At 39.4% G+C, this 63,800-nt stretch overlaps 5 protein-coding genes across 5 annotated transcripts; 2 read left to right on the top strand and 3 right to left on the bottom strand.

Annotated features, from left to right (window-relative positions):
* Positions 1-4,832: 4,832 nt before the first annotated feature.
* On the bottom strand, positions 4,833-5,907 carry LOC137805521 (putative ubiquitin-conjugating enzyme E2 38). The gene has a single exon (XM_068605462.1). The coding sequence runs from the start codon at positions 5,889-5,891 to the stop codon at positions 4,833-4,835; it is 1,059 nt and encodes a 352-aa protein (XP_068461563.1). The 5' UTR covers positions 5,892-5,907.
* Positions 5,908-22,913: 17,006 nt separating this feature from the next.
* Positions 22,914-25,362, top strand: LOC137807018 (putative ubiquitin-conjugating enzyme E2 38). Its single transcript, XM_068607436.1, has 2 exons — positions 22,914-23,835; positions 25,030-25,362. The coding sequence occupies exons 1-2, from the start codon at positions 22,914-22,916 to the stop codon at positions 25,122-25,124; spliced, it is 1,017 nt and encodes a 338-aa protein (XP_068463537.1). The 3' UTR covers positions 25,125-25,362.
* On the bottom strand, positions 24,648-26,954 carry LOC137807019 (probable enoyl-CoA hydratase 1, peroxisomal). The gene is made up of 3 exons (XM_068607437.1): positions 26,405-26,954; positions 26,050-26,332; positions 24,648-25,012 (listed from the first exon to the last, which is right to left on the bottom strand). Exons 1-3 carry the CDS (start codon positions 26,812-26,814, stop codon positions 24,911-24,913), a joined length of 795 nt encoding a protein of 264 aa, XP_068463538.1. The 5' UTR covers positions 26,815-26,954; the 3' UTR covers positions 24,648-24,910.
* Positions 26,955-36,754: 9,800 nt separating this feature from the next.
* Positions 36,755-37,306, bottom strand: LOC137805520 (uncharacterized). Its single transcript, XM_068605461.1, has one exon. It carries the CDS (start codon positions 37,304-37,306, stop codon positions 36,755-36,757), a length of 552 nt encoding a protein of 183 aa, XP_068461562.1.
* Positions 37,307-49,864: 12,558 nt separating this feature from the next.
* Positions 49,865-54,964, top strand: LOC137805519 (uncharacterized). The gene is made up of 2 exons (XM_068605460.1): positions 49,865-51,979; positions 52,295-54,964. Exons 1-2 carry the CDS (start codon positions 49,865-49,867, stop codon positions 54,962-54,964), a joined length of 4,785 nt encoding a protein of 1,594 aa, XP_068461561.1.
* Positions 54,965-63,800: the final 8,836 nt, after the last annotated feature.

Raw genomic sequence — 63,800 nt, 5'->3', positions numbered from 1 at the left:
GGGTAGTTGTGCAAATGTGGCTAGCACAAGAGTAGTAGATAAACTTGGCTTGTTTACTATCTCTCATGCCAAGCCTTATAAGCGTAAATGGCTAGTGAAGAAAGGGAGATCATAGTAAATAAGCAAGTCCTCTTAGCCTTTTCCATTGGCAAATACAAGGATGAGGTCTTGTGTGATGTTGTACCTATGGAAGCTACTCATATTCTTTTAGGTAGGCCATGGCAATTTGATAGAAAAACAATTCACGATGGCCTTACCAACAAAATTATTTTTAACTTCCATGGGAGGTCACACTCAAATCTCTCCCACCAAAGGAAGTCCATGAGGACCAACTTAAGATGAAAGAAAAGAGAGAGATCGAAAAAGAAAAAAAGAATTCCAAGAGAAGCCTGAGGTCAAAAAGGTAATGCTTTCCCAAAAGAATATGTTTATAGCTATCCCTAGGACCCTTGAGAGTGAGTTAGTGTCAGATAGTCCTCATTGTTTGGAAAATTTGGTAAAGGAATTTGATGATGTTTTTCAAGACCCCAAAAAGGATTACCTCCTCTAAGGGGCGTTGAGCACCAAATAGATTTTGTACCCGGTGCTTCTTTACCAAATACGCCTGCATATAGGACTAATCCAACCGAGGCCAAAGAAATTCAACAACAAGTAGAGGGCTTAATAGCTAAGGGGTGGGTGCAAGATAGCATGAGTCCATGTGTTATGCCTTTGATTCTTGTCCCTAAAAAGGATGGGACGTGGAGGATGTGTACGGATTGTCGTGCTATAAATAACGTAACCATCAAATATAGGCATCCCATCCCAAGATTAAATGACTTGTTGGATGAATTACATGGGTCTAAAATATTTTCCAAAATTGATCTTAAGAGTGGTTATAACCAAATTCGAATTAAACCCGGGGATGAATGGAAAACCGCTTTTAAGACCAAATTTGGTTTATATGAATGGTTAGTCATGCCTTTTCGCTTGACTAATGCTCCTAGTACCTTCATGCGACTCATGCACCATGTTCTAAGACCTTTCATTAGGAAGTTTGTAGTAGTTTATTTTGGTGACATACTTATCTATAGCTTGTCTTTAGAAGATCATGAGTCACATGTTAGGCAAGTATTAGAAACCCTTAGGAGGGAAAGTTTGTGTGCTAATCATGCCAAGTGTATGTTTGCACTAGATCATATATACTTCTTAGGGTTTGTTGTGAGTTCAAAAGGGGTGCATGTAGATAAAGAAAAGGTTGCAGCAATTCAACATTTGCCAACACCCACCAATGTTAATGAGGTACAAAGTTTTCATGGACTTACTAGTTTTTAGAGGCGGTTTGTGAAAAACTTTAGTACCATTGTCGCACCTCAAAATGCTATAGTAAAGAAGGATGTGGTATTCAAGTGGGGACAAGACCAAATTCAAACTTTTGAAACTTTGAAAAAAAAATGGACTAAGGCCCCCATTTTAGCCCTTCCTAACTTTACTAAAACATTTGAAATAGAATGTGATGCTTCTAATATAGGCATTGGGGTTGTTCTCCTTCAAGAGGGTCACCCTATAGTTTATTTTAGTGAGAAACTCAAGGGGAGTCATCTCAACTACTCCACCTATGATAAGGAACTTTATGCTCTTGTTAGAGCCTTGCAAAATTGGCAACACTACCTTTTTCCAAAGGAGTTTGTGATACATAGTGATCATGAATCCCTTAAATATTTGAAAAGCCAAAGCAAGCTTAACAAGAGACATGCCAAATGGGTGGAGTTTCTTGAGAAATTTCCTTATGTGATCAAACATAAGCAAGGTAAAATAAAGGTGGTTGCAGATGCTCTTTCAAGAAGATATACCTTGCTAAATGTTTTGGATGTTCAATATTTAGGTTTTGATCACATAAAGGAAATCTATAAAGATGACCTTGATTTCTCTCTTATCTATCAAGAGTGTTCCAAAGAAGGACACAGATTTTTTCATACATAATGGTTTCCTTTTCAAAGGAAAAAGACTTTGTGTTCCCAAGGATCTTTAAGACAATCTCTTGTTAGAGAAGCACATGAGGGTGGCTTATGGGACACTTTGGGGTAGCTAAAACTTTAGATACATTGCATGAACATTTCTTTTGGCCACAAATGCGCAAATCCGTACATAGCTTCAGTGATAAATGTATAACATGTAGGAAGGATAAATCTAAAGTGCAACACCATGGTTTATATACCCCTCTTCCCATCCCAACAATGCCTTGGGTAGATATTTCTATGGATTTTATCTTAGGTCTTCCCAAGACATCGAAGGGTATGGATTCTATCTTTGTGGTAGTGGACCGTTTTTCTAAAATGGCTCACTTTATTCCATGCCACAAAGTAGATGATGCTTGTTTTATTGCAAATCTCTTCTTTAAGGAAGTAGTTCGTTTGCATGGGCTTCCTAGAAGTATTGTATCCGACAGAGATTCAAAGTTCTTAAGCCATTTTTGGAGGACCTTGAGAGGAAAACTTGGAACTAAACTCTTGTTTTCTACTGCTTGTCACCCCCAAACTGATGATCAAACTGAGGTGGTTAATAAAACTTTGGGTCAAATGTTAAGATCCCTTATTTCTGGGAACCCAAGGGTATGGGAAAATTTACTACCTCATATTGAATTTTCCAATAATAGAATAGTAAATTCTACCACTTCCCACACTCCTTTTGAGGTTGTTTATGGGTTCAATCCCCTCACACCTCTTGACCTTCTCCCAATTACTGTACTTGATGAGGTGTTGTGCAAGGATGGTTTTGAAAAAGCTTCTTTTATTAAAGACTTGCACCATCACATCAAGCTGCAAATTGAAAGAAAGGTCGGCAAGTATGCTGAACTTGCCAACAAAAGGCGCAAGACATTAATCTTTGAATCCGGGGATTGGGTTTGGCTACACTTGAGGAAGGATAGATTCCCTACTCAAAGGAAGTCCAAACTTATGCCACGCGGTGATGGTCCTTTTCAAGTCATCATAAAGATTAATGATAATGCTTATGAGTTAGATATGCCTGATACATACCTTGGTAGTCATTCTTTTAATATCAACGATCTAACTCCTTTCTCTGCAGGCCTTCCAAATTCGTGGACGAATTCTCTCTCACCCGGGGAGCATAATGAGGACCAATGAGAGAGGGCGCCTGAGGCCAAAGCCCAACAAGCCCAAGCCCAATCTGAGGCCCAAGCCCAACCCATGATCTCATCATCCACCATGCCTCATAGGATTACTAGGAGCAAAGCACAAGCATTAGGAGATGAACATCAATTGATGTCTCTTTTTGTAATTTCTTTAGAGTAGATTTAATAGAACATAAAAGAAAGGTATGGATAGAAGTTTAGGACCTATGAGAATAAATAACAACAAGTCATACCTTCCATGTGACTCTCTTTTAGGCGTCATTTCTTGAATGGTGTGTCTTTTGATTTTTCCACCTTTTTCCTTAGTGAAAACCTGCACTCTCATACTATAAATAGAGGTGCTTGGCTCATGTAAAATCATATTGAATGAAGAGTAAAGTTACTACACACAAATTGTGTGAGAATAGTGAGAATTGTTTCTCCTGGCTTAGTCTTATCTTGTGAGTGTTTGGGAGCTATTAAGTGGTGGCAACATCACTTATCTTGGTGAATATTCATCATTCCAAGTAGCGTGATCTTCTTCCCAAGCTTCAACCACATAAGCTTTCCCTATCTTTCATCTTCCAATTCCATTTCCATTCCATTTCAATTGATAAATATGCCTTGTTCTTGTGTTTTTTATTCTAATCGGTTCATGTGCTTTGTTTGATAATTCTAATCGGTTCAATTACCTTGTTTTGTGATTCTATTCGGTTCATATGATTTGATTTGTGTTCTTGTTTCCGCACCTTCTTTTTTCATTCATCATCACCTATAATTATGTTTTTCCTTTGGTCTTATGGAAATGAACATTCACATCTACTTAACACTTGTTAAGTTAATGTCCAGTGAAAATCAACTCACATCAGAACCTGTTGATGAACTTCCTTAGGGGCTCCCCCTTCTCTTGGTGGATACCAACCAGGGCAATAAAGGTTTGGCTGGTTGCGAATTGTGTCTCAAACATGGACACCAACGTTGCGAAATTGTTGATAGAGTTGGGAGGGAGTTTCGTGAACCAACTCAGGGCTCCTCCCTTCAGCGATGTAGGGAACACTCGACATAAGACCGCATTGTCCGAGGTATAAAGGCTTATGTGCGTGGTATATGCATCTATGTGCTCATCCGGATCGGTCGTGTTGTCGTATCGATCTCTATTGAAGCCTTTCCATTTATCTGACAGTGGTACTCCGATTAAGGAATCAGTAAAAGGATGTCGGCGGACCAAGTCCTAGGTGTGAATTTTGTCTTTTGAGTCTTTCTTATTAAGACACATTAGAGAGTTGAAGCATGTTTAGAAGTGTATTAGCTAATTTTTTATTATTGATTAATTTCACTAACTTTGCTTAAGCATAATTGGATTTATGATATTGATCGACGTGATGACCGAAACCGAAACATAGTCTCATTCGTGCATACCTTACCAATTCAGATGCAAAAGTTATATAATAAATCTTCAACTAAACGCAAAACTTGTTCACTTCTAATTAGTTCTACAACAAAATAACTTAAATGAACTATCTCAAATTTAATAGGTAATACAGAAAAAAAAATTAAGGAGTCAGATTAAAACAAACCTATCTTTTTTTCTTCCAACAAAGCATATAAATTTTATAATCATTTGAAAATGAATTAGAAAAAGCAAAAGATTATTAAAGAACCATAAGCGTATATAGTTTATTTTGAAGCCCTTAACTGATAAAAAAAAAAATCATCCTCTTCATTGATTAAATTTCCCAATATTATTCTTCCATCCAAAAGACTTTTTGATCTTATCCATAACCGTTTTGAAGAATCCGCCGCCTTTGCTTTCAGATTTCTTGATTGTATCGTCATGGGCGTAATTCCATCTCACAACTATGTACGCCGTCGTACACCTGAAACCAACACCGTTCGAAGGAGAACAGTTCCGTCGAAGCGCGTAAACAAACCCAGGGGAAAAGTCCTTCATCAAGTGCTTGAACTCCTGGGAAACGTGCACCCCCGAAGAAGAAGACGGAGCCGACTCGCACGAGTAATACCCGATCCTCACGCGCCCACTCACGTACTGCCTGTTCGCCTCGATTATGCGAGCCGCTCGCTGGCGAAAGTGGCAACTCACGAACTCTTCGAAGTTCCGAGGTGGCCTCCGAAGCAGTTGGTGGGTGGTTTTGCAAGTGCTAAAATACGCTTTCTCGTTGTACACGCATGACTTCTTCTCCAAGTTCATGCTGAAATTCGCAAAACCTCCCACACCAGGCTCGTTGAAAAACGGTTTCTCGTTCAGAACCAACGCTTGGATTGAGTGCAACACTTGCAGCATCGTCGACTTGGATGGGTCCCACATCTCCGGCATTTTCCCGTGCCACGTGTTCAGCAGGCTCAAGCACACCGTTCCGTTGCTGTACAGATTAGGGTTCAGTCTGTACCCGAAAGAGTGGTAATGCAGCTTGGGAGGGTGGTCGGGGAAATCGAAAGGAAACACGATGTCGAAGAAGAAGAGACCATCGTGGTACGGTGTACCCTGGGCGCCTACGATCACAGCCCTCATCAGATCAATGCGTCGCTCGTACACCCTCACGTAGATTGATTCCGGCAAGTTCTTCTCCAGAATCTTCCACTCTCTCATGATGGTTTTGTAAAGTGAACTCCTTGAATCGTTGAAGTATTTCCCATTGTTTGAGTCTCGAAACCGATGGTCTGTGTCGTCCATTACAACGTCAAAGCGCTTGAACTCCTTCATCTTGTTGGCGTCCATTGGCATTTCTGATCGCTGATTCTGAACATAGAAGAAATCCATTGCAGGAGCTTGTGAAGTGTGCTTTTAGGTTTGGTTTGGAAAACAAACTATTTAACAACGCACTCCCCTCTCTAAATTTTAGAACCCGTCTTACCCGATTCTGCTGTTACAACAGAACTCGTATACATAGGGTTACCTATTAAATTAAACTTATTTAAATTGTTGTTATTATCTTTTTATTAAGTTATAATAACTTAATTTTCATTTTGTTGATATCAGATTTACAGTTGAGTTTAGTTAACCAACTGCAATTATTTAATTGAACCCAACATTTCAAATTAATATTATATATCTTGCGGATAAAAACTATTATATATATAAACTATTGAGTAAGGGTATCACTATCTTTTTTCTATATCAAACCTTATGGTATATATTTATTTTTATGAAGACCTCAAATGGAAAATTAAATTATACAATTTTAGTTAGAATGTAATTGATACTATAATAAGAAATGAATTTAAACCGTGGATATTCACGGATACTTCATTTTAATTTTTTTTTTGCCATTGAAGTGTGAGATAAGAATAAACATAAAATATGTAACCATAAATTCTTATACTAAAAAGGGTTGACAATTATCAAGCATAACAAAATCTTATTTCAACGATATTAAATTTAAATATTATTGAGGGTTGTGGTGTACATTGATGTTTTATTATTTGTAATTATTCAAAATAATATAAGTTGATGCTTTTATTTGTGAATACAAGTATGAGGATAATTGCACATGGGAAGTTGGAAATGGGAGGGAGATAAGATTATGGGACACATGGGTGGACAATAGGACTCTTAAGGACAATACGACTCTTAATGACAATTTTCCGAGGCTCTTCTCCATTTCTCTTAATAAGAAATTGTCCCTTGAGGTGAGAAAATTCAAAATGGTCATGGAAGATTGAGTGGAGAAGAAATTTGTTCGAATGGGAAAAGATTCAATAACAACAGATGATGCAACTTTTGAGAGAGCAGGGGGTACGTAGGGGTGGATAAGGAAGATTCTTGGGTTTGGAAAGATGACGCGACAACAACGTACACGGTCAAATCTGCATACGATATTCTTAAGGAAGATGTTCAGGTGGACGAGAGAGATTTATTTCAGAGTTTCTGGAGGATAAAGGCACAACCATCATTTCATCTCATAATATGGAGGATTTTGGAAGACAAAATAACGTCTAAGGCGAATTTGGCAAGAAGGGGGGTTTGCATGACGGATAATATCTACTGTGTGTGTGGGGAGGAAGAGGAAAACACATCTCACTTTTTCTGTACGTGTAGAGTTGTCTGGCTTGTGTGGGCTAAGTGCTATGAGTGGATGGGGCTTGCAACGAAGGATCATCGGGAGCCTAAAAAGCACTTCGCTAGTTTCAAGGTGAATGGAGTTAAAGACAACGTTAATCACTTTTGGGGTTGTGTATGGATAGTAGTGGTAGGATAATTATGGAAACATAGGAACAAGAAGATTTTTAGAGGTGGAAGGATAGATCATAATGAAATTTTTACTCTGGCTCAACTGAAGGCCTGGTATTGGATAAAGTCCAAAGCACATGGGGTATGTTTCTCCCTTTCTGATTTGTGTCTTGAACCACTGGTTTGTATGAATTTTGTTAAAAAAATTTAGGAGGAGTTTACCTTGAGCTGTGGGGCTATGCTTGTTAGTTATGTCTTGTATGATAGGTTAGTTTTAAGGTTTTTCGTTGTGTAACGAGGTATAAGGGTGAATTTCTGATGACTTTCTACGGCAAGTGCATCGCGTTTCCTAAAAGTAATAATTGTCCCTAAGGAAGAATATCGATCCCACAAGGAACAGTGAATTACCAAGTACAATAAACGTTAAATATCAAATGGAACAATAAAAAGAGTGTTGAAGTGATTGTCTTGACAATGATTAATAAGAAAATAGACAAAAAAATAGTTGTTTCAAGTTGGAAAAATAGGGATTAGGTTTTATCTCTCTCACTCTCATGTATTTTGATTAGCATGTAAATATTAAGTTCTTTGATTGAAATTGATGCCCGTAGAAAATTCATTTATGTCGATGTCTCACATAGAATTCTTAAAAATGTTTCCTAAATATCAATTTCTCGCATATTTATAAAAACAACTTAGAATCACACTCGGACGTTAATGGCAATTAACATTTCAAGTCTATTTCTAGCACTCAAATATGTTAAGTATTGTTGTTTAGGTCAGAACCCTAAAAATACCTTAAAGTCAGATTTAAGATTCTCAAGTTGTCACGAAAATTTAGAAGTAAAACAACAATACCAATAGTCAATCAAGAACATAATATTATATCATATTAAATATATCACCTCAATACATAGAGTTCGAGCAGATTACTCCTAATCCCAAAGGGTAGAATTAGCCACGCATACTTCTAGCACCTTCCATTTTCTCAATTGAGTTACAATTCACTCTATGGTGTTTTCCTCTCAATCTTCCACACTATGATTGAGCCTCTAGCCCCCTATTTAACCTAATTTTCTAGGGTTAGGTCACTTCCCGTGTCACGATGATGGACTAAGTGATAAAACATAAAAAAATGTCCAATATGTCTTACGCATTCTTGCTCAAGCGAGGAATTCTCGCTGGGGCGAGAAAGGCGTTGATTTCCGAAAACAGTCTTGGACATTCTCTTTTGAGCGAGAATCTCATGTTGCAAAATTGGTTTTTTCGACACTTTCTCCATTCTGGGACCTTCCAGCTTTCTCTTTTTAGCTCAAATCATTACTCTTTAATCCAAATTTCCAAATTTCCATGAAAACCTGCAATTTACACCAAATTTTGGAATAAAATGCTCTTATTCAAATAAAAATCATAAAAAATGTAAAAAGGTATAAATTCATAAATTAGAGATTATTTTATATGTAAATTAGCAATTAATACTCATAAATGTCTATATTTTAATATGAAATATTACTGAAATTAGACACTTATCAATTTCTTATGAAGGTATTTTGTATACAGGTTGAGTTATCCTTGAAATACCTAGTATTTATTCATTCGTTTTTTGCTGATAAAAAAAACGTATCTCATCTCAATGTAAGTGAATTTAAATTTTGTAGTTGAATATTTAAATCTCATGAAAATAAATATTATATCATTGCAAGAAAAAAAGGTTTTAACATATGTTAATATAATCATAGGAATGAATTTAATTAATTAAGGTTGTTTTAATCTTCGTGTTAAGTTCCAAAGGTTTATTTATTTAACTAGAAGAAAATTTGTCTTTTATTAATTGTAACATTTAAAAAAAATTACTATATATTTAGCTTAATGTTGCTCATATATAGTAACATTTATATTTTTGCAAAAATTAACCCAAATTATTATGCACATCACTTAATTGCATTTTAAACGACACAAAATTATAATTTTTTTAATTATTTATTAATTAAAATTAATTAATTTTATTTATTTATTTATGGAGATTTGGAAAAATCTATAGTATTTTGCTGAGGTTTGACAAGAAACCTTTGTAATTTAATGAAGGTTAAAAAAATTTCGATATTTTGTAGAAGTTTTAGAATAACCTTTAAAATTTAACAAAAGTTAAAAAAATTTCATTATTTTGCCGAGATTTTAGAATAAATCTTTGGAATTTAACAAAGGTTAAAAAAACCTCTGTTATTTTGGTGAGGTTTTAGAATAAACCTTTGGAACTTAATGAAGGTTAAAAAACCTTAGTTATTTTGTCGAGGTTTTGGAATAAACCTTTGGAACTAAACGAAGGTTAAAAAAACCTTCGTTAATTAAATTCATTTATAAGGTTATATTAACATCCGTTAAATAACCTTCGCTAAAACCTTTTTTTCTTATAGTGTTTGTAGCAGTGGTTTTAATCTTCTGGTTTCTTGGAAAACTGGTTTTTGTGAGAGGTTGTATTTGAACGCATGAGTTGGAGTCTTCATTGTTTTATAATTTGACTGTTAAACATAAATTATCAGTTGGTTAATTCAGGGACTCGAATATTAAAAAATGAACCTTGAAAATGTTTATGGATTGGAAAGATGTTAAGATTCCTCAATTCATAACCCTATTGAGAGAAACTTGTGGTTTTCTTGTGAAAATTTTAAACTAAAAAAGTAAAAGAACATGTTAGATATTCGGTTAAGCTTAAATGAGTGCAAAGGATGTGGAAGGCTAGAACAAAGGTACAATTATTTGAATGAAACTATATGGAATGACATTCATTATGATCTAAACTTCTTTTTCAAATGAGTTCAAGAACAAATGTGATGTGAGTTGATTTTAGAATTGCACATGTTTTTAGGATTTTCGCTTGAATTATGAATTTGATTAGCAAGGATAGGTGAAACTTAGTGAAGATTGTCACTGGACACGAATTAACCAAGTGGTTAAGTGTGAAGGTTATCTTCAAAAGAGCAAAGAGAAAAACACAATTAAGATGATGAACACAAAAATAATAGCAATATAAGGAGAAGATAAAGGGCGAAAAACAATAAAAGAAATAGACAAGGCAAAGAAGAATAATGGCAAAATGGAAAAGAAGACAAAGGAAAAAAGTAAATAGGAAAGGAAGCTTATGGAGGTGAAGAAGTGGGATTGAATCACACCACTTGGGGAGGGAGCTCCAAGATGAGTGAGGGAGGATTCTTCACTTGAAGCAATCTCTGCTCAAGATAAGATTGAAAAATAATTTGGAAAACAATTAGGAAATTACTTTGACAGAGTTTCTTTACTCAAAATTGAATGTGATTTACAAGAGGGGAGATACATTATTTATAGATATGAGTTCCTTAGAGAGGAAGAGAGGAAGGGTAGGGGCATAAATGACTGCAAGCTTCTAGAAACTAGGTTAAATGCGAGCACATGGGGAAGTGTTCTAGAATCTAGGTTAAAGGTAAGCACATGGGTCATATTCTTCTTCTAAAAGCCTAAGCTAACTTATTCTTCTTCTTGGGCCAAAATGAGCCTAATTGATTTGAAATTAAACTTGTCTTAAAAAGACTAGAAGGAAAAATAATTGATACTCTCACCCATGCCCGGTGGTTCTTCTCCTGAGGATCTTTTGATGGACGGTGGGGCCCTATGTCTTCAATTGAGATGTTTGACCTAACCTTGAATATTTCTTTGGGCTCGTGGTCAGCTTCTTGTAAATTTGGGTCATATCAGGATGTAACCATAACTTTATAAAAACCATGTTGTAAAAGAACAATATTGACCCCTCTATGTCATGGACTTCACTCTTACAAATAGGTTCATATCCCCCACATATTGCACCCTCACATCCTTTTTCATTATTTTGCTAAGGGCTTGAAGGTTTCTAAAGGTTCTTAATTTCTTTGTTATAGTATAATCGTGCATTTCACTTAACAACTCTATTTTGAACCAAAGATACAAAGCGTTATACAATATTTTCTACAAAAGGTAAAACTTAAAATAAATACAGTAAAAAACTTAAGAAAAACCCAAGAATTCAAGTAAACTTGAATATAAGTTCATGCCTTCTTTAGCTTCTCACGGTATTGGGCACAAGGTTGAAAGGTTGTGTGTTCTCATAATTAGGTGACACTGACCACGTAAGAGGTGTTTCTTTAATGTTGTGTTTGGATAAGGGGTGCTACAAGAAAACAACCATTTTGCGTGGGCCAAAAACGAATGCAAAAGCTGAAAAACGGACACTTATGCGTCTGATTATCGTCCGTTCCACATCGCACGAAAAAAACCTGGAAGCAAATGAAAACTAGCGTGGGCCAGAAAGTTCGACGCATCTTGCGTGGGCCAAGCTCACGCAAAACCGACGCAACATGCAGAAGCTGGGTAGACGCAAAATGGACGCATATGCGGCGGCTTTTGCGTGGGCAGATCCGACGCATAATTTTTATTTCGCTTATTCGTCGGTCTGGCCGACGGAAATAATAAAAATATATATTTAAAAAATATCAGATTTTGCGTGGGCTTGGCCCACGCAAAAGCGGACGCATGTTTTAAAAAAAACTTACGTGGGCCTGTGGCCGACGCATGTGATGAAGAAAAAAAAAACATTTTATTTTGCTTTCTAACCAGATTACCTGTAAAAATTAAATACCAACCAAATCACATTCAAACAAATTACTATCATTCACAATACATCCATAAACACTCAAATCCACAAACACATCCAAAGTATGAAATCAAAATCCACAAACACATCCAAAGTACAAAAGTAATAGAAATAGTTAAACAAAAGATATGAATACTTAAAAAAATATTACAACTAAAATTGTACATTACAGATTTTTTACTCTCTACATCCCTTATTTAATTTACACACCCTACATCACTTTTTCTAATTTTCTGGTCTAATATGTTGTCCAATTTTTTTACTCTCTACAACCTTATTTCATTTTAAACCCACGTCACTAAATGAACTTTATTGTTTCAATCATCAATATTTTTTTTTAACACTACAAAAATTAAAAACTTCATAATTATTAAGAATTCTAAATAAATAAAAATTTAAATTATTTAGACCATGGAAGTTAGCCTTACTATAGTTTTCTCTACTGGAAGACCAATTTAATATTGAGAAGGACCCAATCACACGACTGAAAATCAAATTTCTACTATTCTAATAATTCATGTATAAGTAAAATGATTTGGGTTAACAACCCAGGAAATAGATTGAAGAAAAATAGTTTTCGAAACTCAATTTTACAAAACAGTTTGATTTAAATTATAAATAAAGTTGTCAACTTAGATGAAACATTCACTAATTTTGATAAGAAATGACTTCAAAAAGACGTATGCAAAAGTGTATGAATGATCAAGTTTTGTTGTAAAGAAACAGAAAAGAAAAGACCCTAAACAAGCAATCATGTATCTGTACACAAATATCCAATTGTGAAGACAAAAACGAGATGGTATTTGTCTATTCCATTAAACACTACACTATCAATTATTATAAGGAAAAAGAGAAATGAAGACAAAAACTATTTGGTAGAATATTTAAGTTTCATTGACGGGATTCGTTTAATAATTTTATCCAGTGGCTTAAGAAAAGAATTATTTACAACAATTCTTCAATACAACAAAAGTTGATGAATCCAAATTCAAAATCGGAAAGACAAAATTTAACATCTTTAAGAAACTGCGAGTGACCCACGAGGCTCATATAAACGCGCGACATCACAATAATCCAAACCAGCAACCAACAATAATCCAAACCAGCAATAATCAGACCAGAAACAAACAATAATCCAAACCAACAATAATCCAAACCAGCAACCACAACTCAATATCCAAATAAAAAAATTGGTAAAATGTGAACCTGAGGAGGAGGCAGAGCTGGACCGGAGGTAGAGCAGGACACGGAATGAGAGCTGCACGCGCGGAGGAAGCTCGACGCGGAGGAAGCTTGCATGGAGGAAGCTCGACGCGGAGGGGAAGCTCGACGCGGAGGGAGAACTTGACGCAGAGGAAGCTCGACGCGATGGAAGTTCGCGCGGAGGAAGCTGGACGCGGAGGGGAAGCTCGAAGACGAAGCTGAACGCAGAGGAAGCTCGCGCGCGGAGGGAACTGAAATTGGAAAATTAGGTTTTCAGAGATTTGGGGGTTTTGAAAAATCGGAAACACTAAAAAATTTCTATATACTCCCGGTATGCGTCGGACACATCCGACGCATACTTTAAAATATTTAATTTTATTTTAATTTAAAATCGAATTCAAAATTTAATAAATAAATTAAAACATTTTTTATATAAAAAAAAATTAAATTTAATATAAAAAAAATTAATTTCATTATATAACAAAAACTTTTATTAATTTATAAAAAACAATTTAATTTAATTTATACAATACAATACAAAAATTAATTAAATTTACACAAAAATATTTAATTTAATTTATACAATAAATATTTACTTTAATTTATATAAAATAATTTAATTTAATTTAATTTCTACAACATAAAATTAATTTAAATTGTAAAAAAATATTATTTAATTTATATTAAATTTATAAAAAACATTTAATTTAATTTATACAATAAAAAATGACTTTAACATCTACTACCACAAATATCAATGAATCCTATTATTAAAATTGCTCATGATACCCTCATCATTCCTTCTAACTTATAATCCAAAATCTAATAATCAACTATATTCCATGATTCTAAGTTAATTCTATAACTATCACGAAATGACTCATATTTCTCAAATTGCTTATGATACTCTCTTTCAGCCTTTACAATGCACTTCTTAGTTCAACTCTTACCTTGACAATGGACTACGGTTATTAACTTCTTCCTGTTAGGGAGATGAGACCTAGACAACTATTGAAGTCTTCGTTTTCTTCCCTCGGTCGGGCAGATTGTTGGGTGCTTGACTGGGGTCCTTCTCATTTTCGTGCTTCTTTCCTCGGCTCTCGATCTATGGCGAACATCGATGGGGGGTACCTGCGAAGGCACTCTGACGCTCAAGTCAGTGAAGCGGGTGATCAGTATTCTGGTAGGTGAACAGTAATAAATGACGTACCTTTCTTCTTGGAATGTGTGCTATGTATATTATTTTAATGGGCTGACCTTATTGGGTCTGATTAGTGGAGTGGATCTCGCTTAGGGTTGTATTACCTTATCCTTAATGACGGATTAGCTTCACTGACCTTAGTTTCAGCGTTAACGGTAGTATGGGTCGGCCGACTGTGATGATTTCACTCGTCTCGGCCAACCTTCCATGGTCTCGACCAAGTCTCTCAGGTCTCGGTCGCCTCAGTCAAGTCTCTCAGGTCTCGACCAAGTTCCCCTTGGTCTTGGTCAGGTACACCAGGTCTCGGACAGCCAGGTGGGTCTCGGTCAAGGAGACCAAGTATCGGTCTTGCCCATACCGGCACATAACTTATAATCCAAAATGTAATCATGAACTATATTCCATGATTTTAAGTTCATTCTATATCACACCCAGTCGAAACTTACTTATTTATGTTACATTTATTAAAAACTAAGTCTACTAAATTTACTATGTCAAAGACCTATTATTTAGTATATTGGGAAACTCTATTAACACACTTATAAGGAATATTGCATATGTATCATCTCGTTACTTACTACATTATTATGTGCTTCAGTTGGAAAACATTAATTTCTTTTCGAAATCATACTCAGTAACTATAACAATGACATTTATAGAGCATGTAGTCAACTTTGGAACACTTTGGATATTGTATCAATCTAACAATTAAGAATAAGTTACTTACTCACGCACTTAATCTTAATATGTTTGTATCATATACATTTTCGCTAATTCATTAAAATGATCTTATGATTCATTTATGAGAAATAACATCTTCAAAACTATAATGGATATCAAAACAAAAATCCTAATTCATTCATCCATTGCACACATATAACATTTAAATTTATTTAAGTTACTGATCTAAAGTTTTATCTAACTTTTTTTTTCTTAAACTAAATAAAACATTTTTAGATCAAATTTATTCTCTATTTTTAAATACATCCATTACCATTTGCATTAATTAAGTACTTCATATTGAATTTATATTCTTAAATTTATGTATATTTTATATAATATTTACAAAATTTAAATACGCATTTTATTTTTATTTTTTTTACTATTTTTTAATTAATTATTATTTTTCTATATGTTTTCAAATCTTTATAAACTTTTTAAGATAACTTCTTTTAAATAATTTTAAAATTAAACACTTCATCAATTTAATAAATTTAATTTAACTAATTTATATCATAATATCAAAAATAAAATAGTTATAACAATATATAAATAAAATAAATTTAAAATAAATAATTTTTTGAAATAATAAAATATTTTATATAACATTTAAATAATTTAAATATATATTTTCTTTTACTCAATTAATTTTAAATCAAACACTTATTTAATTTAATAAATTTAATTTAACTAATTTATATTCAAAATTGATAAATTAAATAATTTATTATAATATTAAAGAAATAATTTTAAAATAAATATAATAAAGAATTAAATATTAAAATATTTATTATACATTAAATAAATTTAAATTTTAAAATCCTAAAAATGTGTGGGCCATTGCGGACGCATATGCGTGGGCTTTGTGGCCGATGCAAAGCCGACGCATATGCGTGGGCCGCGGCCGACGCAAACTGATTTTTTCTTAAAAAAATAAATTAAATCCATTTGTGCGTCCCTTTTGCGTCCAAGGTCATTCTTGCGTGGGCTTTTAGCCATTTTGGCCGACGAGAGTAGCGTTTGGAAGTGGCCCACGCAAGAATTTGGAAGCTAATTCTTCATTTTGCGTCCAATGTGATTCTTGCGTGGGCTTTTACCCATTTTGGCCGACGAGAGTAGCGTCCGCCACTGGCCCACGCAAGATTTTGGAAGCTAATTGTTACTTTTCTTGTACTGGGGGTGCACTGTTGATGCAAACGAAAGTGAGGGTGCACCCCCTGTTTGAATCTGTGAATGTGAGGATGGGGGGCGTGGAAGTGAACAGATGCATGCAAAGTGGTTCATCCCAACATTGGAGAGATTTACGAAGGAATGAAGATAAAGCCACATGTGCATAAGTGTTATTACATATGTGTCTCTCATTTTCTTTCACTTTTTAATAGATGAGTTGATGATACAACCATGCCTTCTACTCTGCATGCACTCACAAAGATTCCTGACCTTGACACAGGGAATCTTGACCTTGAATGTCTTGAATGTTGTAGGTATAGGTCGGTAGATGACTTCATTAATATAACACATATCATGAGAGTTATTTATCTAAGTTTTTCATTTGAACATATTCATTTGCATTGTGTGAGGGTGTTGAGTGCAAGTGATAACTGTTGGAGAGTGTGGTGAGTGAGTCAGTGCTAGTGATAGCTGTTGGAGAGTGTGCTGAGTGAGTTGGTTCCAGTTTCATGTTCATCTTCCAAGACACCTGAGGTATGTTTTACATATTCCACAATGCATAATCAATTAAGCTTATGAAAACACATGATCCATAACCGATTGAGACATATAAAACTTTGCATAATTGATTATCCATAATGTATAATCGATTACCTTCTATTTTTTTTAACATAATCGATTATGTTGTGAGTGCTAATGGAAGCATAATCGATTATGCATTTAAAAATGTGTACATAATTGATTATCTCCGTTTTTAAAGGCAAAGCATGATTGATTATGCTGTTGAAAACTGTAGATAATTGATTATATTATTCTTTTTTCTGAATTTTCTAGTTTCATATTTTTGAATAATTTTTGTTTGATTTTTTAATTTCATGTGGGTGTTTTGAGGTATATTCTTGGTATAAAATTTTCAACCACAACTTCATCTTCATCCATCAGGTTCTTATGTGCTTTTCCAGATATGTAATTTTTAAAAAATTTATACTTTTCTTTGTGTTTTTGTTAGATTCATGAGTTTATGTATGTTTTTGTTTATTATTTGTTTATTATGTATTTAATTTATTTTATAGTTGGTTAATTTGAATAAGTTTGTGGTTTACCTGAAATTAATTTAAAGCCATTGTTATACTTATATTTTAGTTTGTATTTTGATTAATAAGCTAAGCCTTATCCTTATAATTTATAAGTATTGAATGGAATCATAATATAAAGTTATTATATATTTTAAAAATTATTAATTGATATATAAAAAATTGTTGTGAATTGTTATAATGTAAAAAAATTATATTACATAATTTAAATTTGAACTTTTTTATGTGCATAAGTTTGTTATAATTAAATTAATTACCATATTTGAATAAAAGAACTAAATATTTTATTTAAAATTGAATATTTATATTAATAAATTAATTATCTTTACTTTAAATATTGTTACCCATTTTATGTAATTTATATTATTGTATTTTTGGAAGAAAAGAAAACATGATCAAATATAAGTTTTCTTTTGGTACATTATTTTAAATTAAAAATCTTAATACATTATTTGAAATTATAAATATTAATATAAATATAAATTTTCTTATTAATCAAAATTAATTTCATACATTATTTGAAATTAGAAATATTAATATAGTTATCCAGTTTTTATATTATTTAAAATTCATATCATTTCATGCATTATATTATGTTAGAAATACTAATATAAATATTTTTTAGTTATTATTTAGAATTAATTTCATACATTATTTAAAATTAGAAATATAAATATAGTTATCCAATTTTTATTTTATTAATAAGAATCCAAAATCCATTTGAATATTTAAATTATAAAATGTCAAATATTAATATAATTATATTTTCGGGTTGATTTGATGTCTTTAACTTTATTTTAGGATTGTATTCCATTTAAGTTATTGTCTTATTTGTGTATGTATTTTGTTTATTGTGAATTGTGTTTCAGAACTTCTAGTATTGTGTTTCAAGACTTGTAGTATTGTGTTTCAGAACTTGTAGTATTGCGTTTTAGAACCTAAGTATTGTGTTTATGAGAAAAGGTTTCACGAAAGCTTTCCATTTTTCGTCGCATTAGGGTTTCAATCTCTAAACAATTTAAATTTTCATGAATGAAATTTTCATATTATGAAAACTTGGTCAAAGTTTTTTACACAAATCTAGAGTTTACAGCTATTGGTGACCTTTCTATTCAGATTAGCTCAAAACGAATTGAGATAAGACAAATGGATTGGATGAACGTGGCAAATCTGATGTATGATGACATTAAATTAACCCCTGGTACCATCCTTGAGGGAGTAAATTATGATCGAGCAATGACAATATCATCCATGATTCGTGAACAGGAACATGGTGAAAATGTCAGAAATGTAGGTAGTTTGAATATGAATGACAAACTACTTCATTACACATGAGTGCACATGTTGTGTCATCGGGGTAGTAACTTCTCACAACTCATGAATAAATATGTTTTCATGTTATGGTGCATAAAAAAGATATATTCATTAATTGACCTCATTGTATCATGCAACACATGATAAAATGTCAAGATAACAACATGTCTCTGTCATATGCCATTTTGATAACACATATCATGTAGGTGTATCGGTTAGACTTGTCATAAGTGTCATATTTCAGTAATATTCCATATTTAAATACAGGAACTTATGGATATTAATTGATAAAATAAAAATAAAATAACCCCTAATTTATGAATTTATAAATTATTACATATTTTGTTATTTAATTTGAATAAGAACAATTTATTCCCAAATTTGTGTTAATTTTAGGATTATAGGGAAGAATGGAAATGATTGAGCAAAAGTAGATAATACAAAGCTAAAAAGAAAATTGGAACACACAAGCACACACTACAGCTCGCCCAAACTCGCCTAAGCCAAACGCCCCCAGAGGATTTCGCCCAGACGAGATTACTCCATTCACATTGGACCTTTTTTTTGTGCAATTCATTCAGACGAGCCCAATAAAGCTCAACGAGAAGTGACTTAGCCCAAACCCAACTAGGTTAAATATGAGGCTTGAGGAACAATCCTAGAAATCAGTGATTGAGAGGAAAACACCATTGAGTGGATTGGAATCCAATTGAGATAATAGAAGGTGTTAGAAACCTAAAAAAGGCAGTCGTTAAGGAGAAACATCTTGGATCTTCTTTTCTTGCTCTCCCTGCTTGTAACAGCCAACATGTGTGACTAATTCTACCCTTTGGAATTAAGAATAATCTATTCAAACTCTTATTTATTGAGGTGATATTTAAACATAATATTATGTTCTTGATTGATGATTGGTATTATCATTTTGTTTGTAATGTTTGTTACCATGATCTCGAAATTTAATTTGACTAAAAAGTATTTATAAGTTTTTGACCCAAATGATAATGTTTAACATATTCGAATGCTAAGAATAGATTTGAAATGTTAATTTTTATCAAATTCTAATCTTAATGATAAAAAGTTTTTATAAATATGCGAGGAATCGATATTTAGGAGACTCCTTAATAATTTTATATGCGAGGAATCAATATAAATGATTAATATATGGGCATCAACATCAATCAAAGGATAAAATATTGTTATGCTAATCAAAATAAAAAAAGAGTAAGAAAGATGAACCTCAATCCTTATTTTTTCAATTTAATCAACAAAGTCTTTGACTTGTTTTCATTTTAATCATTGCAATCATAACAAATTTCAACAAACTTTATTATTTTGTTTTCTATTTAGTGAATATTTTACTTGATTATTCAATTGTTCATTGTGAGTTTGATATGCTTCCTTAGGGACAAATTATTACTTCTGAGAACATGATGCACTTGCCGTAGAAAAGTCATGAACTTGTAAAATGATGCATCAATAATACTAGGATGAAATCATTACTTCGGGAAGAAAACTATGAGAAAATTAAATATCTTCCAAGTAAATGGTGTTTGGCAACTAGGTAGACCTGACGAGGTAGACAAAGAAGATGAGGAAGACTTACCATTTCCAGAAGAACATGTTCAAGGCGATCAACCTCAACCCTCAATCTCCCATGATGCGAAAATGTTAACCCAAATTTGGATCGGGATATAAAACATCCAAAAAAGTATGACCACCATGAGGTTGGATATCAATACACTGTTTGGACATGTTCGACACACATTTTGACAGGGTTGATGAAAGGAAGGACAAACTAGAAGATTGAATGTCATCAACGAAAATGATGTATAATGAATATGTTATTGTTATTTTTCATGTTGGATATTGTTACAATTTTTATTTAATATTCATGTTTTATTGCTACGCATTATCATTTAATATTCCTTTGAATGCAAGTTCTGCAATGTTTTGTTTATATTATCCATTATCTTTTTTGGACAACCGAAAGCATTGCTTCAGTGGGTTGCAATGTATGCGTATCACTCGTCATCATTGTGTAATTGTACCAGTTCTGGTGAGCAAAAACATTGTACTTTTGCTCATGGTGGTGGAGCACAAGTGCTTTTGTTGCATGTATTTGCGATTGTGGAAATTTTGTTGTTTTTAGAACAACAACTGGAAAAAAAAATGCTAGAAAACGATTTGGGGGTTGATCTAAGTACAAAGTTTCATTTATTCAATTAGGTTTCAAGCAAACTTAACAATGTTATGTCAAAGTTCATTTTATGTTTTTATTCAAAATATATTAGAAGTAGAATAATTCTAGGTTGTGATTTTTCCAAATGGTGCATTGAAAACATTGGTGATGAAAGAGATGTAATTATTGTTAGACAAAGGAATAAATATGTCTTTTAGAAAAATGTTTGACATTCTGCACAAAAAGTATTTAGATGTTGTTAGGGGTATGTTTTCTTTTTCTAATTAACATTATTATGTTCTTAATTTTGTTAAATTTTCCTTGACTTGAAAATGTCTCTCTCTAAATTAAATGTAATAAATTTATGTATTTTAGCTTTCAATCGATAACTCTTTTTTTTCATTATTTATACCATACAAATTCAAATAAAGAATGATACATGAAATATAAAATATCATTTTCTTGTTATTAATTTATATATCATAATATTAGCCAAATTTTAAATACTCATTTAATTTATAAATATATTAACCTTTTCATAATAATAATAACAAAAATCATCATTAATATTTCTATTTATATAAATAATATATATATATATATAACATAATATAATACAAAGAAAATAATAGTAAATAATATTAAAACTGTTTAAATACATAAATTTAACTAACAAAATATTGAATTATCTTATTAATAAAATTAAATAATATTAATTAGTTAAATGAATAATAAAATAAATTTTTAATATAACACAAAAATATTTAAAATAATTTATTTAATGTCTTTATTTTCATTTTACATTATTTTAATTAACTAAAATCTACACACACAAAAGACTTATATTTCATTTTTTTTAATTGTTTTATACATAAAAATAAATTTGTAATCTTATTTTTATATCATTAAAAATAATTCAAAATACTTTCACAACTACCAATAAAATTTTGTCACACATCAATTCTAACATACTTAAATACAAACATAAAAAATTTCTTCTCAAATCCTTATGCTTTCACTAACTTTTTTTTCTCAAATTCTTACTGTTTCACTCCTCACTCCAAAACAGAGCATAAATGATTACATTGAATTCAGTCTAGCTATGTTTGTGTGATATCTAAATATCTTCCCGTATTAGTTGTTTTTCTGAAAAAAGGAATTAACATTTTTTGTTCTCCCGTTTTAAATGCTTGTACTATTTTGATGCAGAAATTATATGAAAAATAATTTTGCAATAACCAAATATTCTTCTCATCTATTAATAACGAAGCTCTTTACCATCTAACATACTTGTTGAATGTTCTTGTTTTGCATCAAAAGCATAATACAAAATTTTATTAACAGCAAATATAGAAACAAAAACTTTATTGAGAACTTTAGTGAAAAAAATAAGTATTATAGTTGACAAAATTGTAATTAGCTTGTACGTAACAGAATAGAAATAAAAACAGTTCATTAACTAATGAACCTATGTATTAACTCATGTAATAAATTTTAATATTAACTTTTAACTTTAATAATAATAACAAAATAGAAATAATTTTTTTATTCAAGTCTAAAACGGAAAAATAATACTAAAGAAGAGAGGAAAAATTGATGAGAAATAAAAGCTATTTAAGCAAATTTTTGAATGCTTATATTTTAATATTAGAAATGTTAAAAGAATAGAATCTTAAGAGATGACGGTTGGAGACTTTCTTGATTTGGAAGTGACGTAGAGAAAAGGAGAGAGAGGAGCAATAGAAAGAGATAAAAATTAAGTAACTAAAATGAGTGTTTTCTGAAGTACAAAACAAAGTATAGAAAGATGAGAAGCAAATGAAACGATTCATGATGTGATAATATACTATAAAAGAAGAAAAAAACTAAGAGGATTAAAAAGATTCTTGTTATAAAAAAAACGTTGTATTGTATGATCCTTATTTTTAGAAAGAATAACTCAGATCAAACCTTTCAAGTTCCTGCAACGGACTAGTAGAAAGAGTTTGATAGACATTAAAAACTCACTCCCTGAAGTTGAAAATTCTTAAAATTCGCATTTCAATTGAATTGAGTTTGAGAAAAAGTAGAGATGGAAAATACGATGGAGTTCGAGCACTTCGACGTTGTGTCAGACGATTCAGATCACCACTTTCTAGGATCAAAGAACGGAAAATGGTTCAACGATTCGAAGAGCAAAGTGTACAAAACCATCGTGAAAGAGTGGAAGATTCTGGAGCAGAACTTACCGGAATCAATCTACGTGAGAGTCTACGAGCGGCGCATTGATCTAATGAGGGCTGTGATCGTCGGCGCCGCGGGCACACCCTACCACGATGGTCTCTTCTTCTTCGACATCGTGTTCCCTTCGGATTATCCCAGGAACCCTCCCAAGCTGTATTACCACTCGTTCGGGTACCGACACAACCCGAACCTCTACAAGAGCGGGAAGGTGTGTCTGAGTCTGCTGAACACTTGGTACGGGAAAAAGAAAGAGACGTGGGACCCATCCGAGTCCACGATGTTGCAAGTGTTGCTCTCGATTCAAGCTCTGGTTCTGAACGAGAAGCCGTTTTTCAACGAACCTGATGCTCTGCCGTCAGAGAAGAAATCACGTGCGTACAACGAGCACGTCTTCCTTATTACTTGCATCGCCTCCTTCCACCTTCTTAAGCGCCCGCCGCGGAACTTCGAAGCCTTCGTTGGAGATCATTTTCGCCGGCGGGCGTTTTCGATTCTCGCGGCCTGCCGCGAGTACGCGAATGGGCGCGTCGGAGTTGGGTATTACGGTTGCGACTTGCGTTTTCCGATGGTCCAAGTTTCAAGGAGTTTCATACAGCGGTTGGTGATGCTTTACCCTGGGCTTCTCAAAGCTTTTCGTCGGAATGGTGCTTCTTTGGAGGGTTTGGGAGAACAGTTGGAGGTGGAGAGCCAAGAATCCAAAAAAAAAAGCAGTGGAGTCTTCAAAAAGATAGTGGAAAAGATCAAACAGGTTTTCAGATCGAGGAAATTTGGTAAGAACAAAATTAACGAGATCCAGGGGAGAAATCATGGTCTTGAAAGTGTTTGAAAATTAACCTATGCCTGTTTAATTTTATTTATCTATAATAATTTAAGTAGTGTGTATAAATATATATATCTTATTATGGCCTTTTCATAAGATTGAATTGTTGATTAGAAGAAAAAAAAAACAGAAGAAAAGGCCACAATGTACTCGTTCATGATGCAATCTTTGGTTGTTATCTTATCCCCAGTTGAACAAGCTACAATGTTCATGCAATTGTAATTATTGTTTTGTTTTTATTGTTCCTCTCTCTCCTTCTATCTCTTTCTGTAGTATATTCCTCTCACAGTAACTATTGCATATTCTTCTTGGCTGCTGATAGATTAACACCTCATCATATTAACACACATCAAAAACATACACTTCACATTTTAATAATTAATATTTTATTTTATTTTATTTTTTAATTTAAAAATATTACTATTATTATAAACAGTGTCAAATGTACATTTTAGTAAATTAATATTTTAATTTATTTTTTAATTTATTTTTAATTTAAAAATATTACTATATTATTATAAAGAATGTCAAATATATGTTATTTACTGTTTGACAAAAAAATTCTCATTCTTCTTTAAAATGAAATGAAAAGAATTTTAGGGTAATTTTTCTATTAGTTACACTGTTTTTATAAAAATAAATTTTATATCAATTTTTCCTAATCCTATTTTCCCCTCTCTACTAAATAGATCCTAAGAGCTCAATACAGTCGTAGAATTAAACGAAATTCCGTATTTTAAAGGGGCTAATAACATATATAAGTAAACAAAATCCAGAAATAATTCGTACCATTAATTTTAAGAAGGAAGGAAGTGCTATCATTTACATAATTGGTAACTAAAAACTAAAGTTTGCAGATTTTGCATGGATGTATGCTAGTAAAACCTGAAATTTGTTGACCGGCACAGTAACGACACACAAATTAGTTATTGGTTATCAAGATTTGGCTAATGCGTGAGCTTAGTCCATGAAAAGAAAAATCCTATACAATTACAGCACAAAAATCAGCGCAAATAAAGAACCTACTACAATTTGGACTGTTTCTTGGAACTTCGACCAGCTATGAATTCCTGCATCTTTCTGAATTGCTCCTTCGTCATTCCGTTATAATAATCATGACCCCTCTCCTAAATATTTTACACAGGTGGAGAATTTGTATGTAAGAAGATTTGGAGTGTACAGCTCAAAATATACACAAATGAGGAAAATGGCAAAATCCCCAGCAAGGAAGATTATTGATTACATGGAAGAGAAGCGTTAAATGGATAATGCAGATTGCCAGACAATTAGGAAAGAAATAGTGCCAAAGAGAAAGTAAACAAATCAATCACCAGATAGAATTTCAGTGTAACACAACCTTTACTCTTTTCCAATGTTTATGAAAAATACAATACTTTAATCTCTGGTTGCCCCTAAATTGCATTTCGTCCCTGCCCTTCCTGGAGATGTCATTGAAGAGAGTCTTGGTGTCGTTTAGTTTCGTGGTCAAAAAGGGAAATAATGGTTCTTCATAATTTCGTACTACACTATTTTGTGAAGTTAGGAAAAGTTGTACCCAGCTCTACTGTGGGTGTCAGTGACATCTCCAGCAAGGGCAGGGCCTAGAAATATCTCGTTTTCTCCATTATCGACCATTCTCACTCTTTATTATGACACACATAGGATCATAAGATCCTGTTTTCAGCTTTTTTTTCATAGCATTTACTACATTTCTTTAATATTGCAATTTGTTCTAGACAAGAGTAAGAATAACCTAGAGCATGAAATGGTAAAGGATAAGTGTACCATTTTCTTGTGTCTATTAGATTCGTCCCTTTCTATACAGTATTAGATGGTACATATGGACAAAATCCTAAAACTTATTTATCGTTATGATTCGGCTTTAATTGGACAGTTAAGGCTAACTTAATGAGATCTCCTGATTTATGCTACATTGTTACATTATAAGGATCGGTTCACGACCATCAATAACCACAATCGGACCAGACTCATGACTTTGCACAATTCGTATTAAAAATGATTTTAAACATGTTAGCCATAATATTGAAATTCACCTATTATCCTACCTTCACCCATCCCTCATCTCCTTTCCCGGGACCTAACACAAACCAATCTTTTTTATTTAATTCATGCCATATACACATAAATTCTACAAGGTACTAACCTTTTCAAGGGAAAGTGCACGGCCAAGATCAAGTTTGACGCCATCATTGATGACCGCCTTGTACTTCAACACCAAGTCGTGGTTGTTTTTGACAATTGCATCCGCAATTTCCATGCTTTTCTTCAACAACTCACCCTCTTCAACCACATGGTTCACGAAACCCAGCTTTTCAGCCACCTCAGCGGTCAAAGGTGAGGCTGTGAGAGATACCTCGCGCGCTTTGTTAACCCCAATGATGCGCGAAAGCTTCTGAGACAAACCCCATGAGGGAAATATCCCAAACCTGCAACAAACACGCCAGGGGCGTGTTCAAAATTCGAAGAGTCGATTTGTTTTAAGGATAAAGGGAACGAACCTAGCGTGAGTGTCCATGAACTTAGATCCCTTGGCAGCGACCAAGATGTCACAGGCGAGAGCAATTTCGAACCCAGCGGTGACGGCGAATCCTTTTATGGCTCCGATTATCGGTTTGCGGCAGAGCTCCATTTGCACAACGGGGTCGCTCTCCGGATCCTTCACGTCGCCCTTGAACACGTCCTCCGCCGCCGTCAGATCCACACCCGAACAGAATGACCGGCCCGACCCGGTCAATATGATGACCCGCACCGAATCTTGCCCGTCCAGTGTCTTGAACGCCTGGGCCAGGTCCACCATCATGGGCCGGGTCAGCGAGTTTAGAGAACCTGGACGATTGATCGTGACCACTGCGACGCCGTTTGGGTGGCGGTTCACGAGTATTAGTTTCTCCGGTGATTGCCGATCCATGTTTAACCCGAATCGATGGTTGGAAAACTTGCTGTTTATGTGAAGTTGGCTTAGGAAGAGATGATGCAGTCTCAAAGTTCGTGACGCAAAAGAAATATTATTGGACACATATATAACGTGTCACATAATTATCTTTTATCCACCACCGAACTAATTATTATTGGACATATATGATCATGATTTATTATTTTTTATAATTCATATTTTTAAAGAAATTTTAAAATTGATCTTATAAATAAAAAATTATATATTTGATAAAAAGAGATTGAGAAAAATATTTTAAATACATGTGGTTCGTTAGAATGATCTTGAACAAATACTAAGATCTCGGTTTTTAATGTTGAGCTTAAAAAAAGCTAGAAGTGGGAGATTCCGTATAAATGCTTGATTCATAAAGCAATATTATTTTGACTGTTAGTGCATTTTTTTTCCTATAATGTTATTTTTAAATTTAAAATACGTGTCTTTTGATTTTATTTTATTTTTAATCCCGTAAGATCGTTTTTTTATTTCTATTATTATGTGACACATTGATAAAAAAAATAAAATTATTGTAACTGGTTCTTGTTAGTGTGATCAATTAAAAACATACAGCAATTCAGAAAAAAAAAAAAGATCTGTACAATATTGATATTTATTAATCTTAAATGAATGTGAAGACCAAAATAATGTTCTCAAAATTTGGAAAGAATAAAAAATAAAGAAAAACATTTTATAGAAAATAAAACCAAATTCATGTATTTAATAATTAGGGACTAAAAACTACAACTTAAGAGTTTAGAGGGTGTAAAATAAAGAGAAAAAAAAACATAAGAACTAAAATCAAAATTTTAAAGATACCATTAACACATTTAAATATTTATTTTATATGAATTTTGTAAATGTATTATTCAACACCAATAATATTATGTTTAAATCAAATATAAGGAAGAATAAATTTAAAAAGAAAACACGCTTAAATTGTTATGATTTTTTTTCAATTATAAAATGATTTGTGTATAGGCTTATAAATTTATTTAAAATATTTTTGTGAAATTTTAACCAAATTAACACACTTAAATTATTTACTTCCTCCAATTTGAATCAAATATTTATCAAAATAATATCAAATAATTATCCAAGTAATCCAATTTACCGTAGCAGTTCGAAATTTAGTTTCATTCTAAATTTGTTTTGGTTTGATTTTTTTATTTAAATTTTAAGGAAAGAAAATTGATAATTTTATGTTTTAAAATATTATTTTTTATTAAAGTTGGTTTGAAAATGATTTTAAAAAATTATTTATTGTACTTTTGTGGGGCTTAGACAATATGAATTTTCTTTTTCGATCATGCTTCCCTCATTTTCTTTTTCTTGTTTGATCTCTAGCTCTCGATCGGAAGTGTACATAAAAAAGATTTTTCGACAATCAAGTAAGTACTAATTGTTTGAGTGTAATTAATGTATTGATGAAGACATACATTATTTTTGTTTAACATGTTTATTTAAAGATTTTGTAATGGGCTCCCTTGTTGATGAGTCGTATTTAATATGTATCATAACTTCAAATGAAATTACCTTATTTATCGTATATCTTCTTAATTTACCTTGAAGCATTGACTATAGTCGGTCAGATAACATCCGATATTGGGTGATGTAGTTCGTCTGGTCCTGACCGGTACATTAGCCCCTCAGTCTCAAGGGAAAATCTTCCAGAAGAGTCTAGATGTGACCATTTGGTGTTTCGAGGTTGGAGGGGACAATATTAATCATTGATTACTGCAAATTTGACGTTGAAGTTTTAACCTAGTTGTCCGATCTGAGTAGATCTAACGATTCCACTAGCCATGTCATTTCAAGTACAACCAGTTAGACTCGTGAGATCAAAGTGGATCTAACAATTCAAAGGGGGACGATGTTTCATATTCTTGTGGTAAGACCTCTATAAATAGTAGTTCATTTCAAATGTTATCCTTTGCTTATTCTCTCTGGTTCTGAATACGAAGTTATATTCCGAGTGTCGAATTGTGGCGAGGTGTTTTCTACTTTCTTTTAAAGGTTAGTTATGTCTTCTTCTAAGTTTTCATGCTCTCCATCTTCTAGGGGATTTTGGGTTATACCAGGTGATGTTCAGGATGGGTTGGTTGGTCCTAGTGGGGTGGTCGACCTTGCTAGCTGACCACCTCATCATGGTGGTTATGACTAGGTAGATCCTCGTGTCATTGAACAGATTACTCAATTTTTGGGTTCTTCTGCAGTTGATGAGTTCATATCTAGAGTCACCATGATAAAGCCTGACTCACCACTAGATATGAATGGCAATGTAGGGCAGGCCATGCGGACGACCTGCAACCCACTAGTAAAAAATGCGAGGCGGCCTTAGTAATTCAACCTGCTGACCCGCTTTAGCCCGCCTCACATAACCCGTAGCCCGTGCGAGCCAACAACGGGGCAGAACGAGCTAGCCTATTGACCTGCCAAAAAAAAGGAAAAGTATGTGTTGTCCTGGAAGTGTTGCTTGCTCTCTGCTCTTGTAGTCACTCTACAAAAATTAAAACCTAAATTAGGTTTTCCTCCAACATACACGTTTCTCCTTCCTTGCCTTCAACACAATGCACCGTGCCTGATGCAAACCCACAAAGACCCCAAAACTAAGTCCACAAGAAGATGACAAAGGATGCCAACTATGAAGGGTCATCTTAACAATCAAAGGAAGACCTCATCAATAGGAGGAATGGACCAGGTCCAGAGCACTTGAAGTTCTTCCTACTAGTCTTCTTAAATATTTAGACAATGTTGTAAATAATTTAGGCTCATTTGTAGGGGTCCAAATAGTAGAAATAAGCTAGAATAAAGTGCCTTTAGCATAGTAGGGGATGTGGGTAGCATTCTAGCTTGTTCCTAGCCCATTTGAAGGCCTTTTGACCTAGTTTCTAGAAGGATAAGCCTAGAATACGGGATTGACTTAGTCAAACCCTATGGCTGTCCACTTTTTCCCTTTTCCCCATTCTACCCTCTTTTCTTCTTTTCCAAGGCTCCTAAATCTATAAATAGGGAGGCCTACCTCATGTATTGACAAGTTGAATGAAGAGTAAAGTTACTATACACAAATTGTATTAGAGTTTGTGAGCATTGTCCCTCTAAACCATTAGTCTTATCTTGTGAGTGTTGTGAGCTCTCAAGTGGCGGCATCTATAGTTATCTTGGATTCAATTCACCATCCAAGTGTCGTGCTCATTCACAATTTCACCATCTCCTAAGTTTCCTTTCACTCATCTTTTTCCATTCCTATTTTCAATTCCAAAATATGTCTTGTTCTTGTTTTTGCTTCCTTTAATTCAATTCGGTTCATGTTCTAGCACTCCTTGTGTTTGATTAAATTCTGCATCTAGTTTGTAATTCATATTCACCTTTAATTGTGTTTTTCCTTTGGCCTTATGGAAATGAATTGTCACATCTACTTAACACTTGTTAAGTTAATGTCCAGTGGGAATTTTCCTTAGGCTTCTCACCTATAATTGTTCTAAAATCTAAATCTAAGTAAAGTGCCACTAATCTAATGAAAAATCCTAAAATCAACTCACATTAGTGCCTCTGCTCCGCTACCTCCATTTCATGCACGCATGGTGTCGTCGCTTCGTTGCCTCCACTCCACGCATGGTGCCTCCGTTGCCTCCACTCCACGCACAACGGCATAACCACCAGCCTTCTCAGCGCCCTTCGCCGCCTTCATTTCTTGCACGGCGGCACACCCTCTGTTGCCTCCACTCCACAGGTTGTTCATGTTTTTCTTATTTTTTTCTTTTCTTTCTAGAAGACTCTTATGCTATGGGTGTTTTTTTTGTTGTTTCCATTCAATCTTAAATTAAAATATTTGATAACTTCTTTGACATTTTTACTACATCATGAATTTCCTTTATTCATCCAAGAGCTAGGAAATGTGAATGTATAAATTTTAATGATATAATAAAAAATAAATTGAAGATTGTTGGTAATGGAGAAAGTTTGAGAAAGGAGAAGAGAAAAAGGAACTAAATAGAGTAACTACGGGGAACCCTTCTTCTTCCTCTACGCCACCGTCTTCAAGCGGATCAAACTTCGCTTGCCGTTCTCGCCCTTCGAGCGGGCGCTTCTGACGGAGGTCAATGTGGCTCCCGCCCAGCTGCATCCCAACAGCTGGGCCTTCGTAAGGGCCTTATCCATTCTATGCAACCACTTCAGACACCCTCCTTCTGTGAACATTTTCCTCCATTTCTTTGAGGCCAAAAGTCCCGGGAAGAAGCTTTGGGTAAGCTTCAACGGGGTGGCGGGGAGAGTCCTCCTCACTCTGTTCCAACAGTCTTACAAGGGCTTCAAAGGGAAGTTCTTCAAGGCCTGCTGCACCGACCATGACCCTACTCTTTTGGACGGATTCCCCCTTTACTGGGTGGAGAAACTGAAGTTTAGGAAACCCAAGAGCCTCAAGGAGTTAGCACCCCCCGATTGTGCACTATGCCCTGTCCTTGCGAGCTTGGGAGCAGTGTTCAACACTGCCCAGCTGATCAAGCACAAGTATAGTCCCTCGAACCTCAAGGACTATATTGGTTTGTTTCCATTCTCCCTCCACCTTGGTTTACACTTGCTTGCTTTAACTTACGCATTATACGTTTTGTACTATTGCTCTTGTGTTTCTGGTTTGGCTGTGCCTTGCATAGGATTGTTTTCTTATGCTTATCTTGTGCAGGTATGATGCTCAACGAGGAAAAGAGGGCTAGGCTGGTTGATGCCCTTGCCCGCCGCCAAGGGGCATTGAGTGGCGCCGGTTCTTCAGCCCCTTCTGCTCCTATTGTTGCGGTCCCACTCACCACCGCCCAAGCCTCGCCCATGCTGACCCCCTTTGAGAAGAACAAGGGCGTGGTGGCGATTGATTCAGACGATGACAAGGACACTAAGGAGGGCATCATCTTTAAAAGGCGAAGGGCAGCTGAACGCCCTTCATCATTCAGAGATCATCCTCCCAACGCCTCCTCTCCACGCGGGCTCCTCACACTTGAAGGTGGTGGGGAGAACGCATCCGAGGGCGACCAAGCGCCAACCGCACTTAAGCTTCTTGCTGTCCTACAACACGCCCTCAAGAGCTTCCAGGAAAAAAGGGAAGTAGATGCTTTGTTCGAGGACATGATAAGGGAGTGCAAGGGCCTCGGTCTAGGCGAATTCCTTGTCCATTCAAATACCCTCACGAGCAAGGCTGAGGCGAGGATGAAGGAGCACTTGGCTCTGGCGGAGGCAAAGGCGAAGGAAGATTTGGCCCTGGCAGAGGAGAGGCAGAAGGATGAGTTGGCCGAACAGGCTCAGGTCTTTGCCACTCGCGAAACTACTCTGATGCAAGAACTAAGCAGTCTCCGCCAATCTGAGAAGGATGTCACCAAACGGCTCTACGATAAGGGTCATGAGGTTGTTCAACTGAAGGCGGAAATCCTACCCCTACGCACCAAAGTGGTCGAGCTGGAAGAGGAGGCTGAGCAAACTAAGGCCAAAATGGCTAAACTTGTAGACAGGGCCATCAACCAAGAAGTGTAGTTTGGCCAGGTGGAGGGTGAACTTGCCCAACAATCTGAATCCTTCAAGAAAGCTGAGGCGGAACTCATCGAAGATGTCGCCGACACCTACGCAGCAGGGTTTGAGGATGCCCTTGCTGAGGTTGCCTGCGTGCATTCTGAGATGGACACCTCACCCTCGCGACGTCAAACCAGGTCGTAGATGGGCAGGTTGTGCCTAGGGCCCCTCCTTCTTAACTTGTATTTGGCCCGCTAATGAACAATTTCTCATATTTATGAATGCTTTGTTTGACTTTAACCGCTTTAACTGCTTTCTTAATTGCTATGCCTTTATCTCGCTTTAGCTTGCATTCTTTGTCTTTGATTGTTAACTGTCGTGCCTCACACTAACCATCCGCTAATAACGCTTCTGACAATCATTCATACTCTATGTAGTACGCCTGTCCACCCCCGCCCTACCTTACTCTTCTTCAATGGCTTAGGGCAGCGGAGGTGTTGATATGATTCCAATAACATGATAGGGATATGATATGAACATGTTATGGATTCAACAAGAGTTGGAATATGATTAGGTACTTTTGAAGAATTGGATCAATGTTCTTAACATTCAAGAACTCACCAAAACACAAAAATCAAGCCAAACTCACATAGAAACCCATCTTGAACAACAAACCAATGGATAGAAACTGAAGAACACAACATATAGCATTTATACCCATGGAAGACGTGACCAAAACAGCAAGAACAACCAATTTGCACCAATTAAAATTGAATATAAGTGCAGCAAATGAAAGAGGACATCATAAGGAAGAAATTGCACCGATTGAAAGTGAAAACAAACAAGTAGAACAAAAATGGGTAATTTGGAATGAAGGGAAAATGGACTTATGTGGATGAAGCTCTTGGAATGTGCACGCCACTTGAAGGATGGTTGGCTTCAAGATGAGTGTTGTTGCCGCCACTTGAGAGCCCAAGAATTCACTTAAGATAAGACTAGAAGAGAAGAAGACACAAGTCTCTCTCACTCACTCACCAAATTGGTAGAGGTTCTTTACTCTAAAAAATTAATCTTATTATTTCAAAGACCTAAGCACCCCTTTTATAATAGAGAGGGCTGGTCACAAAGTACAAGAGAAGCTTATAGGAGAAGCTTTTGAAAGGTCACCTTCCAACTCCTTCTATTCTAGCGCCTAAAGGAGTGTGAAGAGACACCTTTCTAGATTTTTCCTAAAACTAACGCCTAAAGTGCTATACAATGGAGGTGTCTTTAAGGTTTCCATCTTTAGCACATCCTAAAGCTATTCTATATTATTTACAAATTTATACAAAAGAAACTATAAAGAGAGATATTAGTTGGAGCCCATTCTTGAATGCTTGTAGTCTTCTTGTTGGCTTTAGGCTTGGTCCTCTCTTTATTTAATTCTTCTTTAATTTTTGAGAAGACTAGAAGGAATAACTTTAAATGCTTGGGTGGATGGCCTCTTCCTCCATTATTGAAATCCTCTCTTACTTGATCTCCATCAGATGTGCATGCGAACCTTTAGCCGACCTCACCTCCGTAACACGAAGGAGAGGGAACTTCTGATAATCACTCTTCGAGTCTGCTTCATAAGACAAGGAAGAGAGAGAACTTCTAACTGACTTTGCTCCTACCTCACTGAGTAAGGAGATGCTTTGCTGATGCCGCTAGTGAACCATGCTGTCCTCGCCTTGGCGTTCTCACTCAAGAGGGAGGCGCACTACGCGCTATCCCACTTCGAGTCTTCTAACCCTAGGAGAGAAACATGTATGTCCCCTAGTCTGACCACCATGGGCTCAGGGAGAATTCACCTTTTGGACCACACTGTCTCCATTACGACGCTCTCACTCGAGAGAGGAAGGCGTTCTCTACAAACCGTCTTGCCCCGTCTTGAGACTCCTAGCCCGAGGAGAAACTCATAACTGACCTCGTCCTTGCTGTACAAAGTCAAGGGAGGATGTAACTGGAGAACCTTGCTTCTTTCCCCTGGTGTTCTCACTCAAAGGGGGAGGGACGTTCTCTACGAACCATCTTGCCCACCCTTGAGACTTGTAACCCATGGGGAAGGTTTTGAGTTGACCTCGCCCTTGCTTAAAGTCAAGGGAGGATTCAACTGTGAACTGCGCTGTTCAGCCTTGACGTTCTCACTCGAGGGGGAGGTGTTCTCTGCGAACCTACCTTTCCCGCTCTCGAGATCTCTAACCCAAGGGGAAGGTTCTGAGTTGCACTCGCCCTTGCTTAAAGTCAAGGGAGGATTTAACTGTGAACTGCGTTGTTCAGCCTTAGCGTTCTCACTCGAGGGGGAGGTGTTCTCTACGAACCTACCTTTCCCGCTCTCGAGACCTCTAACCCAAGGGAAACAACTTATAAGTGACCTCGTCTTCGCTCAAAGGCGAAGGAGGATTTCGCTGGTGAACCATACTTGTTCATTATTGGCGTTCTCACTCGAGGGGGAGGTGTTCTCTGTGAACCTACCATTCCTGCTCTCGAGACTTCTAACCCAAGCGAACGGTTCGTAACTGACATCATCTTCGCTCAAAGGTGAAGGAGGATTTCACTGGTGAACCATACTTGTTCATTCTTGGCGTTCTCACTCGAGGGGGAGGTGTTCTCTGTGAACCTACCCTTCCCACTCTCGAGACTTCTAACCCAAGTGAACGGTTCGTAACTGACATCATCTTCGCTCAAAGGCGAAGGAGGATTTCACTGGTGAACCATACTTGTTTATTCTTGGCGTTCTCACTCGAAGGGGGGGTGTTCTCTGCGAACCTACCCTTCCCGCTCTCGAGACTTCTAACCCAAGTGAACGGTTCGTAACTGCATTGTACAAGACATTCGAGAATATACTTCAATCGAATTTTATTGGGTGACCTCATTAAAAAACCCTTGTAAGGGAAAAAAGAGTGTCCTCTAAGAACTATGTACAATGCTAAAGTTCAACTGAAGTAAAACTTGAGGTTGGTCGCATTCCATGTACGAGGAATCGTGCCTCCCTCCAACATCTCAAGCTTGTATGCCCCATTCCCAAGGGCCTCTGTCACTCTGAAAGAACCAATCCACTTGGGGGACAACTTGTTCTCTAACTGGTACGGGTAGGTCTTCCGCATCATCAGGTTGGTGACCTGGAACTGGCGAGGCTTCAACTTGGAGTTGTGCTTGTACTCCACCCTTCTCTTTAAAGTTTCAACTTTAATTCTTGCTTCCTCCCTGACTTCATCCAGTAGGTCCAGGTTCACTTTTCTCTCTTCGTTAGACTCTTCAGCCACGAAGTTCTGGAAGCGTGGCGAGCTCTCCTGGATCTCTACGGGAATCATCGCGTCCGACCCATGCACCAAGCTAAAGGGTGTTTCCCTGGTAGTGGAATAAGGAGTGGTGTGGTAAGCCCACACAATTCTAGGAACCTCCTCTGCCCAAGTTCCTTTGGCCCTCTCGAGCCTTCTCTTCAGACCTCTAAGCAAGACTCGGTTGGCAGACTCGACCCGCCCATTCGTCTGGGGGTGCTCAACAGATGCGAACACCTACTTTATTCCAACTTCTGTGCATAACTTACCTAGTTGTTGGCTTGCAAACTAGGTGTCGTTATCGAACACCAAACGTTTCGGTACCCCGAAGCGGCAGACTATGTTCTTCCACACGAAGCGCTGGATCTTGTGGGTCGTGATCTGCGCCACCGGCTCAGCCTCTATCCACTTCGTGAAGTACTCTATGGCGACCACGATGTACTTCATCTATCGTATCGCCAAGGGAAAGACTCCCAGGATATCGATTCCCCATGTATGTAATGGCCAGGGGCTGTAAATCAACCTGAGCTCTTCCGGTGGTGCCTTGTGCCAGTCAGCATGTTGCTGACACTACTTGCACTGCTGTGCGTACCTCGTGCAATCTTCCCTTATGGTTGACCAATAGTATCCCGCGCGAATGGCCTTCGATGCTAGAGATCGACCATTGATGTGACTCCCACATATCCCTTCGTGGAGCTCTGCCATTATACGTGCACATTGGTCGCTGCTTACACATACCAAGATTAGGTGGGTGAACTCGTGTCTGAACAGCTCTCCTTCGATGAGAGTGTATTTGGCAGAATTTTTCTTTATTTTTATGGCCTTTGTGGATTCCAACGGTAGTATCCCATCAGCCAGGTAGTGCTTGTAAGGCGTCATCCAGGTTTCTCCTCCTTCGACCAGGCAGACCTGCAATGATTCCTCCCCAAGAACTGGATATGTGCTTACCCTGGGAGTTTTCGGTGTCTCCTGAGTCAGTGACCGATGACTCCTCGTCCCTCCTCTCGACGTGCTGACTTGATGGACCCCCACTAGATTATCTGATGTGAAGGTTCGAGGTGTCTTAAGGATTTCCTGTATGACAGTCCTCTGTTTGCCCTCCTTGCCTGAACTGGCAGGCTTAGCTAGCAAGTCAGCTCGTCATTCTGCTCTTTAGGAATGTGTACCAGCTCGAACAACGAGAACGAGCCCTTCAAAACTTGGACGTACCCTAGGTACGCGGCCATCTGAGGGTCTTTGGCCTGGTATTCTCCCATCACCTGACCCGTGACAAGTAGGGAGTCACTCTTCGCCAACAAACTCTGCGCACCCATCTCCTTGGCTAATAGCATGCCAACAATCAAGGCTCCGTACTGCGCTTGATTGTTGTTGGCCTTGAAGGCGAACCATAGGGCCTGCTCGATCAATAGCCCATTTGGTTCCTCCAAGATGACGCCTGTTCCGCTGCCTTGTTGGTTAGAGGACCCATCTACAGAGAGCACCCATCGGAAGTTGGCTTCCTCTTGGTGTGCATCTGCCGAGGAGAACTCTACCACAAAATCTGCGCAGACTTGGCCTTTGATAGGGCCTTTGGGCTCGTACTGGACATCGAACTCTGATAGTTCCACTGCCCAACGTACCATTCTCCCTGCCACATTCGACTTTTGTAGGACTTTGCGGATAGGCAGGTCTGTCATCACCACTACGGTAAAACTTTGGAAATAGTGGCGAAGTCTCCTTGCTGAGAACACCACTGTTAAGGCTGCCTTTGTTGAACCAAGTGGAGTTCAATGTTTTGAAGAATCCAAATCCTTTGAAGGATGATGAAGCCTCTGCTTTGCTTGATGCTGCTGTGCTGGTTTTAGCCTTGTTCTGGGGTAGTTCAATGTTGTAATCAACACTTAGATTAAATCTCAAAGCAATTAGCATCTCAATTTTAACAAAGCAAAATGTTTTACAAACTAAGTTGAAACAACCGATTGTTTTGTTGAAACAACCGATTGTTTACACTTAGGTGTTTTGAGAAAGTTTGAAAACTGTTTTTGAATGGTGTATTTTGTTAAGTAATAAAACAACCGATTGATTCGAGGAAACAATCGATTGTTTGTTTTAAAACCATAACAGAAAAACTGTTTTCTTTGACTGAGCTTTAAATGCTTTAACTGAATACGCTCCAGTCATTAAATGCTTTGGCCAATCTATTTTAAATGCAATTAAGAGTTTGTTAAGATTTGATAACAAACTATATTCTTAGATATATTCTGAAAAACAGTTTTTTGATATATTAAGAATCTTGAAACAAAGTTTTCATAAAAGAGTTTTTCAAAGTATTCTGAGATTGCTAAAGAGTTGAGAGATTGATCAAGGTGCTGAATAGGGATTCTACTTGTATTGATTTCAGATTTCCATATGTAACAAATGTAATCTTTGTAAACTGCTGAACAATTCGTTTGTGTGTGTTGCTGAGATTGGCTGTGTGTTCTTGAGGTGTTCAAGATCAGCAATCTTAGTGTTGGCCAAGGAGAGTGTGTGTCTTGAGGTTTTCAAGGTCATTCTCTTGGTTGTGGTGTAAGTGATCAAGTGGTGATTGCTTAGTGGATATCCTCAGGGTTTCTGAGAAGACTGGACGTAGTGTTTGGAGTGAACTAGTATAAACAACTGTGTACAATTTCTCTATCCCTATCTTTTTAATTCAGTTTGATATTTTGGAACTGGTATAAACAACCGATTGTTTCGTTAAAACAACTGATTGTTTTTCCAGCGTTGTGCTTTTGCTGTTTGTTTTGGAAAAACTGAATCCTTAATCAAGGTTCTTCTGAAGTATTTTCATTCTAAGCTTAAAAGTTTTCAAAAATCCCTCTTAAACAATTCACCCCCCTCTCGTTTAAGGTCATATATTCTAACAATTGGCATCAAGAGCTTGGTTCTTGAAAGTTATTCAAGTTGATCCAAAAATCTTTTTTCTATGGCTGGAAAACTATCTTTTGAGGAGGGTGCTTCAATCTACAAACCACCTTTATTCTGTGGATTGAATTACAAGTTTTGGGAAGCAAGAATGAAAATCTTTATTGAATCTATTGATCAAAGAATTTGGGACTCAATTGAGAATGGTCCTTACATTCCAAAGTTCAAAAAGGAAAATGCTTTTTTTACAAAACCTTTGTCCAAATGGACAGATGATGAATGTAAAATGGCTCAGTTTGATAAGTCTGCCCAAAATATTATAGCTTCTGCACTAGAAACTAATGAATTTTTCAGAATATCAAAGTGCAAAACTGCTAAGGAAATGTGGGAGACACTCAAAGCTGCTCATGAACCAAAGAAAGCAATGACAAAGAGTCAAGCAAGAAGAAAGAAAAGGCAAAACAAGAAAAGCCTCAATCTTTGCTTAATGGCCAGAAGGGAAGATGACTCATGTAGTGTAAGTTCATCAAACTCTTCAAACTCTGAAAATTATGGTCAATTGCTTCAAGCCTTTCGAGAAACTCATGAAGAAGCCAACCGATTGGCTCTCTTGAACAATCGGTTGAAAGAAAAGAATAACTGGCTTGAAAACAGAGTAAAGGCACTGGAAGAGGATTTAGAAAACTCAAAAATGGATTTTGAAAATCTGGAAATTATTTACAAAAACTCCTCTTGCAAGTGTGATACTCTAATTTGTGAAAATTGCGAAAATCTTGAAAAGAAGGTCCACTATCTTGTTAAAACAGTGGATAAACTTTCTAAAGGCCAATCTAACTTTGAGAGTGTGCTAGCATCTCAAAATTGTGTTTTTGGAAAATCTGGATTGGGTTTTAATCCACAAAACAAGCAAGATAGATTTTCAAAATCATTTTCAAAAATGCCAGAAAAACAATCGATTGGACCATCGAAACAACTGATTGTTACATGCTTCTATTGCATGAAAAGAGGTCATTCTGTGCGATTCTGTAAAATCAAAAAACATGTTGTTCCTAAAGGGCTTATGAAGTGGATTCCCAAGAAAAATAAAGCTTGTATTGATGAGTATAAACCAAATGGACCCACATTCATAAGGGGACCAAACCTATGTACTTGATAATCTTTTTGTAGGACATCTTGGAGGAAAGAAAACATCTTTGGTACTTGGACAGTGGATGCTCCAAGCATATGACATGGGACAAATCAAAGTTCCTGAGAATATCCTTCAAGCAAGAGGGTTATGTCTCCTATGGAGACAACAACAAAGGAAGAATACTTGGAAGAGGATCCATAGGAGATGAAAGCATCTTGGTGATTCATGATGTGCTCTTTGTTGAGGGCCTAAAGCACAATCTTCTGAGTATTAGCCAACTATGTGACAAGGGATATCAAGTAATGTTCAAGACAAACACATGTGAAATCTGTCTACCCAACACCAAAGAGGTAATGTTGGTAGGTAAGAGAGTTAATAATGTGTATCTTCTAGATATCTCTACACCATGTTCAATTGGATGTCTTCTATCCAAGCAAGATGAATCTTGGCTTTGGCATAGAAGAATTGCTCATTCACATGAATCATTTGAACAAGCTAATATCAAAAGATCTTGTGATTGGGCTGCCAAAACTCAAGTTTGAGAGGGATCACATTTGTGAAGCTTGCCAAAAGGGGAAACAAGTGAAGAGTTCTTTTAAAACCAAAAATCTTGTCTCTTCATTGAGACCTCTTGAACTCCTTCACATGGATCTCTTTGGACCCTCTAGAACTATGAGTCTTGGTGGAAATTATTATGCTCTTGTTATTGTTGATGATTTCTCTAGGTACACTTGGACTTTGTTCTTGGAATCAAAGAGTGATGCCTTTGCTGCATTCAAAAAGCTAGCAAGAAGGCTTCAAAACACAAAGAACAAAAACATTGGCTCCATAAGAAGTGACCATGGAGGAGAATTCCAAAATGAGAAGTTTGCAAAGTTCTGTGAGAAGTTGGGAATCCTACACAATTTCTCTGCTCCAAGAACACCACAGCAGAATGGAGTTGTAGAGAGGAAGAACAGATCTCTTGAAGAGCTTGCAAGGACAATGCTTAGTGAATCATCACTTCCTAAGTATTTTTGGGCAGATGCAGTGAGCACCTCTTGCTATGTGATGAATAGGGTGCTTATAAGGCCCATCTGGAAGAAAACCCCATATGAGTTGTTCAATGGAAGGAAGCCTAACATCAGTCACCTCAAAGTATTTGGTTGTAGCTGTTTTGTTCTCAACAATGGAAAGGAAAGCTTGGGAAAGTTTGATGAAAAAGCTTACCTTGGCATTTTCATTGGTTATTCTCTCACAAGCCATGCATATAGAGTCTACAACAAAAGATTGATGACTGTAGAAGAATCAGTACATGTAGTCTTTGATGAGGTAGATCGCAGAATCAGTGAGAACCCAAAGATCAGTGCTGAGGAAGACGAATAGAGCATCAGTTTGGAGAAGCTAGATATCTGTGCAGAAAAACAACTGGTTGATTCGTAGAAAAACAACCGGTTGATTCGCAGAAACAACCGATTGAAATTCTGCAACAGAGTGAGCTGCCCAAAGAGTGGAGGATTCCTAGAGATCTGTCAGTGGATAACATCATAGGGCAGATAAAGGAAGGTGTCTCCACACGTAGCTCCATCTCAAACTTCTGCAGGCACACAACTTTTGTTTCTCAAATTGAACCAAAGTCAATTGAAGAAGCTCTCAAGGATGAGAAATGGGTTGAGGCTATGCATGAAGAGCTAAACCAATTTGAAAGAAATGAGGTATGGTTTCTTGTCCCTAAAACTAATGAAATGAATATTATTGGTTCAAAATGGGTTTTCAGGAACAAGCTAGATGAGGATGGAGTGATCACTAGAAACAAAGCAAGGCTAGTTGCCAAAGGCTACAATCAAGAAGAGGGCATAGACTATGGTGAAACCTTTGCTCCTGTGGCTAGATTAGAGGCTGTGAGATTGCTGCTAGCTTTTGCATGTATGAGTGGCTTCAAACTCTCCCAAATGGATGTAAAGAGTGCCTTCTTGAATGGCTTCATCAATGAGGAAGTCTATGTAGATCAACCACCGGGTTTTGAAGATCACAAGTTTCCTAATCATGTCTTCAAGTTGAAGAAAGCTTTGTATGGTCTGAAACAAGCTCCAAGGCAGTGGTATGAGAGGCTTAGCAACTTTCTGCTATCTCATGGTTATGAAAGAGGAATGGTAGACAAGACTCTCTTCATCAAAAAGTCTAATGCAGAAATTATTCTTGTGCAAATCTATGTTGATGACATCATCTTTGGTGCTACACAAGATAGGCTATGTGAAGAATTTTTGGCTGCAATGAAAGGTGAGTTTGAAATGTCTATGATGGGAGAACTATCTTTCTTTCTTGGATTGCAGGTTAAACAAACAAAGGATGGGATCTTCCTAAGTCAATCAAAGTATTGCAAGGAAATTCTCAAAAAGTTTGACATGGAGAATTGCAAAGAGGCAAGCACTCCAATGCCATCAAGCTGCTATATGGATGCAGATGCTGCTGGAAAGAGTATAGATAAAAAAAAATATAGAGGTTTGATTGGATCATTGCTTTATCTCACAGCAAGTAGACCGGACATCATGTTTGCGGTGTGTCTATGTGCAAGATATCAAGCAAACCCTAAGGAGTCACACTTCAAAACTGCAAAAAGGATTCTGAAGTATCTCAAAGGAACATCTTCTGTAGGACTACGGTATCCTTCTCATTCTCCAATACATTTAATTGGTTATTCAGATTCTGATTTTGCAGGTTGCAAGCTAGATAGAAAAAGCACAAGTGGCACTTGTCACCTTTTTGGCTCAAGCCTAATCTCATGGCATAGCAAGAAGCAAGCATGTGTTGCTCTCTCTACTACTGAGGCAGAATATATAGCTGCAGGTAGCTGCTGTGCACAGATCCTATGGCTCAAGCAACAACTTGCAGATTTTGGTTTACAAATCAGCAAAGTTCCCTTGATGTGTGATAACACAAGTGCAATCAATCTTACCAAAAATCAGATTCAACACTCAAGGACAAAACATATTGAAATAAGACATCATTTCATCAGAGATCATGTGCAAAATGGGAACTGTGAAGTGAAGTTTGTGGAGACCAAACTGCAGCTAGCTGACATCTTCACAAAGCCTTTGCCAAAAGAGAGGTTTTTCTTCTTGAGAAATGAGTTAGGTCTTCTTGATCTTAATAATCTCTCTTAAATCTGTTTTTAATACATGTTAAAGTCTATTTGTGAAGACAAATAGGGGGAGAATTATTGGTTCTTGTATATCTATGTCTTATATGCATAAAATGTTTAAATCTCTGAATTTAAAATTGCTTTCTGCTGCTGATAGAAACAACCGATTGTTTCGTGTAAACAACCAATTGTTTCGTGTAAACAACTGATTGTTTCGTGTAAACAACTGATTGTTTATTATGCTTAATGAGTGAAATCCAACTTGCTACTGTAAGAAGCTTTGGATAGTATGAATGCTTTCTCTGCAGGAACAACTTCAGATTTAATCAGTACAACACAAGCTCCAGGGATTTGTCTTCATCAAATAGGGAGAGATTGTTGAACCAAGTGGAGTTCAATGTTTTGAAGAATCCAAATCCTTTGAAGGATGATGAAGCCTCTGCTTTGCTTGATGCTGCTGTGCTGGTTTTAGCCTTGTTCTGGGGTAGTTCAATGTTGTAATCAACACTTAGATTAAATCTCAAAGCAATTAGCATCTCAATTTTAACAAAGCAAAATGTTTTACAAACTAAGTTGAAACAACCGATTGTTTTGTCGAAACAACCGATTGTTTACACTTAGGTGTTTTGAGAAAGTTTGAAAACTGTTTTTGAATGGTGCATTTTGTTAAGTAATAAAACAACCGATTGATTCGAGGAAACAATCGATTGTTTGTTTTAAAACCATAACAGTAAAACTGTTTTCTTTGACTGAGCTTTAAATGCTTTAACTGAATACGCTCCAGTCATTAAATGCTTTGGCCAATCTATTTTAAATGCAATTAAGAGTTTGTTAAGATTTGATAACAAACTATATTCTTAGATATATTCTGAAAAACAGGTTTTTGATATATTAAGAATCTTGAAACAAAGTTTTCATAAAAGAGTTTTTCAAAGTATTCTGAGATTGCTAAAGAGTTGAGAGATTGATCAAGGTGCTGAATAGGGATTCTACTTGTATTGATTTCAGATTTCCATCTGTAACAAGTGTAATCTTTGTAAACTGCTGAACAATTTGTTTGTGTGTGTTGCTGAGATTGGCTGTGTGTTCTTGAGGTGTTCAAGATCAACAATCTTAGTGTTGGCCAAGGAGAGTGTGTGTCTTGAGGTTTTCAAGGTCATTCTCTTGGTTGTGGTGTAAGTGATCAAGTGGTGATTGCTTAGTGGATATCCTCAGGGTTTCTGAGAAGACTGGACGTAGTTCTTGTTTGGAGTGAACCAGTATAAACAACTGTGTACAATTTCTCTATCCCTATCTCTTTAATTCAGTTTGATATTTTGGAACTGGTATAAACAACCGATTGTTTCGTTAAAACAACCGATTGTTTTTCCAGCGTTGTGCTTTTGCTGTTTGTTTTGGAAAAACTGAATCCTTAATCAAGGTTCTTCTGAAGTATTTTCATTCTAAGCTTAAAAGTTTTCAAAAATCCCTCTTAAACAATTCACCCCCCTCTCGTTTAAGGTCATATATTCTAACAGCCTTCTCTACGGTCTGGTATCTTACCTCGGGCCCTTGCAATACTTTGCTCACAAAGTATATCGGCTTCTGCACTTGGTCCTGTTCCTGCATAAGGACCAAACTGATCGCCCGTTTTGTCACTGCGAAGTACAGGCGGAGCGGAGTACCCAATTGTGACTTGCACAACACTGGGGGACTGGCCAGGTACTCCTTCAGCTTGAGGAACCCCTCCTTTCACTTCCTGGTCCAGATGAACCTGTTGTTCCTCCTTAGGCACTGGAAGTAAGGGTGACCTTTGTCTCCTCCCGCTGATATAAATCTAAACAGAGCGGTCATCCGCCCTGTCAACTGCTGCATCTCCTTCACTGAGATCGGGCTTCTCATCGCGAGGATTGCAACGCACTTCTTGGGGTTCGCCTCTATCCCACGCTTGGTGAGTAGGAAACCCAAGAACTTACCCCCTTCCACCCTGAATACACACTTCTCGGGGTTCAACTTCAGTCTATACTTAGCTATTGTTGTAAATAGCTCTTCTAAATCAACGACATGCTGATCCTTCACCTGTGTGGTCACCACCATGTCATCCACATAGGCTTGCACATTTCGCCCTATCATGGGCGCGACCACTCTATCCATTAGCCTCTGGTAGGTGGCGCATGCATTCTTCTGCCCAAAGGGCATCATTGTGTAACAGTAGCAAGACAGCTTTGTCTTGAACGTTGTCTTGCATTCGTTCCTGGGATGCATCTTAATCTGGTTGTACTCAGAAAAAGCATCCAGGAAGTTGAGCATCCTACAGCCCGATGCACTATCCACCAAGGCATCAATGCTTGGTAGAGGTCCGTGAAGTCAACACACATTCTCCACTTCCCGTTGACCTGCTTCACCAAGACCACGTTTGCCAACCACTCAAGGTACTGGATCTCCCTTATGTGGCCATTGCTCAGAAACTTCTCCATCTCTTCCTTTATGACCTGCTGCCTCTCCTCGTTGAACTTTCTTCTTCTCTGGCGGACAGGTCGGACAGGTCGGACCTGGGGGTCCATCGTAAGGCGGTGTCACAGGAAGTCAGGGTCTATGTCAGGCATGTCCGGGGCGGATCATGCAAAGGCATCCAGGTGTCGTGCTATGACCTCGACGATCTGATCCTACGTCCCTTGGCCTAGTGATTTGCCAAGTTTGAACATCCCACCTCCAATCTCCCTCTTCAGGACGTCTCCTACTGGTTCAGGTTGCCTCTCCCGGGAGATTTCAGCACGGGCGACCCCTTCTTCATTTGGTGCCCGGGTGGTGACTGTGAACACCCCTCTCTTTGTCTTGAGGCTATTTTCGTAGCATCTCTTAGACTCTTTATGGTCTGACTTGATGGTGATCACCGTTCCTCCCAAGTCAGGTAGCTTCATCTTCATGTGCCTCGTCGACGCCACCGCCCTCAACCTGTTCAGTGCGGGTCTACCCAACAGTATATTGTAAGCCGAGGGGGCGTTAACGACAAGGTACCTGATGTTCTCTGTGCAGGAGGCGACGACATCTGTGAAGGTGGTTCTCAGCTCTAGGTGCCCACTCACATCCACCTGGTCTCCCGCAAAACCATACAGACAACCAGTGTAAGGCCTCAGTTGATCGGGAGATAATTGCAACTTGATGAGAATCAAATAAAGGAGGCTTTTATTAATGGAGGAAGAGGACATCCACCCTCACATTTGAAGTTCTTCCTTCTAGTCTTCTCAAAATTAAAAGAAGACATAAAATAAAGATGAGGCCCAAGCCCAAAGCCCAAGCCCAAGCCCAAGAAGGCCAAAGCCCAAAGAGCCCAAGTCCATCCCATGAGGGGCAAGGCCAAGCTTTGAAATACTCTTGTATAGTTTTAGGAGGTGTGGTTATTAAATAAAGGTGTGTGAAAATGTAAAATAAAGTCACATTGTCCATGTGACTTAGGAGAGTGGTGTAGGTGTAGTTTTTGGGAGGTGTCATAGTAGAAAAAGGTCACACCTCCCATGTGACTTGTTTTTGGTGGGAATTTCAAATGAGTTTATTTGAAATTTCCCACCTATTTTTCAGCACCTTAGGCTATAAATAGAGGTGCTTCCTTTGTAAAATTCAGATTTGAATTTATCTAAAGAAACTATACTCAAAATTGGAGTGAGCATTTGGAGAGCTTTTGAGCTTCTACTCTAGTCTTATCTTGAAGGACCATGGTTTCCTCAAGTGGCGGCTTGCACACTCATCTAGGAGCATCCATACTTCTAGTGGCGTGATCATCCAACCATTCTTCCATCTTCATGAGCATTCTCTTCTCCTTCCTTTCTTCTTTTTCAATTGTTCATGTTGCCTTGTGTTTTTGATTTGTTTTGGTTCGGCTATTCCAATTTTCCAGCACCTATGTTCTGTTTTTGTTTCAATTCCTTTTATGTTCGGTTCATATGTGTTCTTGCATAATTCTGTTCGGTCAATTCATTTTATATTTCCTTTGTTGATTCAATTTGACAATATTTGGTTCATCCAAATGAGTTTGGGATTTGGTGCTTGTTATTGGTGAGTTCTTGACTTAGAACCATGATCCAACTTCTAAGAAAGTGCCTCTATATTTTCCAGCTCAAGGTGATTCCTCAAAGTGTCAAGAATCTTGTTCTATGTGGCTATTGGAATCACATCACAACTTGTTGAAAGTCGACCAGAACATCACGTCGGCCGAGCTTCCCTGGTCCACAGGACACGGTGTACCTTTCTCCTTGCGGTCACTACTGAGATCACCACTGGGTCATTGTCGTGTGGGACGACATCTTGGAGGTCAGCCTTGGTGAAGACAAGGTCGACATCGAAGGCCTAATCTGTCTCTTGCGCCTCTACCGTCATCACCGCTCTCGCATACTTTTTTCGCTGGGAAGCGGTGCACCCTCCACCTAAGAAACCCCCCGAAATGGTGTGAATCTCGCCATGAATGGGCTTCTCGTGCCCCTGATCTCCTCTTGGTGCTGTCAAGGTCTGGGTTCCCTGTGACTCCATCAAGTAGTCCTTTAGAAAACCATTCTTCAGCAGTTCGTACAACTGGTGTCTAAGCGCGAAACAGTTACGTATGGGGTGGTCGAACACTTGGTGGAACTTGTTAGAAAAGATGGCTTTAAACTAGAGGGGTGGGTGAATTGTTTAAAAGGGTTTTCGCAAATATTTCAAAAACTAGAATGAATTTATCTCAGGAACCAAATGATTCAGCAATTCAGTTAGCCAAAACAGCAAGCAAAAGCTATAGACCAGAAAAACAATCGGTTATTTCATAGAAACAATCGGTTGTTTATACCAGTAAACAACAAACAAACTGAATTTAAAGAGTTAGAGATAGAGAGATTGTACACAGTTGTTTATACTGGTTCACTCCAAATCCAGAGCTACATCCAGTCTTCTCAGAAACCCTGAGGATATCCACTAAGCAATCACCACTTGATCACTTACACAACAACCAAGAGAATGACCTTGAACACCTCAAGAAACACACTCTCCTTGGCCAACACTAAGATTGTTGATCTTGAACACCTCAAGAACACATAACCAATCTTAGCAAACACAGAAACAAAATTGTTCAACAGAGTACAAGGATTACACTTGTTACAAAAGATAATCTGAAATCAATACAAGCAAAATCCTATTCCATCACTTTGATCAATCACAAACAACTTAGCAATCTCAACACTTTGAAAAACTCTCTTAAAAAAACTTTGTCAAAGATTCTTAATTCTTAAATCTGTTTTTCTGAATATATTCAAAGATGTAGTTTGTTATCAAATCTTAACAAACTCTTAAATTGCATTAAAAGATTGGTCAAAGCATTTAATGACTGGAGCGTAAACAGTTAAATCATTTAAAGCTCAGTCAAAGAAAACAGTTTTTCTGTTATGGTCCCAAAACAAACAATCGGTTGTTTACTCGAATCAATCGGTTGTTTACTCAAATCAATCAGTTGTTTTGGTACTTAACAGTTTAACCATTCAAAACAGTTTTCAAACTTTTTCTCAAAACACCTAAGGATACTTTATTTAATGTCTTATTTAAAAAAAAAGATGAAATAAATAAATTCCTAAATTATTTAAAATTTTCAATAAATATAAATCTTAAATTATTTAATGTCCTATTTAAATAAAAATCTAAACTAAATAAAATTTATAAACTATTCAAAATAAATAAATACAACTCTAAATTATTTATTTTCTTATTTAAAAAAATCTGAAATAAATAATATTCCTAAATTATTCAATGTTCATGAGTGAAAAAAAAAATAACATTGATTATTGTACCGACCAGGTCATCGGGTGTGATGACGTGGATAAGAGAAAGGTATGTAGTCAAGAAGTCAACGTAGTCGTTGTGTGTAAAGGCGGCGTTCTGCAGCATGAATAAGCGGTTATCGCCGGGATGTGTCACCGCCAAGATGGATCATCGCCCATCGCCTAAGTAAGACATCGCCTAAAGAGTCAACCCGCATGACATAAGCATTTCACAGAGAGGGGGCCCACACGAGGGAATAACCCTAAGTTGGGCGGTGGCACTGTGGGTCCCTAGGCACAGAATAAATGATCAAGTCAAAAGGGCACGTGGTAATGCCCACGTGCTCATTAAAGGTATCCAGGAAGGCTGCATGCAAGACACGTGTCCAATTAGGGCACTCGAATAGTATGATGGCGCGATAAATACAACGCCCAAGTTAGAGCCCAAATGGGCATAAGGTTATACATTGCACTCCAGATAAGGGAAGTCCATGGGCCAGATACGTTAAGATCCTAAAGATAACGGCGCAAGGACCTTCTCCAAGGAACCCTAGATAATAACAGGCAACACAGAGGTGAACCCTAGTTTTACTTATATATAGGGCGCAAATAAGCCCTAGGGAGGTACGTTTTTTCAGTTCACAGTTACACGAGTTTTAACCTAATTTTCCCAGATAGACATACAGAGCAAAAACCCTAATTGTTCTTGACGGCGCATCCGCTGAGAGCACAAGACAATTAGGGTAGCATAGTTTTAGCCATACAGTTTCAGTCATTGAGATAATCATACAGTTTCTAGTTACTTTGGTGTTTCTCGCTAGCTGACTTGATCGTCGGAGTGCAAACAGCCGCGAGGGCGCCCCTTTGTTCTTCTTTTTTCAGGTACTGACAGACGAAGCAAAACGAAGGTGCCCTAGCTCGTTAGAACAAGCCACGCACAAAGACGACCCTGGTTAACCGGCCGGAACATCTGGCGCCCACCGTGGGGCCGATATAAACATCGGTTCCACCACACAAGCTTTCAGTTCAAGATTTCAACACTCAGATAAGTCGAGAGGATCCCCGGAGAGCCATGGCCACCCGACCAGCACGCGCTAGGAGTGAAGAGATGACCCTACAACAGCTCATGGGGATGGTGCACGGGCTACAAGACGCAGTGGCCGCCTCGAAAGTAGAACAGGAACACATGTAGGCGGACCTCACAGCTTCTCAAGTAAGAAGCGAGGAACTCCACCGCACCAACGAGGAGTTACGTCATAGATGGCGGGGCAGAGACGAATCGGAGGCTGCATCCCTACCCAGGGAATTCACAACACCGTTTTCACAGGCAATCTTGGAGACGGCAATGCCCAATACGTTCACAGGACCCAAAGCGACCTTCACAGGAATGGAGGATCCCGAAGCGCACCTCACGGCGTTCCACACACACATGTTGCTGGTAGGTGGTTCGGACGCTGTTAAGTGCAAGCTTTTCATGAGTACCCTGACAGGGATGGCCATGGACTGGTTCATCAGCCTCCTAGAGGGCCACGTCACGTCCTTCGCCCAACTTTCAAAACTATTTAGAGAACAGTACCTAGCCAACAGAACTCCCGCCCCAGTCTCGTACGACCTTTTCGACGTCAAGCAGTTCCAAGGTGAAACCCTAAAGGAATACATAAGCCGCTTTGGGGCACAGGTGGTGAAAGTAGGTACCAAGGAGGAACCCATGATTGTGTACACGTTCAAGAAGGGAGTGCGCCCCGGATCTTTCAGCAAGACGCTTAACCGCAGTCGCCCCAAAACTTTCGCTGAAATAAGGCGACAAGCGGTGGAACATATTGCCTCGGAAGGTGAAACGTATGAAAAATGTACAACCACTATGTCAGCGCGCCCCAAGGCACAGATACGCACGCAACCTGTTCGGGTTCACCAAGCCGTCACAGAAAGGAAACACTTTGACAGGAAACCGCCAAGACACAACTTCGTGATGGAACTCAAAGATCTGATTGCGATACCCAGCATAGTCGACAGGTTGAGGCCGCCGATTAAAGCTGACAAGGTGCTAGGGCCTCGCAAGGAGTCGTGGTGCGAATTCCACGAAGCATTCGGACACCATATCAACAACTGTCTAGCACTTGGCTATCAGTTGGATGAGCTCGTGAAGAATGGCTTCCTGAAGGATTACTTGATGGAGAAACAGGCGGGACGACCACCAGGCTCGCAATCAGGGGGCAGTGAGGCGCAGCAGCACGAGGCGCCCGTCCTCGGTGAAATCCACACCATAGCTGGTGGGTTCTCGGGTGGCGGGGGTACGGCGTCGCAGCGTAAGAAGTGTGTGAGGTCCATAATGTCAGTGGAAGTTTTCGAGGACCATTCGCCCGACGTGGATATCACGTTCACTAAGGAAGACCTCAGGGATGTTGTGCCGCATGACAACGATCCCATTGTGATCTCGCTCGTCACGGCAGGAAGAACGGTTCATCGGGTCTTGGTCGATCAAGGGAGCTCGGCAGACGTGATGTTCTGGCCGACCTTCGAAAGGCTACAACTATCCACAAACCAGTTGAGGCCATATGGGGGCTGCTTATACGGTTTTGCGGGTGATCAAGTCAAAGTCAGGGGATACATTGAATTAAGAACGACGTTCACAGATGGGACCGCCTCGCGCACAGAGAAAATCAAATACCTTGTTGTGAACGCCCCTTCAGCATATAACATCCTATTGGGAAGGCCAACACTCAATAGGATAGGAGCTGTACCCTCCACGAGGCACATGAAGGTCAAATTACCTTCAATGGAAGGGGTAATCGTCACCATCCGATCTGACCAAGAGGAGGCAAAGAGATGTTATGAAAACAGCCTCAAGAACAGGCGATCAGTGTGCCATGTGACCACGACACCGCCTCTTGGTGCGAAGGATGTGCAAGAAAGCCGACGGGCCATGGATGCGGCGACAGGGGGAACCGCCGAAGGCGACGTGGGTATGGACATGACATTGGAGGCAACCACCAACGGCGACGTAACCATGGGAGATGTCGAGTTGAAGCCTGAAAACAACGCTGGGGTAGAAGAAGAGGAAAGCTGCCCGGAGGCCGCCAGGGAGTCAAGCATTGTGAGAGCATTGCTCGCTAGCGAGAGGAGACCTCGCCCAGTTGGAGAATGGCTCGAGAAGGAGATCGGCGGTAAAACTTTCAAGTTGGGGAAAAATCTAGACGACGAGACACAGGAACAGATTGCCAAGGTGATCGGCATGCATCTGGACGCGTTCGCGTGGTCTGCCTCGGATATGCCAGGAATCAACCCCGATTTTTTTTGTCATCGCCTAGCAATGGACCCCCAAGTCAGACCAGTCCGACAAAGAAGAAGAAAATTCAATGAAGAAAGGAGACAGGCGATCAGAGATGAGACGCAAAAACTCCTCGAGGCAGGCCACATCAAGGAGATACAGTATCCGGAATGGCTTGCCAATGTTGTATTGGTAAAAAAGAGCAATGGGAAATGGCGAATGTGTGTCGACTTCACAGATCTAAATAAAGCCTGTCCAAAGGATTCCTATCCTTTGCCGAGTATAGACGCCCTAGTGGACAGCGCAGCAGGGTGTAAGTTGTTGAGTTTCTTAGACGCGTTCTCGGGGTACAACCAAATTAAGATGCACCCCATGGACGAGGAAAAAAATGCCTTCATGACAGAGAAGTCGTGCTATTGCTACAAAGTGATGCCTTTTGGGCTGAAGAACGTGGGAGCCACGTACTAGAGATTGATGGATAAAGTGCTTGCACCTATGCTTGGGAAGAACGTGCAAGCTTACGTTGACGATATGGTCGTGACATCCCTGGAAAAAAACCAGCATATAGCCGACTTAGAGGAGCTGTTCGTTACGATAGCCAAATACAAGCTAAAGCTTAACCCTGAGAAATGCATTTTCGGCGTGGAAGCGGGAAAGTTCTTGGGTTTCCTCTTAACCGAAAGAGGGATCGAAGCAAACCCTGACAAGTGCGCGACCATTTTGGCAATGAGGAGCCCTGCTACGGTGAAGGAGGTGCAGCAGCTCACGGGTTGGATGGCCGCCCTGTCGCGATTTGTGTCTGCAAGTGGAGAGAGGGGTCACCCATATTTCCAATGCTTGAAAAGGAACAATAGGTTTGTCTGGACGAAGGAGTGCGAAGAGGCTTTCGTAAAACTCAAAGAGTACTTGGCAAGCCCGCCGGTTCTGTGCAAACCCCAAGTGGGAGCGCCCCTCAGGTTATACTTCGCCGTAACCGAGAGGGCGCTGAGTGCGGTGCTCGTCCAGGACCAAGATCAAACTCAGAAACGCGTTTATTTTGTCAGCAAGGTGTTGCAGGGTCCAGAAATGAGATATCAGGCTTTGGAGAACGCAGCACTGGCAGTAGTGTTTTCGGCGAGGAGGTTGCGCCATTATTTTCAGAGCTTTACAGTGTTGGTGATGACCGACTTACCTATCCAGAAGGTCCTAAAGAAACCAGATGTGGCTGGAAGAATGGTAAAATGGGCGGTAGAGTTGTCGGAGTTCGACATCAAGTATGAGCCCCGAGGACCGATCAAGGGACAAATCTTCGCTGACTTCGTGGTCGAATTATCTTCTGAAACAGTGCAGAACGCCGGAGATGGTTTTCGTTGGGTGCTCTCGGTGGATGGATCCTCTAACCAGTTGGGCAGTGGGGCCGGGATAATTCTGGAAGGGCCCAACGGCGTGTTGATAGAACAGTCCCTAAAGTTCGCCTTTAAAGCCAGCAACAACCAGGCGGAATACGAGGCTTTGATCGCTGGTGTTTTGTTGGCAAAGGAGATGGGAGCAAGGATGCTGTTGGCCAAGAGCGATTCACTGCTAATCACAAGCCAAGTGACCGGCGAGTTCCAGGCTAAAGATCCGCAGATGGCAGCTTATCTGGAGTATGTGCAGGAGTTGAGGAAGTCTTTTGTTTCGTTCGAGGTAGTACATGTGCCAAGAGAGCAAAACGCCCGAGCCGACTTGATAGCCAAGCTCGCCAGTTCGGGCAAGGGGGGCAGGCAGAGGACCTTCATACAAGAAACCCTGAAGACACCTCGAGCATTCGTGGCGGACCACCAAGTTCTCCAAATCTGCAAGTCGAAGGAAGGGATGGCAAGGGGTCATAAGTCTCTATCTCAGGAGACCTTGAGGACGCCGAGGGTTAGAGCACATCCAGTGGGAGAGATAAAGATAACACAAGTTTGCGCAGTCCACGAGCCGGACACATGGATAACGCCATACCAGCGCTACATGGCAGATGGCGTACTCCCAATAGACCCGACGAAAGCTAGGAAGGTAAAAAAGAACTCCAGCAAGTTCACTCTCATCGATGGCGAGTTGTACAGGTTTGGGTTCACACACCCCCTCTTAGTATGTGTGCATGGAGAGAGGTGCATGAGAATTATGACTAAGCTCCATGAAGGAATTTGCGGGAGTCACATCGGAGGTCGAGCCTTGGCAACAAGAACCATCCGTGCAGGTTATTATTGGCCGACAATGAGGGAAGCCTGCAAGAGATATGCCCAACGTTGCAAGCAGTGCCAGGAGCACACCGATTGGCACAAGGCGCCCCCGGAAGAGTTAAAATCAATCTACAGTCCCTGGCCTTTCCACACATGGGGAATCGATATCCTGGGCCCCTTCCCATTGGCGATCAGACAGATGAAGTATTTGGTCGTGGCAGTCGAATACTTCACGAAGTGGATTGAAGCCGAACCAGTAGCACAGATCACAGCGCACAAAATTCAGAATTTCGTATGGAAGAATATTGTGTGTCGTTTCGGTGTGCCCAAACGTTTGGTATCAGATAACGGGACTCAATTCGCAAGTCACCTGCTGAAGAAGCTGTGCGAGGACGTTGGAACCCAACAGGTGTTCGCTTCTGTGGAGCATCCACAGACGAATGGGCAGGTGGAGTCAGCTAATCGGGTTATACTAAGAGGTTTGAAGAGGAGATTGGAGAAGGCCAAAGGATCTTGGGCTGAGGAAGTTCCTCGTATAATATGGGCATACCACACCACTGAACAGTCGGGAACCCACGAAACCCCGTTCAGTTTGGTGTACGGGTGCGATGCGATGATCCCGATTGAAATCCAGGAAAGCTCGCCGAGATTCCAAAATTTCGTGGCAGAAGACTCGAATGCGGAAAGGAGGATGAATTTAGATTTGTTGGATGAGGTCAGGGAGGAGACAAGGGTAAAGGCTGAAGCAATAAAGAGAAGAGTCGAGCGCAAGTACAATTCTAGGACAAGGCCAAGGCAGTTCAGTGATGGCGACCTGGTAATGAGGAAGGCCCACCTGTACGAAATGCAGAATAAATTGTCACCCAAATGGACGGGACCGTTTAGAATAACTGAAGCACTCGGGAACGGCGCCTACCGTTTGGAAACGCTGGAGGGAGGGGCGATTCCCCGCACTTGGAACGCTACCCATCTCAAGTTTTATTACAGTTGAAGCATTGTAAGTAGCAGTTAACTCGAACAGTTGAGTGAAAACAGTTTTCAAGGTGGCGCTCTTTTTCCCTGAGAAGGGTTTTTTAATGAGGCCACCCAATAAAGAAAGTTCGAGCCTATCAAGTTTTCCCAGTTATTGAGTTTGCATGATTATCATTTTAAATAGTCTATCAAGTTTTCCCAGTTATTGAGTTTGCCTGATTATGATTTTAATTTTTTTTTAAACAAAAAAGACTTTGTCGTCCTTGTGTAATTTAGGGCAGATTCAGATCGCATGCATTCAGTCCAAAGTTTTAAAGTATAAAGTTTTAAGTCCTCATCGCCGCTTGGCGATCGGAGGCACTAGTATAAAGTTTTTTAAGTCCTCATCGCCACCTAGCGATCGGAGGCACAAGTATAAAGTTTTTAAGTCCTTGTCGCCACCTGGCAATCGGAGGTGAAAGTTAAGTTTTAAGTCCTACTCGCCTAGAACGAGTATAGGCGAGAACAGAATAAAAACTCCTACTCGCCAAGAACGAGTATAGGCGAGTGTTCAGAGCAAGATGACAGGTGTGTCCAGTATGAGTTAAAATCCGGGCGCCTAGTCCTTAAGCAGGGGTTAAGGGATTCCTTCGGGACGCCCCCTCCACAAGTATGAATAACTAGCCCCGGTACCAGATAACAGTTAAAATCCGGGCGTCTAGTCCTTGAGCAGGGGTTAAGGGATTCCTTCGGGACGCCCCCTCCTCAAGTATGAATAGCTAGCCCCGGTACCAGAGAAAGTCCTTCTCACCCTCGAGTGAGTTCAGGCAAGATTAAAAGTCCTCAGTGCATCCAGGGAAAAGGTAGCCCCTGGGCAATGTTGAGGCACTAGAGAAAGTCCTCCTCACCCTCGAGTGAGTTCAGGCAAGATTAAAAGTCCTCAGTGCATCCAGGGAAAAGGTAGCCCCTGGGCAATGTTGAGGCACCAGAGAAAGTCCTCCTCACCCTCGAGTGAGTTCAGGCAAGATGAGATTAAAAGTCCTCAGTGCATCCAGGGAAAAGGTAGCCCCTGGGCAAGTTGAGGCACCAGATAAAGTCCTTCTCGCCGTCGAGCGAGTTCAGGCAAGATAAAGTCCTTCTCACCGTCGAGCGAGTTCAGGCAAGATAAAGTCCTTTCTCGCCCTTGAGTGAGTTCAGGCAAGAACAGGATACAAGACCTTTTTGCTTAAGCAAATTGAGGCAAGTTCGAAAGTCCTCAGTGCAGAATCAGGCCAACAAAGTTTTAGGCGATGACTTGGAAACGCACATGTCACTTGGCAGATCGGGCAAGCGAGATTTCAGATACTAAAAATGACTCTCGCCTACTGGTCAGTAAGTAATTTTGTGTCAAATGTTATTGCTATAGACTAACCGCTTGTTTAAAATAAGTTGATCGCCAGAAAATTAAACATCAGTCTGCGCTAAGTTAGTTGGGATGAGTGAGAGCCCACCAAATTATCAGGCGATTGCACAACAGGTAAAAGATAAATCATGAGCATAAGTCGACACGGTCCGAAGAAAAGAAGTCATTACAAACAGATTCGTTGCACATAGACAGAGGTCGAATATGTAAGTCTTTCAGAATGTTTCTAAAGAAAATGTCAAATGAGAACAAATGAAAACGTTAATCTGAGGGTACAATTTTGCCGTCTACCACTTCATGGCAAATCGAGAACTGGGAGAGGTCCAAGTCGGGGTAAGCACAAGCGAACTATTCCAAGGCTGCGCCAAACCCGGAAGTCAGAACGTCCGCGGCGTTGAGGTCGAGTTCTTCACTTTGTTTCTTCAGCTTTTCGTTCTCCTCAAGCGCCTGGGCAAGTTTCGCTGCAGATTCGTTCAGCTCCTTATCTTTCTCGCTCAGTTCCTTGGCTTTTTGGTCCATGTCAGCTTTGATGTTACCCAGTAGATCCTCCCTCTCAATCGACTTGGCCTCGAGCTCGTCTGCGTAGGCCCCTTTAGCCTTGAGAGTCTCCTCAAGGCCCGCTATCTTCTCCTGCTGATGCATGAGTCTGCCCTCGAGTTCAGTGACCTCTGAGAGTTTGGCGTTGAGTTTTTGGCCTAGTTCAGCGCTATTTTTGCGTTCCCTCCGCAACTCCTCCTTCAGAGCATTCTCTAACCGCGAAAACTCCAATCCCCGCATCGTAAGATCACGCTTAAGTTGTTGAACTTGGTCTTTCGCAACACCGGCTTCGGATTCATACTGGCTCAAGGAGTCCCTTAAAGCCTCGCCCATCATCTGGTAAAGGCGTTTCTCTACGCACTCGGTAGTCATAGCGCTAAGGTAAGCGGCATGGGCTTTCAAGACCTCCTCGACGGGGGCTGGAAGAGCAGGGATCGGAAGAGGATTTGGGGGTTGGTTCTCGCCGCCGCCTTCATAAGTATGGACAACCAAGGGAACATCAAGGCATGGCGGCGACACGTCTAGCTCCACTACAGGTTGGGGAGACCACTGAATGTCCGCAGCTTGCTCCGGAACACTCCCAGCAGCTGAGGTGTTTGATGGTAGAGCATCCCCAGCACTCTCAAAGGGCGTAGAGACGCTGGGGGGATTTTTCGCATAATCTGGGCCCGTACTCTCGTTTGCGGGTAGCTCGGTGACGGTTGCCCTGTTCCTTTTGCAGATAAGACCGTCTTCAGTCCTCTCGTCATCCTCCTCATCCGACACCATTATGGGATTCTTCCTCTTGGCCCTCTTTGGCGGCAGCTTCTTTCTCGAAGGGACAGGAGGGGCGATAAGGGAAGATGAGCCCACGGGAGGAAGCTCGCCTCGGGCAACAGCGGCTTCGGCTACAGAATTCGCGACGGTTTGAGAACCCGCAGCGAGTTTGTGGCGTTTGACTATAGAACGCAGTCTGGCCATATGATCCTTTCCCAGCATTGTGTCTGCACGAAGTGATCGATGTTCACAGATCAATACAATTACAGATACAGATAATTAGCAGTGCAAGGGTAAGTGCAGGACATGTAATGCGAACAAACTTGGTAAAAAGTAAAACAGATTTGGCACAGGAAGGAAAATCCAGGCGGAGTGGAGGGACAGACCTATGTAAAAGTCTAGTTGATCCTCATAGAATTCGAACTTGATGATTGAGGAGGTAGGTAAGGTGGTATTGGTGGAGGCAACTTCCTTCCAGAAGTGACACAAGTCTCTATCGAGCTCCCCCATCTTCTCTGGACTCCTAGCTTTCCGAAAATGATCCTGAGAATCTTTTTTCCCTTGTCAACCCAGTACAAGGGGAACCCGTCGAGAAGTGTGGGACTCTGATCATTACAGCAAACACGAACGAACTTACCCTTCCAATCCTTATAAGATTGTTGGAAGATGGAAAGGATGGATCTCCCAGCAATCCCATTAAAGCTTACCCATAGGCGGTCCCCCGGGTTTTTGGCCTCAAACAGAAATAAGAACACGTCTACAGAGGCTGGATGGCCTAAATGTGCACAAACAATTTGGTATGCCCTGACAAACGCCCAGCCGTTGGGATGCAGCTGAGCAGGGGCAATATCAAGCTCGGTAAGGAGCTCCCTCTCAAAGCGAGTAAAGGGGAACCTGAGCTTAACCTTCTTAAACACGGTTGCGTAAACAAAGCAGAAAGGGTGGCCATCGTTGACGTCGCTATCAGTACAAACAGGTTCCCCGGGAGGACAAGGACGAATAACAACCTTGTCATCATGCTCCTTATGGAATGTGAGGTGGGTCTAATCTCTCAAGCGAAGAATGTCGGCCTCAGAGTTAATCGAGGAAGTCTCGTTCAGCAAAGCTGGAGAAGCCCATGAGTACAACAGTTTGTAATCAGGAATGGGGCGGGCAGTGGCGCTAGTTTGTGGGGGAGTTGATTGCAATTGGTTGGGACGAGAGGGCGCAGGCCTCTGAGCCCGATTTGAAAGGATGCCAGGATCTCTAGGTGGGTTACGAGACGTGGAGGGGTTTCCTAACGAAAGTTGTTTGCGAGATTTTGAAGGAGGGTTTCGAGAGGGGGCAGGGGTGGCACCTGTACGAGCCATCGAGAACTGCAGGAGAGACGAAAGGAAAGTAAGAAAAGGAAAGCGGAGGATCGCTAAAAGGAATGATTCAATTCGAAAAATAGGAAGGGAAAGCAGCATGAACAACAGGGGTCGTAGGAAGGGAAAGAAAACCTAAAAGCGCAGGGAAAAAAGCGAAACAGAGAGCAAACAGCCCACAGCGTATGCATCAAACAGTTAAGGGATGATGCAAGTTGATCAAAATGCGATGAGCACCAACAAAGTGATAAAGGGCTTACCTTTTTTATGATCGAGGGAGCGTACGAGGAAATGATGATTGGGGAGATGAAGCGTTCACCAGAGCGTATCAAAAGTTTGAAAGTGAAGCAGGAAGATAATGTAACAGTGGGGTGGCGCGAGAAGTTTAGAGTTTCAAAGGTTATGGGAAGCGCAAACGACACGAAATAACAACCGTCGATGGATCCACGTGTCATTTGATGGGAGAAGGTTGGTGAAGTGTCAAATCAGTAACCGGCGTGCGCATTAGCGCGCGGAGCCACGTAGATCACCGAAGTTTAAACTCACCCTCCCCGAGTCGCCAAGGGCGATGACGTGATCAGGAAGTGCGAAGGGGGTGGTCTGCAAAATGTACACGACCGCCGACGGGTCGTCGGCAAACGAAGGGCTAGGCGGTCTGACATCGCTACGAGCAGTATGTCGCCAACCATCCCAATGAGCTCAGGCGCGATAATGCTGAAGGTTCGAATATGAAAGCTCAAACGGAAAGGCATCCATCACAAAGGCGAAGACCGAAGAGCCATAAACAAGGCAACCAGAAACAAGATGTTTAAGGAATGGGAACAAACAAAGTCTAAGAAATTCACGCCAAGCGTAAAGGCAATATCGGAGTGACGTGCGCGGCATGACAAAGAACACAAGCATGCAAGATAATTTAAACAGCATTAAGCATAAATAAAAGTGCAGAACCAATGTTAGGGTTACAGACGAAGTTTGTAACATTTGCAAAATGGAATTGTAATCCTATACACGTCCTAAATATCTACACAAAAAGCAAGAACACATCACTCATCAGTGGCCCCAGGCTTCAAGCAGTGCGACGAAAAGGCCTCGTCTCCGAACCGCAAAGCCCGAGTCAGAAGCGTCCTCTAATGATCGTTTATCTTTGAACCTACGTGAAAGAGAGGAATAAAGCATACTAAGAGGCATACGGGAAACAAAGTATTCCTAAGCAAAATCATAACAAGGAGTGGGAAAGCCATGAGAAAAGCCTCACACACATATATATCTTTTCAGAAGCTCGGCATTATACTCCAAGCTTATTAAAGCAGCCGCATCAAATCCTCCAACACCCGCCAGGATCTTGCAAGCTTCCTGATCCCTTGAAGACAGTTTCTTAAGGGGTTTAGATTTCAAAGCTCTGGTGTCCTTTGTCCAGTACAAAGGAAAGCCGTCCAGGGCAGAAGGCACCAAGCTGGAGCAGCATACCTTAAAAAACCTGCCTTTCCACCCTGTGAAGGCTATCTGAAAGGGCGTCAAAAGAATCCTACCAGGGACATTGCTAAGAGTTACCCAAAGATTGTTTCTCTGCCTCTTCACCTCAAAGAAGTGAAGAAAAATATCCACAGAAGGCGCACACCCAAGGAAGCCAAACAAAATGTCAAAGGCCTTCATGAAGGCCCAACTGTTAGGGTACAGTTGGGCTGGAGCGGTGTTCATCTCCGTTAACAGCTCCCTCTCGAACCTAGAAAAGGGAAGGCGTACGCCGACGCACTTAAAAACTACTTGATAGAAATAGAAAAAGGGTACCCCCGTTACTGGATCCTTCATCCCCGCACACCGGCTCCCCCATGGAACAAGGGAGCACGACGATGTCATCATCGTGCCTCTTTGCGAAGGCACGATGGTCATAGGAGCATGCTTCCCCCACGTGCTCCCTCAGGGCCCTGGAAGAAAGTAAGCAAGAGTACTCGTCGAGCAGTTCACTCGAAGCCCAGGGATAGAGATCCTTGTGACTCACTCGGGAGGAAGATGGATTGGTCGACATCCTAGTGTGTACTGGCGGTAAAGAAACTGGAGGTCAAGGGTTCAGTAACGCAACAAAGGGAAGGGTCGCAAAGAAAGAACGTGGGGCAAGAAGTTCTTGGAAAGAAGGTGAATAGTGCAAGAAAGATACGAAAGAAGCAGAGACAATGAGTTGAGATGCGGGGTTTTCAAGATTCGAGCTTTATGGCTGAAGCGGTAAAACAAACGCCTCGTGAGTGGGCCACGTGTCGCGAGGTAAAGGTACAGATTAAAATGTCATTTGTCTCACTCAGAGAATGTCACATCGTCAGAGTCCTTAAGGGTACATTGCGCCGACGATACAGAAATGTCACGTCAATCGATCGGAAGGTGGCATGTCATCAAAACGCCGCAAGGGTAGTAGGGGGCAAGCTTTAGTCTTTTCGCTGAAAGCAAGTTATCAGCTCAAGACTGGGGGGCTTGTGTACCGACCAGGTCATCGGGTGTGATGACGTGGACAAGAGAAAGGTATGTAGTCAAGAAGTCAACGTAGTCGTTGTGTGTAAAGGCGGCGTTCTGCAGCATGAATAAGCGGTTATCGCCGGGATGTGTCACCGCCAAGATGGATCATCGCCCATCGCCTAAGTAAGACATCGCCTGAAGAGTCAACCCGCATGACGTAAGCATTTCACAGAGAGGGGGCCCACACGAGGGAATAACCCTAAGTTGGGCAGCGGAACTGTGGGTCCCTAGGCACAGAATAAATGATCAAGTCAAAAGGGCACGTGGTAATGCCCACGTGCTCATTAAAGGTATCCAGAAAGGCTGCATGCATGACACGTGTCCAATTAGGGCACTCGAATAGTATGATGGCGCGATAAATACAACGCCCAAGTTAGAGCCCAAATGGGCATAAGGTTATACATTGCACTCCAGATAAGGGAAGTCCATGGGCCAGATACGTTAAGATCCTAAAGATAGCGGCGCAAGGACCTTCTCCAAGGAACCCTAGATAATAACAGGCAACACAGAGGTGAACCCTAGTTTTACTTATATATAGGGCGCAAATAAGCCCTAGGGAGGTACATTTTTTCAGTTCACAGTTACACGAGTTTTAACCTAATTTTCCCAGATAGACATACAGAGCAAAAACCCTAATTGTTCTTGACGGCGCATCCGCTGAGAGCACAAGACAATTAGGGTAGCATAGTTTTAGCCATACAGTTTCAGTCATTGAGATAATCATACAGTTTCTAGTTACTTTGGTGTTTCTCGCTAGCTGACTTGATCGTCGAAGTGCAAACGGCCGCGAGGGCGCCCCTTTGTTCTTCTTTTTTCAGGTACTGACAGACGAAGCAAAACGAAGGTGCCCTAGCTCGTTAGAACAAGCCACGCACAAAGACAACCCAGGTCAACCGACCGGAACAATTATGAACACCAAAACGTTGTTCACCGGAACAAAATAGATAATATTATAAGTATTCAAAGTGAACGAAATAGTACAAAGAACGTCATGACGGGGACTTGGAACGTGTACCTCTTTTCTAGCGTGGGTTGGGCAGTTTTCCACACCCCTACCTTCATAATTCCCATATGTGTGATATGCTACTTTGTTTAAAATCAATTAGATAACTAAATCTCTTTGTTCTTGGCATTTGTACATGTGTTTGTTTGGAATTGGAATGAGTCGAAGTCAAGTATAATTATGCTTAAGGAGGATAGAAAATGGTAACATGATTGGTGATGAATTATTTATTGGTTATTTATTCATATTTTATTATCCTTAAATTATTTGTCGTTATTATTCCATTAATGGTCAGTTTCAAGTATGTTAGTATTTTTATTTTATAGCTTCCAATATTTGTAATTTTAATATATATATTATTGAAGTAAATCAAAATAAATGAATCAGTTCGGTAGTTTTGCAATTTCGTGCAATTACGTTCAATAAGTTTTTACAACCTTTTGCTTTCCGTTATTTTCTTCAATTAGTTCCTACAACTGGTATCAAGAGCCAATTTGTTATAATGAACTCTACCCAATTATCAGTCCCTATCCTTGATGGAAAAAAATTACAATCGGTGGTGTGTGCAGATGAGAGTTTTGTTTGATCATCATGAGTTACGGAATGTCGTTGAGAGTGGAGTGTCTGCATTAGCTGATAATGCAACGGAGGCGAAACGAGTAGCGCATCCTAACCAAAAGAAGAAGGATAAGAAGGCTTTGTATCTCATCCATCAAGGGATGAATGATGAGACGTTTGAACAAGATAAAAGGAGCAACAACAGCAAGTGAGGCTTGGACCATTTTGTAACCCAATTATAAAGGTGATGACAAGATCAAGAGGGTGCGTCTTCGAACCCTAAGATGCCAATATGAACTGTTGCAGATGGAAATCACAGAGACTGTTGATGTCTATATAAATAAAGTCCTTGCCTTGGCAAATCAAATGAAGACCAATGGTGAAACACATTCGGACCAGACAAAGGTGGAGAACATTTTGAGATCTTTAACTCCCAGATTTGAACATGTTGTTGCCGCAATTGAAGAGCCCAATGACATTTCAACAATGACAGTAAGGTTATTGTCCGGTCTTTACGAGCGCATGAGTAGCGGATGAATGAAAATAAGATTGAAAATCCAATTGAACAAGCTTTACAAGCACAAGCCTCAATTGGTAGCTCCTATCATAAACATGGTAGTTCACGAGGCAAAGGACGAAGACGTGGTGGTAGCTATTCCAGCAAAGGTCGTGGTGGCCAGAATCATGGAGGTGCTGAGCAAAACAACACTGGTCCCAATCACAATCCAAATTCAAATAACTCTTGGTGCGGAGGACGTGGTTGTGGAGG

Source organism: Phaseolus vulgaris, chromosome 3, assembly GCF_000499845.2.
Source record: "Phaseolus vulgaris cultivar G19833 chromosome 3, P. vulgaris v2.0, whole genome shotgun sequence".
NCBI lineage: Eukaryota > Viridiplantae > Streptophyta > Magnoliopsida > Fabales > Fabaceae > Phaseolus > Phaseolus vulgaris.
Note: the sequence above shows the minus strand (reverse complement) of the source record. Positions and strands in the feature narration are given on the sequence as shown.

Bases quoted from the DNA above. Each gene is read 5' to 3' on its own strand.
- LOC137805521 (XM_068605462.1), bottom strand. From the start codon at position 5,891: ATGGATTTCTTCTATGTTCAGAATCAGCGATCAGAAATGCCAATGGAC.
- LOC137805519 (XM_068605460.1), top strand. From the start codon at position 49,865: ATGCCCAATACGTTCACAGGACCCAAAGCGACCTTCACAGGAATGGAG. The intron at 51,980-52,294 runs GTAAAAAAGAGC...ATGCTTGGGAAG, and splicing joins GGCTTGCCAATGTTGTATTG to AACGTGCAAGCTTACGTTGA.
- LOC137805520 (XM_068605461.1), bottom strand. From the start codon at position 37,306: ATGACAGACCTGCCTATCCGCAAAGTCCTACAAAAGTCGAATGTGGCA.
- LOC137807019 (XM_068607437.1), bottom strand. From the start codon at position 26,814: ATGGATCGGCAATCACCGGAGAAACTAATACTCGTGAACCGCCACCCA. The intron at 26,333-26,404 runs GTTCGTTCCCTT...TGTTTGTTGCAG, and splicing joins TTCATGGACACTCACGCTAG to GTTTGGGATATTTCCCTCAT. The intron at 25,013-26,049 runs GTTAGTACCTTG...TAAAATATTTAG, and splicing joins GTGCACTTTCCCTTGAAAAG to GAGAGGGGTCATGATTATTA.
- LOC137807018 (XM_068607436.1), top strand. From the start codon at position 22,914: ATGGAAAATACGATGGAGTTCGAGCACTTCGACGTTGTGTCAGACGAT. The intron at 23,836-25,029 runs GTAAGAACAAAA...TATTTTACACAG, and splicing joins TTTCAGATCGAGGAAATTTG to GTGGAGAATTTGTATGTAAG.